The sequence below is a fragment of the Rhinolophus hipposideros genome, assembly GCF_964194185.1.
Source record: "Rhinolophus hipposideros genome assembly, chromosome: 5".
In the NCBI taxonomy this organism is placed as follows: domain Eukaryota; kingdom Metazoa; phylum Chordata; class Mammalia; order Chiroptera; family Rhinolophidae; genus Rhinolophus; species Rhinolophus hipposideros.
In genome coordinates, this window is record NC_138051.1 from 62,070,343 (window position 1) to 62,142,431 (window position 72,089).

At 39.1% G+C, this 72,089-nt stretch overlaps 3 protein-coding genes across 7 annotated transcripts; 2 read left to right on the plus strand and 1 right to left on the minus strand.

Moving 5' to 3' along the window:
- The first annotated feature begins 5,422 nt into the window (after positions 1 to 5,422).
- Positions 5,423 to 14,544, plus strand: PTGDR (prostaglandin D2 receptor). Its single transcript, XM_081048026.1, has 2 exons — positions 5,423 to 6,280; positions 12,575 to 14,544. Exons 1-2 carry the CDS (start codon positions 5,438 to 5,440, stop codon positions 12,809 to 12,811), a joined length of 1,080 nt encoding a protein of 359 aa, XP_080904152.1. The 5' UTR covers positions 5,423 to 5,437; the 3' UTR covers positions 12,812 to 14,544.
- A 14,740-nt stretch (positions 14,545 to 29,284) lies between these two features.
- LOC308497685 (uncharacterized protein) lies at positions 29,285 to 43,951 on the minus strand. Of its 2 annotated transcripts, XM_081048630.1 has the most exons (5): positions 42,352 to 43,951; positions 40,776 to 40,901; positions 38,237 to 38,333; positions 31,266 to 31,321; positions 29,285 to 29,566 (listed from the first exon to the last, which is right to left on the minus strand). In XM_081048630.1, the coding sequence occupies exon 1, from the start codon at positions 42,947 to 42,949 to the stop codon at positions 42,482 to 42,484; it is 468 nt and encodes a 155-aa protein (XP_080904756.1). In that variant the 5' UTR covers positions 42,950 to 43,951; the 3' UTR covers positions 29,285 to 29,566; positions 31,266 to 31,321; positions 38,237 to 38,333; positions 40,776 to 40,901; positions 42,352 to 42,481. The 2 variants fall into 2 exon arrangements, with proteins under 2 accessions (XP_080904756.1, XP_080904757.1); XM_081048631.1 differs by lacking the exon at positions 38,237 to 38,333 and having other exon boundaries at positions 42,352 to 43,920.
- On the plus strand, positions 42,305 to 58,188 carry PTGER2 (prostaglandin E receptor 2). 4 transcript variants are annotated; one of them, XM_081048626.1, is made up of 3 exons: positions 42,305 to 42,422; positions 42,978 to 43,870; positions 54,097 to 58,188. In XM_081048626.1, exons 2-3 carry the CDS (start codon positions 43,028 to 43,030, stop codon positions 54,316 to 54,318), a joined length of 1,065 nt encoding a protein of 354 aa, XP_080904752.1. In that variant the 5' UTR covers positions 42,305 to 42,422; positions 42,978 to 43,027; the 3' UTR covers positions 54,319 to 58,188. The 4 variants fall into 4 exon arrangements, with proteins under 4 accessions (XP_080904752.1, XP_080904753.1, XP_080904755.1 ...); XM_081048627.1 differs by lacking the exon at positions 54,097 to 58,188 and adding an exon at positions 44,924 to 45,954; XM_081048629.1 differs by adding an exon at positions 44,924 to 44,981 and having other exon boundaries at positions 42,318 to 43,870.
- The last annotated feature ends 13,901 nt before the right edge of the window (positions 58,189 to 72,089 follow it).

A 72,089-nucleotide genomic window follows, 5' to 3' on the forward strand; every position in this document is an offset into this window, starting at 1 on the left:
TAGGTCACCGAGGTTGCCCAAAACATGCCAGCTCCCTAGAATCTCTGGAGGACTTAATCTCTCATTTTGGTAGCAAAAGAAATCAAAATGGAATTTCCTGCTCCACAAAAGCTTGGGGATCCCTAAAAAGCAGGAATCAGAATCAGACAAAATGAAGGCTTTTCTAAACCCCTTGCAAATTTTAGCAGATGCCAAAATGACATGTGTGTAGAGTTGGCCACAAGATACGTGACCAGCAAAAATGTGGGGAACTGTCATCTGCCTAACCCTGGTGGTAATTCTGCCTCCCGACTTCTGAGCAAATATAGGAAATCATAGGGTCTCGCCTTTCTCACCCTTTTGCCGTCTCTGCTCTTCTCTTTCTCCAAAGCAGAGTCTTACGGAATCCAAAAGACCTGAATGCCATTCTATCCTCATCACTTACTAGTTATGTGAACTTGCAGAAGTCACTACCCTGAGTCTCATTTTCCTTATCTGAAAAAAATGGTATGTAAAGAAAGAAAACTTTGCTGGTTCAGTTGGCAGGAATAAAAACATTAGTTAACAGCACTGACAGAGTCATGCAGAGCTTGTCACAGCACTATGCTTAACATTCTAGTTCAGTGGTTCTCACCTCAGCTTAAAAAATACTGAAGCTTGGAGGCCACCCACAGAGCATCTGATATCATTGGTTTGGGATGCTGAAGCATCTGAAATGTTTCAAGCTTTCCAGGTGATTCTAAAGTGCAGCCAAAGTTGAGAACCTATTTCTCCAGGCAGATTATTTTATTTAAGCCTCAAAACTATCCTATGAGTTCAGTGCAATTGTCTGTCCTCCTCCCATCCCCATTTTTACAGACAAGGAAATTGAGGTTTACAAAGGTTAGATGACTGCTCAAGGGTACAGAGCTAGCAAGGGGCAAGGCTGAGATTTGAATTCACATGGCATGACTTGGTCCCATCAGCGTCATCATCACCACACTGCTGAGCAACCTACTGGATGTGAAGAAGCATCTAGCATGGCCTCTAGCATGCAGAAGATGCTCCCAAATTGGCAGCTAATTTTGTTCTTTGCTTTGTAATTTTCCTCCTCTCCATTATCTGCTCTTCACAATCCCCAGACTAAAATATTGCTTGGAGTTCAGTAGAAATGAGGGGTGGATAACATTTAGAAGCACAGTCAGGATGGATCCAGGAAAAACTATTCCTTTCTTTTACTCGTCTCCCTTCCTAAAATCCGGCTACTTGCTTTCTGTGTAAAATCTTTTTAGTTAATAATTACAGATACCATACTGAAAATATCAGAAACCCAAGAAGAAATTTTTCTGCCATCCCCTCTCACGTTTAAGTCAATGTTTCATTTGCCTATGCCAATCTCTAGGTCTTGTCCATGAGTATATATATTTTATACATTTACAAAAATCACAATATAATTATATATTCAAATTTGTCAGTTCACATTAAGCCATATATATTTATCCAGGAGATAAGTCTTATAACCAAATTAAGTACAGCTCTGTAGATAATGAAGGTAACTTTACCATGTAACTGGGCCCAAGATGTTTTCGTTAAGATTCCCTCTTAATCATATGACCCAGCAGTCCCACTTCCGGGTAGCTATCCAAAGAAACCCAAAACACTAATTTGAAAAGATACATGCACCCCTATGTCACTGCAGCACTATTTATAGTAGCCAAAATAGATGAATGGATAAAAAAGATGTGATACATACATATAATGGAATATTACTCAGCCATAAAAAAGAACGAAATTACCATTTGCGACAACATGCATGGACCTAGAAGGTATTGTGTTGAGTGAAATAAGTCAAGAAAGACAAATACTGTATGATTTCACTTATATGTGGAATCTAAAAAACAAAATAAAAGAACAAAGCAGAAACAAACTCATAGATACAAAGAACAAACTGATGATTTCCAGATAAGAGAGGGGTTGGGGGGCTGGGTGAAAAAGGTGAAGGGATTAGGAAGTACAAATTGGCAGTTACAAAATAGTCACAGGGATGTAAAGTACAACACAGAGAATATAGCCAATAACATTGTAGTAACTATGTAGGGTGTCAGCTGGGTACTAGACTAGTCAGGGGGACCACTTCATAAGTCATATAAATGTCTCAACACTATTGTGTACACCTGAAACTAATATAATACAATAGTACCTCTGTTTTCGAGCGTCTCCGTTGACGAACATTTTGGTTTACGAACACCGTAAACCTGGAAGTAAATTCTTCAGTTTTCAAACACACCTTGGAAGTCGAACATGTCATGCGTCTTCAGCTGAGTGCAAGATCCTGAGGCCTAGCTGTCGGCTGTTTTCGAACATTTCAGAAATCAGTCTTCTGGAATGAATTAGTTTCAAAAACCGAGGCACCACTGTATTAAGTGTCAACTTTAATTGAAAAATCTAAAAAATTTAAATAAAGTATAAATAAAAGAAAGGGGAAAATATCAACCCACAATTTTGCCATCCCAATTTAAAAAAAAATCCCTCTGAAGAAAAAACTTAGTCTTGTTACTCTGAAAGCTGATATACAGTGGCACCTTGGTTTCGAACATCTCCATTGACGAACATTTCAGTTTACGAACGCCGTAATCTATGGTATCATTAGATAGTAAAATTCATGCTAAATTTGCAGTTTTAGGGGTTGATTTTAAAGGTCTGGAACAGATTAATCCATTTTGCATTACTCTCTATGGGGAAATCATGCCTCGGTTCTTGAATGTTTCAGAACTCGAATGGTCTTCCAGAACAGATTACGTTAGAAAACCGAGGTACCACTGTAAAATTTATAACCATGTAAAAGTCACATGAAATGACATTTGCCTTCCTTTATTTACTGTATACTCGTCAGTGCCCACACTCCCCACCCCATGCCTGGCACAAAGTAAGAGCTCAAAAAACATACTTGATGTATGAACAAATGATACTTTTCTTGGCTGAATAGTGAAGCTGTAAAATAAAAATAAGATTTCTTAGGAGGAGGGACAGGAGACCCCAAACTTAAGCCTGAGAACAGAGCAGGGTGAACAAGAGCAAAGCAGGCAGGAAAGCAGCCGGAAACCCATGGTAAATGCCAGCTACACTGACCGGGAGGAAACATGTGGTTTCCTGAATTGTACCCGTTCAAGACCACTAACTTGAAGCATGACATATATAAACCATGTCAGAGAGCCACAGCTGTCCCTTCAGTCACACTTTGGAGTTATTTTGAAAAAGTTGTTTACAGTCCTGGGCTCCTCTCTCCCTGTGCTGCTCTTAGAAGGAGTATGGAGGTGAGGTATCTGTAACACAAAAATAAGGGTGCAAAGAACTGGTGTAGGTACACTTCAGAGAACACCTCTACAGTGTCCTTAGAGGAAGATTCTTAAGCTAGAGTCTACGGGGCCTTTTCTGGACACCATAGTGGGACTTCAGGAAACAGTGAACACCCTGTAATTGGTGTAAATTGTAAGCGTGTGTGTGTGTGTGTGTGTCTGTCTGTCTGTCTGGAGAGATCTCAGATTTCATCAGATCCTTGTGTCTTTTGGTTATAGGGCCTTCTCCTTCTTTCACCTCATTAACTCAAGTGGGCTCTTCTGAACCCATCATTATTCATTAGGGGCTGGAGGCGGGGATGAGAGGGAGAAGGTAGAAGACAAGGGAACTCTGTGGAAAGCCTTCTATTAATTGAGCGAATAGATGTGCATGGATTAGAGAGTGTCCAGCATAAGGGCCTATACATTTTCACTTTTATTATTACTATTACTCTATAATACTTTGTTTTCTCAACTTCACAACACTGTGAGATCAGCACAAGTCCCATATCCTATTTATGAAGAAACAAACTCAGAGGGATTGAAGGGTCACACAGCTAGTGGTAGAGTTCAGAACTATCTAATTCCAAAGCTTGGATTCTTTGTCTCCACCTGGTGGCCAGAATTACTGGCCAGGCTTTCAGTCTGAAGGCAGGCTCTCTGGCTACCTTTAAGGCTTTCACATTCAAAGCTCAAGGATCTTATTCTCTCCCTGGGTCTGTCCATCAGAACAGGTACTCAGCCTAGAAATGAGCTTCTTCAAGCCAACGCATATTCTATTTGCTCAAATACTATGGCCCCAGTCATCCCACTCAAATTCCATGCACAAAGCTATTTTCTATCCCAGGGTATCAAGTGATAATTACAGAAATAAATCAGACTTATCACAATGAACTCCCTTGCCTCTGTGGCACAGCCCAGTCAAAGGTCAGAAGGGAAGAAATATATTCTAGGAGTCACAAACCTAGAGCGTGAGAGTGCTCTAAGTCGAGTCTACTATTTTCTGGCTTCAGAATTTATGCTAAAAATTGCAGTTAAACATCAGCTACTAAAACAGCTGTCCTAAAACTGGTGAGCATCCTGACAATTGCATTGTACTGAGCACTTATGCATTTGCACTTTGCATGTTATCCCTATGCCTTGAAAGAGCCAGTCAGGTTGGCTAGACGTTACTTCTTGAGAGGTTAAGCAAGGCCCTCAGGGTCACACAGGCAGTGAGTAGCAGAATTAGGACTTGAGCCCAGGTCTATCTGATGACAGCATTAGAGCTCTTAACAACACTCCTCCCTCTGTAATTCACGTGCCCAGAGCTAACATCTCCCTTGGTTTTCCCTGCAGCCACTTCCCTGAAATCTGGCCAACCTTTTGGGAGGAGAAGCCAACACTGACGGACTCTATAAATACAAGATCCGGGTTTCTGGTCCAGCTTTGCCACTTACTAGCTTTGTCACCGTGGACAGATCACTTAATCTTCCAAGGTCTCCGTTTTCTCACCTACGCAATGAAGGTCAGTTTTCCTTGGTGCACAGATCAAGAAGAGAGTTTGAGCTAAGGCTTAAGTGTTATGCAAATGTTAGTTACCTTTATACCCTCCTTAACCCACTAATTCAAACACTAGGTGGTAAACCTCTCCTGGCCTCCTCAATGCCTTCATCTTCCGCGTTCTCCTTGGACACCACCAGAGTTCCTCCACCACTTCTTTGCACCATCCTCCTCCCTGGTAGCTGTTGCTTAATTTCCCCTCCATGTCAGTAGTTCTGTTGCCTGGCAGAAAGTGCTGAGCCGGGGTGCTGGGACTCTGGCCACTTTCCTTCTTTCTCTCCGACTCTGGGCATGAGGGTCTGCCTCTCTGCGGACCAGAAGCTTTGGGGTCGAGCTCTTCGCTGGGCTGCTCCGCGCTCCTCAGGGCCGGCGCCGGGTGCGCAGCCAGCAGCTCGTCCCGCCCCTCCCGGAGGGGTGTGACCTGAGAGTTTAGATAGGAGGTGCCGGCTGTCGGGCACACCCGGGGCCCGCGGAGCTTCCTCAGCAGCGCAGCCTCTCCTCCCGAGGCGCGCATGGAGCGGCGGGGTTCTCCTCCGCACCCGGACGCCGGGGTGCTGGCCCTCCCGCAGCCTCCACTCTGGCCCACCGCGCCGCCCACCGTGATGCCGTCGTCCTACCGCTGCCAGAACACCACCTCCGTGGAGAAGGGCTACGCGGCGACAATGGGCTGGGTGCTCTTCAGCGCGGGCCTCCTGGGCAACCTGCTGGCTCTGGGGCTGCTGGCGCGCTCGGGGCTGGGGTCGTGCCCGCTGCGCTCACCGCGCCCGCCGCCGTCGGTCTTCTACGTGCTGGTGTGCGGGCTGACGGTCACCGACTTGCTGGGCAAGTGCCTGGTGAGCCCCTTCGTGCTGGCGGCCTACTCGCAGAACCGGAGCCTGTGGGGGCTGGTTCCCCCTCCTGGCAGCTCGCTGTGCGAAGCCTTCGCCTTCATCATGTCCTTCTTCGGGCTCGCCTCGACGCTGCAGCTCCTGGCCATGGCCATGGAGTGCTGGCTATCCCTGGGGCACCCCTTCTTTTACCGACAGCACATCACCCTGCGCAGGGGCGCGCTGGTGGCGCCCGTCGTGGGCGCCTTCTGCCTGGCTTTCTGCGCGCTGCCCTTCGCGGGCTTCGGGAAGTTCGTGCAGTACTGCCCCGGCACCTGGTGCTTTATCCAGATGGTCCATGAGGAGCGCTCGCTGTCGGTGCTGGGCTACTCAGTGCTCTACGCCAGCCTCATGGCGGTGTTGGTCCTCGCCATCGTGCTGTGCAACGTGGGCGCCATGCGCAACCTCTACGCTATGCACCGGCGGCTACAACGGCTCCCGCGTTCCGGGACCAGGGAGCGTGCGGAGCCCAGCGCCGGCGACAGGGAGGCCACCCCGCAGCCCCTGGAGGAGATGGATCACCTCCTGCTGCTGGCCTTCATGACGGTGCTCTTCACCGTGTGCACCCTGCCTTTAATTGTGAGTCGCTCCTCGCCAAGCCTGCGGGGCACTGGAGCGCATCGCGCAGCGGGTGCCCAGCGGGACGGGGGGCGGGGGGCGCGCTGGACGTGGCGCGAGAGAAACTGCGCCCAGGGCCGGGAGGGTTTGTGGCTGCGCCCCCCAGCTCCGATTCTTTCCCCTCACAGCCCCAAGGGGTATAACCCAATATGTTGAGCGAGAAGAGGGAAAGTCACAGAGAGGAAAGGAAAAACAGTGTTCAATGGTGTCTCCTAAGCTCCGTGAAACGTCTCCAGTTGACAGCACCCCCTCCTCTCTGCTTCCCTCCGTTAAGACTTGTTATTTTTGCGCCTCAGAACGCTGAGGAGCAGAACTTGGTTCCTCCTTGGTAATAGGAGTCCTTTCCTACTTCCCGATGGCTAGTTAATGTTTTGTTTCATTATACCTGCCCAGGATTTTAGTGGCTTCCGACATGGGCGGATGGCGTCTGGAAGTTCTCCCAGGTGTTGGTGAGTGAGGAAAGGGAATAAGGGAAGATGTAATCCTATCAGTCATTTGCAGAGGTAAATGACTAAAAGTATAGATTTGGTTTTTAAAACCTCGTGCGTAAAAAGCTTTGAGGAGTCTGGTGCTACTACCGCGAAGGGTAGAGGTAATAAAGGCGGAGAGGCTTTTTGGACAGGCAGATGTGCAAGTATATTTCAGCCACTGGTGTCGTTTCAATAACTTGTTTTGACAGGTTGGTTTTGTTTCAATCTTGGCAGGCAGGGTGACATGAAAGCCATTATCTCAGGGTTTCAATTTACCTCATGGTTTTGAAGATATTTCCTTGTGGGTTCCTCGCCAAGACACCTACAAGTGTGGCTGAAGTTTGAGAAAACTTTTTTAGTATTACTCCTCTCCCTCTCCCCTAACCCCCATCCCTAGTGTAGTTGTTCAACATGAACCACATTTTATAAATACATTGTCAATTCAATGTCTTTGGAGTCCTGAGACTTCTGTGAATAGGAAAGTTAAGTTTCTTGTGGAAACATAGCAATTTTGGATGTTACTGACAAGGGTGGATGAAGGTGAAATATAATGAGATTTTCCTTTAAATGAAAGCCTTAATGGGGGAGGTGCGATGAGTGGTCTGTAGTAGCATCATCATGCAGAGTTAGGATCAGAACTCCTCCAAATAAATAAACAAATCTGTATCTATATAAATAGATATGGGTATAGGTATAGATATTTAGCAGTGGTTCTCAAACTTGACCATGCTCAGAATTATCAGCAGGACTTTAAAAAGCACAGATGACTGGGCCCCGTTCCCCAGAGTTTCTGATTCAGATGATTTTGAAGAATTCTCATTCTTAACAAGTTACCAGGTGAGGTGGAAGCTGCTGACCTGGGGTCATGTTTGGAGAACTACACTGTGAAGCAGGAATTGGCAAAGCACAGCCTACAGGCCACATCCATCCTGCTTTTTTTTTCAGAGCTGTTTTTGTACAGCTCTGGAGTTAATAGTTTTCACAAATGAACATTTGCAATCAATTTGATGACAGGACACACAAATTCGGAAGCCAAATTAAGCCAAATATTATTCCACGAAAAAAAATACTTTTATTTTTCCCCTTAGCATTACAAAATTTGTAGTTAATTATGATTATGATGACATTTTTAATTTCATTAATAAAAGTTGTGGAAATGTGTTTTCTCTTATCATATAAGTACCAGCCGAATAGTCACTATTTGCCTCTTAGCCCGTAAAACCTACAATATTTACTGTCTGGCTCTTTTTACAGAACATGTGTGCAGTTCCTGCTCTAACAGCCTTCTTTACCTATGCTGTGATAGAAGCAGACAAGAGCCAACTGCGTGGATATCATGTCCTGAGTTTCAGTGTTTTTAGTAAGAATAATCAAAAATCACAGTATAATACAGTGGAAAGAACATTGCATTTAGACACATCTCTAAGGGGATTTAAATAACTCATATGGGATTACGAAAATTGAAGGAAATAATGGATTTGAAAGTGATTCCCTAAAAAACTTGTAAAGTTCCAAAGATATGAAATGCAAATAGCATTCTTACAGGAACTGTCATTTTCTAGAAAGGATAAGGGCCTCAGCAATAGACATGGATTTGGATCAGGCTGCATCACGTATTAATGATGATAGTGGCTTATTTACCCTTTCTGACCACAGGTTTCTCATCTGTCAAACAAGGATAACCATACTTGTTCTGTAAGATAGTTATGAAAATTTGAAGTAATATATACATGAAGTTATATATATATATATATATATATATATATATATATAGAGAGAGAGAGAGAGAGAGAGAGAGAGAGAGAGAGACAGAGAGAGAGACAGAGAGAGAGACAGAGAGAGACAGAGAGAGAGAGACAGAGAGAGAGAGAGACAGAGAGAGAGAACCTAACCAGCTGCCTGGCCAAAAAAATGAGTGTCACTATTATCACTAATCATTATTTCCAGTTATTATTGCTGACTGGACATAGAAAATTAATTTAGAAATATGGTCTCCAGAGGAGATAGCATTATATTCTAAGGCAGTGGTTCTCAAACTTGTTTTACTTAAAGAACCCCTTTTTACTCTTAAAAATAATTAAAGACCTAAAAAGCTTTATTATATTCATTATATGTATCAGTATTTATCATATTAGAAATTAAAAATAAGAAAAATTTAAAAATACTATTGCAAAACAAATTAACAACATGTACTTCTTGTGTTTTTACAAAGGTGCAAGGGAAACTTTGGGATTTCAAAATGATTAAATGAATGATAATAAAGTTATAGAAATTATAGCAGATAAAACAGAAAAAAAAACATATTAAGAGTTCAGAAGTACTGAGAACAGTCTGTGAAAATGCACATACGTATTTCCTGAACCTACTACATTAGAAAAGTCTAGAAAACACAAGAATACACAAGCACATATTCCATTAGCTATGGGGGTGCTGATGTCATCACATGTCACATAGCCTCTGTGAGAAGATGAAAGTGAAAAAGACAAATAACGTCTTTTTTAATGAGTGTAGTTTTGACCCAACAGACACATGAAAGGGTATTGGAGACCCCCACACTTTGAAAATCAATTTTCTAAGGAATGGATCTAATGACTGGAAAAAATAAGGCAGTACGTGAAGGGGGAAAGACTTAAAAACAACAATACCACCTTACTCATAGTACAAATATTATATTTCATTAAGCCAGTGAAAAGTTTGCTGCAGTATGATTTTTAAAAATTAACTTTGCTGTAATGCTGAATTAGAGCAAATACTTAACTAGATTAAGTTTTCAAATTACCAATTTGATACAGTAGGAAGAAAGTATAGAGAATGTGGGGTGAGCTTCTGAGGCAATTTGAAGCATATTCTCTAATGAAGCACATTGTCTAACATATTTTCATCAAAATTATTCTTACCTTAGGAAACCACCGTTTGCATTGAGGGTTGTTTATAGGGGACCGAGGGTGGAAGAGAGAGAGTGTTCATATGTAGATTAAATGTGTTAGTTGAGAGGTCTAGACGCCAGGTAAAGATAAGTATGAGCTTGTGGGATTGCATTTACCAAATCCATGGAGTCAGAGAAGTGATAGAGGATATCCTACATGTACTGATAACTCGTGTGTGTGTGTGTGTGTGTGTGTGTGTGTGTGTGTGTGTCATTTTGCTGCAGAAAGAATGCATGGGATGCTCCTGCCAAAGGAGATGGTTAGAGGCGAGTAAGGGATGGTAAGCAAAAGATGGGCCCAGGGGACAGGGTCGGAAGTGGATTTAAAGGGCTAGAGCAGGGAACAATGTCTAGCGTATTGTGATGGATGGACTGGATAGACGACGGCGTTAGAATCTAGAGAGCCATCTGTAACAGAAATATCCCAGCAAGATCAGTTTCCAGTGAATGGGTAACAGCATTTTCTCATGGACTCCTAAATCCAACAGAGGGCGTTCTTCTCACAATGATTTTCTTTGTGTAAATGGAACTACTTAAAAAATACCAAGTGTATAATATGAAGTATGTCGTTTTAGCATCTCTTATAGGAGCAGTTTATGAAGTATGTCCTCAAGAATACTATTGATAGACAGAGACTTTCTGAAAGTCTAAATTGTGTTCAAATTGATATTTTGTGAGAATTAATAGAATACGTACTTCGGGTCACTGTCATAAATGAAGTTATGTTGTGTTTTTAGCAAACTCAAAAAATAAAAATAAATTACATTAAATTGAAAGGCCAGGTATAGAGCAATACACTTCTAACACAAATCAAGTGACTTGAAAATACAAATAACCTAGCAATACGCAATAGAATTGACTTGGAGAAATACTGCATAGAAATAAAATGGTTTGGTTTAATTACGTAAGTACCATTCAGTTACCCAGATCCCAACTAATCAAATATTCTGAAATAGTTGGAATTATATTTTGCTGCACTGCACTTTGAGGAGAAAGGAACAAATCTAAAGACAAAGTCACATAAAGCTTTGTTTTTTAAATCAGCTTAAGTGCATAGCTATTGGCATCATTTATCCATTCAGCACATATCCATTATCTACAACATTCAAGACACTGTCATTCATTATAGGGATCTAAAGTGAGAAAAACATCACATCTGCTGAAATACCAGAGGTGGGAGGGAGTTTAGAGAAGGAAAGGAGTCACTCCTAATTGACAAAATAATAACATTTAATTATTGACTTCTTTTATATGGTAGGACCTATTGTCAAGGTTTTACTCATAACATCTTATTTGAATTTCATAACAATCCTGGAAGGTAAGTACAATTCTATAGAGGAGGAAATGGAATAACTTGCCTGAAGTCACACAGTCAATGAGGAGATTCCCTCTAACCCAGATAGTTGGACTCTAACCCTGATATGCTTAGCCACTACCTCAAAGGGGTTTTCCGAAGGGGGTAACATTTGAGGTCGACCTTGTAAAGAGGTAGGAATTGGGCACACAATCAGTTTCCATATCTGTAAAATGAATATAATGATCATACTTCATAGGATTTTTGTGAGAATGTAATGGAGTTTTCAAAGTACAATGCTTAGAACAGTGCCTGAAAACATGGGCATTAGCCATTATTATTACTGTTAGTATTATTAAACAATGATGATGGGAGCGGACTTCCAGACATGGTATATCTTCTTAAGTGCAGTAGATGTGAGTAGCTGAGCCTACTGAAGTACTCTGCAGAAAAGAGTAAAAAGATAAGGAAACAATTATGGGAAAACACATCTCCTCCAGCAGATATTCCTTGATTGCCCTAAATGGGTCTGGTGTGTTCACTTATTCATGTCCCCTCCCACAAATGTTGAGTTTGCATATTCCATCCCATTAGAGTCCATTTTGTCCCATTATGGATTTAGAATCTCAGTAGGCAGAAGGAGTATAATAGCATCAAGAAAAAGTGGCTGGCCTCCAAGGGAGTGGGAGACAGTAGTGGTACTTGTCCAGTCAGCAGTGTTGGCTGAATGGCAGGAAAAGCCACAGGACAGGCAGTTTGCAGGGCTCTGAGGAGGCCACAGACACCTCAGGAAGGATCAGGACAAGAGGAGTCACTGGGTACAGGAAAGTAGGCTTGCATTTCTATGTGTGGGTTTTTTTTTTTCCTAGTCTGAAAAGAGGATGTTGACCACAGAAAGGTAACCATCTATGCTAAGATGCTAAGAATAAATAACTTACATGAATTGAACTGGTCCTTTTGCAAGTCTCCTGTCTTTTCACTGGAGTATTTCCTATCTCTTCACATCGACTAAAAACTTCTGTTTCATTGATGTCTCCATACATGTGACATGTCACAAAAGTGTGACTAATTTCTGAGCTAACTAATCAGAGAGGATAGGAAGCAGGCAGAAGAAAATAAGGCGAAGTGAAGAAAATATGGAAAAGAATCTCTGTATTTATGGAAGTGGTGACTTCCAAGAAGTGTATTTATGGAAGGGGTGATGTGGTGACCCTGTTGGTAAAAGATTCAGTGACTGGATTTGTCCCACCTCAGCCCTTCCTCTTCATAGCCTGGCAGGGACCTGGAAATTCCAGTGCTCACAGCAGATAGAACAGCCTCCAGGGACGTAGATGAGGTCTCTCACCTCCACTGAGCCTCCCAGGTTGACCCTGTGACTTCCAGGCACCTCGCTTGCACCCATCAGCTGCAGCAGCCTTCGCTGCTTATGAATTTACCAAAACTGAACATTCCAAGCTGAGCTGCAATGCTCTTACAGAAAAGTAATGTGTCCTAAGTGAAATAATTGAATGTATTGCTGCCATCAACCTTTCACTATTGTAATGGAATGTTTTTCTTTAAAACAGTATCGTGCTTACTATGGAGCATTTAAAGCTGTCGACAAGAAAAATGAAACTTCTGAAGTCGGAGACCTCAGTGCTTTGCGTTTTCTATCTGTGATCTCAATTGTGGACCCTTGGATTTTCATTATTTTCAGAACATCAGTATTTCGGATGTTTTTCCACAAGATTTTCATAAGGCCTCTTATGTATAGAAATTGTCACAGCAATTCCTGCCAAACTGAGATAGAATCCAGGCTATGACAATGTTTTACACTCTCTGATAAGCTGAGGAATGTATCACACTTGCCGTCAAAGAACCACGACAAAAAAAATCTTACAACTTAAATCCTTAAAAGTTATCTCCCATAACAAAACATCTAAAGGTATTTTCAAAAGTATTTGATATCTTAACTATGTATTGTCACTCTATATTCATGAACCAGTTCAGCAGATTTTTTCATTTCAGGTTATTAATAGCGACTAAAATTTCATATATTGTAAACAGTGTTATTAGTCTTAAAGAGATGATATGAATTGTTATGACATTTGTACTTGGTGTCCCTAATTTTTTATTTAAACCCAATAGAAACATCACTGTCTAGTTATGTGATGGGTGTTAAAATTTCTTACCTAATTCTATCCTAGTGAAACCTGATGTGTTTACTTTGTGTCATAATTACCCATTTCATTATTTTCTTTGCCAACTGATGTAAATATGCCTAAATTATAGAGACTTCTCAGAGGAGTGAGGTGGGAAATACAGCCAAATCAGGAGTTCAGAGGGGCCTTCCATAACCACCATCTGGAAGGTGCTCACTGCCTCACATGAAGAACAAAGCTATAAATAAGTAGACACAAAGCAAGATGTGACTATGCCCACAACCCAGAGAAGAAAAATTAATTTGTATCTCTTAAATTACAGTTTCTTGTGTATTGAAACAGGGATGTCAGTAGGAATCAAAATTTTAGAGTGGGCTACAAAATATTGTTTCAATTTTGGCACCTCCTCCATTTCATAAGTTTATCATGTTAATGAATTCTTTGGGGGAGGGATTTATGCTTCTTTGAAAAACGGTGATGTGTGACTTACCAGAGAGCCATGTTCACTACCTGTGGTTGTGTGAAGCAGCAAGGCATTCCACACATCAAAAAGCCCAGCCAGGTCTCAGTCAACCTCAGCTCAGGGTGGTGGCAATGACCTTAACATCTACCTATTAACAATCATATTCTGCTCTTTGTGGAGGAAGTAAGATTTTACTGAGGTTCCTGAGAGCTATGCATTTTCCAGACAGGAGCAGGATGGGCTCAGATGGAGCACAACTGAGCACTTTAATTGTACATTTAAATGTTTACAAAGCTTAGCAACACTATGATCCAAAGGGAAAAGTGGGGAAAATACAGCTGCAGTTCTTAAAACAAACAAGAGACTCTAAACCCAACTCAAGTAAGAACTTTCACCTTTAGTGAAAGAACAGATGGGGGACATGAGCAGCGGTTTCAGCATCTCTAGAGTCCCTTTGTACCCCAATACATGCAATGGAGAGCCGACTACATTTGAGTAGACCTGAGACCCCCATTCAGCCATCTGTTCCAGAGACAAGAGGATTTGCCTTTTGCCTTATTTGCAATTTAGCAGCACCCCCATTTTTCACCTCTGGTTTATCTCAGTGATGGTATTAACCTGGGTACATATGTGTGAGGTATTTTTGTATAGCAACACTGTGAAATGGCCAAATTAGAAACATGTGAATTATAAGTTGAGAGTATGATGTGATGAAAAATGCAGTCATTTTCAAAGTTTAACTTTCATTTGTATATTTATTGTGTAAGTACATGCATGTTTTATTGTCAGAGGAAGTGCATCTTCTTTGTGCTCTCCTTTTGGAAGGTGTGGTATGATAATTGTTGAATGATAATTGTCGAGGTAATTTGAAAAGACCCCAGATGAACCAATAAACATAACTTTATAATATTTTACAGATTTACTTTTCTCCAAATAAAAACAAGAAAAAGTTTTAGTTTTCTTTTTTGAATAAACAGTTTTCAGCAGTATTTCATTCTCTAACAGTTTAATCGTGTGGATTGTCATAGGCTGTTGGATTAGCATTTATATTACTTTAAACAAGTTTGCATAGGTTTATCCAAGGCCTAGTGATCCTTTCTGTTTCATACAAAATGTAGATATGCTATCCTGATGAAATCCATGTTAAGTTAAAAGTCAACTCTTCAATGATCTTCATTGACTTATTCGTTAGTTCATTAAATAAGTCTTAATTGACACATACCTTTGCCAGGCAGTTGGTTAGATACTGAGGAAAAGAATACATAAGACTCAGTGCTGGCCCATAAGCTGCTCATTGTTCAGTGGGGAGACAGGCATGTAAATAGTTACAGAAGAGAATCAAAATTTTAGTAGTTAATGCGCACATGCAGTCCTGTTAGAAAAAGAAGCCTGGATTAGGGGTGATCTGTGCAGTTGTCAGAACTGCACCATGAGATGCTTAAGTCAAGTATTGAAGCTGAGTAGGGATTTTGACTCCAGTTGAAAACTAGACAAGGGATACAAGGAGATGGTTTACAGGAAACATATATGGTTAATAAATGTAGAAAATTTCCTGCCTAATTAGAGAAAGGGAAAATTAAAATCAAATTATTAAGGACCAGACAAAAAGATTATGACTCTCAACAAAAAGGCTGTTATTAAGAGGAAGGAATTCACCTTCCCCTGGTGAGTTTGTAAATTTGTTCACCTTTTCTTGGTAGGAACCTGAGAGTGCATTGCAAGAGTCTAAAAGTGTTCTTTTCTATTGTTCCAGCAATCCCACTCTGGAATTCACTCCCAGAAAATAATCAGGGGAGCTGGCATAGCTATGTGCAAAACTTTTCTTTGTAACATTATATAGAATAATAGCAAAGGAAAGGTAACCATCTATATGACCAAAACAAAGGTTAAACAAACTCTTCAAATCAATCATATACATACATATAGGGGGTGCCAAAAATATATATACACATTTTAAGAAAGAACAAAACTATTAAAATTGTAATACTCAATATATACCGATAACAAAAGATGAGTACAAGTCACGTTTGACTTCTGCAATTACAAGAGGTGCTCAAAGTGGTTACCATCAGCATTCAGACACTTTTGATTATGGCAAACTACTGTTTGAGCAATGTTGACCAGTGTCCACTTGTATACGTTTTTGGTACCCCCAAGATATATATATATATATATAAAAATATATATAGTATAATGTATATAATACATATTATATATTATATATATTATATATACAAACACGAAAATTATGCAGTCATTAAAAGAAGATGTTTTCAAAGCATTATGAAAATTGATAAGAAAGCTTACAAAGTAATACTAGGCAAAAAAGCATGATACAAACTATTTTAAGATACGATCCATAAATATACATACATACAAAATACCTTGAAAAAATAAAGTGTGAACCACAATTACTTTTTTAAATGGAAATGTTTTCCATACTTCTATGTATTTTCCATGTTTTAAAATAAGTTCATATTGCTTTCACATAAAATTATTTTTTTAATGAATAAAAATGGACTGAACAAACAAGGGGGAGAGGCATAAATGAAAAGCTCTCTGCCCAGGAATAATATGTGCAAAGCCACAGGAGTAAAGGAGGGTGGCATGTCCAGGCTTAGTAGCTCCATTTGACTGATTTGGGGAATTATGAGCAAGGTGGCAGGAAAAGAAGCTGAAAAGAGAGGCAGGTTTCACATTATAAAGGGTGTTGGTGCGGCAGTTAGAGCTCTGTGAGGCCTGGATGCTCACTGGAGACTGAAACCAAGGTGCAATCAGAATAGAGTTTGAGGAAGATCATGTTGGTGGCAGGGATTGTGGATGGGCAACTGGGGGCGCCAGATGTGGAGAGAGTGGGTGTGCTGGGGCGTTGTGCAATTGTGCAGCCTGTGCACTAGACCGGGGTGCTGGCTAAAGAAGTGAGTGGGACTGAAACACAGGCCCAGCCTTGCTTTCCTGGCTGTGGACTATATCTGCTCAAAGGAAAGGACCCCTTTTTAGTATCTTTCTATTTGGAGGGCACACAAAGACATCATATATGTAGGCCCAGAAGTGCACTGCTGTAAAGGAGGGAAATAGGTGAGGGAGGACTGAATTCAAGCAGTGGGGAGGGAGAGATGGATCACACAGCTTTTTAGAAGGTAGAGCCAATAGGAAAGATTACAAATTATGACTCAGCGATGCCTTTTGTTCTTTCAGTTGCGTATATTTGACCATTTTCTGCTTCTTAGTTTCAAAATATCCAGGAACAAGTAAGGAAACGGAAAAATTCTGAAAAAAGTCTCTCTCTCTCTCTCTCTCTCTCTCTCTCTCTCTCTCTCTCTCTCTCTCTCTCTCTCTCTCCATTTCCAGTGTACAAAAGATTGGACACTGGATTAGACAAAAAGATTGCAGCATTGAATCCAGTGAAGTTTCTGGGTTATCTCTGGATTTTAATTATATATTATCCAGCTAAGTTCATAAAGGGCCAACTATTAGGAAGGTTCATTTCATTCCAGAAATCCATCAAAGGCTGATTGGGCCAGGTATGCCTGTAACTTTAGGGGAGAGAAGGCATCCCACAAATACCAAGCACTTAGATGACCCCAGAACTCACTAGCCATGCAGCCTTCTTGCTCCTTTAACTGAAGACCTCCATGTCCAGTGCTTCTCCAAGTGCTTGATCTGCACTAGCAGCATCAGCAGCCCCTGAAACTTGTTAGAAATATACATTCTCTGGCCCCACCCAGACCTACTGGATCAGAATCTCTGGGGGTGGGGCCATAAGCTGTCATTTAACATGCCCTCCAGGTGATTCTCATGCAAGTTAAAGTTTGAGAACCACTGATTCATGCCAAAAAAAAAAAAAAGACAGCAAAATAAAATATAAACTTCATTCATAATGTTTCTCCTGACCTCTGGTTCTCAGATCTTTTCAGCTTCAGGTTAGCACTCACACCTGACTCCCAACAGCATTTTATCTGTAATGTTCTTAAGGCAGTTCCAGCATTTACATACGGGCATCCATCACTGATTCTTTCACATGCTCAAAGCACTGATGGCTGGGAGGAGCCTTTGGCCCTTGGAGGGAAAGATGTGCCCTGAGATGTGCTGCTTTTTCTTCAGCCTCCTGGAGATGCTTATTGGGCCTCAGCCTGACAGTTGTTCTGTTGTAAAAGAAAACCAACTAAAGGGCATTCACTCACAAAATCACTATCAGAGATTATGTTTAAAGGTGAGCTTTCATTAGGGATTTAACAATACTTTTTAGCTCTCTATAGAATAGAAATCTCCATTAAAATATGTAAAGCTGTTCTTAAACTTTTGTTATTTGATCTTTTTACATATTTTAGAAATATATTTCATCTTCCTTTCCAGGCTTTAAAAAATTTGAGGGCCAAGTACTGAACTATTTCTCTCTTTTTTTCTCTAATCACTAACATGTACTGTAGAGGGGCTATAAACACATTATAAATATATAATTGATAAAAGGTTTTCTCTTCCATAATCTTCTAAAACATAAGTATATTCAATAAGAGGCTGCTATAACTTGGTCAGAGATTCCTTTGTATCTGATGAGGAATGTTCTCACTCCAGAATATAAAGATTTTTTTCCTTAGGCCATCCAAAGGTAAAAATAATAAATGCTGGGTGATGAACACACAATGTGAGATATAGATAAGTATTACTAAATTGTACACTTGAAATCTATGTAACTTTACTAACAATTGTCGCCCCAATAAACTTAATAAAGAAAAAAAATGCAGGAGAAAATACTTTTGTTCCATATTTTTCCTACTGTCATAGAAATTATGGAATTTAACATGTGTTTCAATTTTATCCAGGAAATAGTAATTCACAATTAACAAAATTAACAATATAAAAAGGTTTTTATTAGGCAATTTTAACATTGTAAAAACAACATTGTTATTTTGGAGCAGAGTGTTTCATGCCATCTCTTGTAATTCCTCTCATGAGTGAGGCTTGAATTGCCAGTCTGGGTATTCCCAGTACAGCATCTAGGTGGGGGAAAGCTGATTTCATAGGTAAGGGGTGGGGCTGGAATTAGGGCTTGCTCTCCCTGTCTTTCCACAATTGCCTAATTCATTGCAACAAATCAGCAGATCTCACCTGATATCACTGAGGTGAAAATTTCAATCTTCTAGACATTTTAAAAACTGCAGTTACTCAGGAGTCAGTCCAGTCTTAAAAATATTTGCAATGAAGGTGTTTAGAATCCATCATGCTATGGTTACAGAATATATGAAATCAAATACAAGGAAAGGAAAATAAACTTGATTTTTTTTCTGTTTGCTACCTAAATGCTAAAATCAGTAAGAACAATAAAGCGTAATCAAGTCAAATCTGATAAGAAAGTATATTTTAAGTTCATAGGGCCTTATAATGATTCTTAATTAATAGAAAGTACTTAGAATCAAATTGGAAACACAGGACAAATTAGATGTTAAAAATAATACAATGTAGTGCAAATGTTACCAAGTGCTATAGTATGGGGCATAGATTTTAACACGGCAAAGCACCAAATTAAAGATAATTGATGTTTAAGATTAGTCTAGTAGCTCATTGTATAGACACCTGGGCATAGACAGCTGGGCAAACAATGTTTTTAACTTGCCAACATCAATTTCTTATCAGTACAAAATAGATTATAGAAACAGTGCCATGCAACACAATTAATAATGAAATGGGGAAAACTTTAATTTCCTCAAATTTAAAAACCACCCAGCAAGTTCTCAATTAGGTTGGAAAGACAAAGAGCAATGATTTACTGATTATAATTGGTAGCACATCCAAAATAAAATAACCCCCCCAAAAAGCTACAAAGGAACCAAAGATCTATCCTTCAAATGGGAACAAAAAGTAATATCAGGCAAAGTAGAATTTAAGGCAGTAAGTTTTGTATGGTTAAAAAGTCAGTCTGTGGCTATAAGATACAATCAGTACTGAATATCATACAGCATGGACTTATTCTGACCAAATAATATGGCAATTAAAGTACAAAGGAAAAAGCATTAGAAACATGAGGAATGGAAAAAACCCCTATTGTCGTGGATGGTTTTCATGCCCCATCATCAATCAAAGGTAGATCAAATAGACATAAATACATTTTTAAAAATATACTTTTGTTTTCGTATCACTGAGAACTCAGATGAATTTTTACTCAATAGGCAGAGTATAATGTATTTCAGATGGTCTATTTTTAAGCATAGGCTAAAACACAGACCTGCAGTTCACTTTGGCGGCCTTAGAAGCACCTCATGAAAGACATGCAGTAGTCCTCCAGAGCAGCTCAAACAGAGGTTCAACAAGAGGCATGTCTTTATGTTATTAGAATCTAGTTTGTTAAGCTTTTTTTTAATGGTCAAGCTTTTTTATGTCTTGTCTGAGAAGTTTTTCCTAGGAAAAACCTAGAAGTTTTTCCTAACCTAGAGGCATGTCTTTATGTTATTAGAATCTAGTTTGTTAAGCTTTTTTTTATGGTCAAGCTTTTTTATGTCTTGTCTGAGAAGTTTTTCCTAACCTAGAATCATGCAATATTCTTCTACATTATTTTATAAAAGATTTATATATAGTTTTGTCTTTCATGCTTGCGTTAAAAATCCACCTGTAATTTATTGTGTTTATGGTGGGATGTAGATATCCAAAGTTCTATTTTTATCATATACATAACCAGTTGCCTCCAACTGAACTTTCTGTTGAAAAGTTCATCCTTTCCCCATTGATATCAATATCCCCATTGATATTAAATGTAATATCAATATTCCCATCGATATTAAATATTATGTCACATATCAAGTTTCTAAATTTGAATGTCTATTTCTAATCCCTCTATTTAATACAATTGGCCTACTATCTTAGTTACTATAGTTTTACACTAGTTGGCACACTAAATCCTTACACCTAGTTCTTTTTTCAGGTGGGCCCTGCTAATCTTAGTGCGTTGTGTTTCTGTATAAATTTTAAAATAAGTTTGCTAAGTTTTACCAAAAACAAACAAAAAACGTACTGAGATTTTTACTGGAATTGCACTGGATCTATTGATCAATTCAGTACATCTCCCAATTTAATTAGGTCTTCTTCAATGTCTCCTTATAAAGGTTTCATTTTTTATTTAAAGTGTAATATACATATAGGAAAGAATACAAATTATAAGTAGACAGTGGAATGAATTTTCACAAAACAATCACCTAAGTAACCAACACACAGATCAAGAAACAGAATATCACCAGAATCTCAAAACCCTCTAAAATTCCCCGTTAGCTAATTAACCTCACCCACAAAGGTTAACCACTCTCTTAACTTCTAATGTCATATATTAACTTTGTTTGCTTTGGGGCTTTATATAAATAAATTCACACAGTATATGCTACTTGGCTTTTTTTCACTCAGCATTATGCTTACGAAATTCATCCATGTTGTCCAGATAGTTATGTTTTATTTATTCTCATTGCTGTAGTGTGCAGTATTCCACTGCATGAATTTACCACAGTAGATTAATCCATTCTGTTGTAGATGGACATTTAAGTTATTCCTTTTTTATTTTTCTTTCCTAATTACAGTTGACGTTCAATATTATTTTACATTAGTTCCAGGTGTATAGCATAATGGTTAGACATTTATATATTTTACAAAGTAATCACCCCGATTAGTGAGTTATTTCTAATTGGGGCTTTTATAAATAGTAATAAACATTCTCGTACACATCTTTTGGGAACATATGCATGCATTTCTCTCGTGGATATAGCTGTGAACGTAATTGCTAGGTCATAAGTTTTGTCCTTAGTAAATACTGCCTGGCCATCTACCAAAATGGATTGTGTTAATTTGTACGTCTGCAGCATTCTATGACAGTTCTAGTCGATCCACGCGCTCATCAATATTTCATATTGGAATCCAGGATAAAAATGGCAACATGAGGTGAGCCTCTTGAAATCTCCCCTGAAATTTACAACAAATCGAACAGCTATAACTCCACAAAGAACTCCCTGTGCAGCAGACAGGCAAGACTAAGAGGCACACTACTGAAATCATCTAAAGGTGGGCAAATTGTGTGAGCAGGGGGAAGGAGGGAATGGAGAAGTGAGATGGGGCCACAAGGGCGCAGAACACAGACCTAGCTCGGTGCTCCGAGCTAACTGCATTCTGGAACTACCGCAGCTGTGGGAGACGGAAGAACTCAGACTGCCAGGGCTCCACTTATGGCCCACAGGGTTGAGGGGACAGCATATAATACAGCTGAACCCACCATTCACGGCAGTGACCTCAGAGCAAAGACTGAGGGGAGAAGACTAAAAATGGTGGTTTAAGCCCTCAAAGCCAAATAGAGAATGGAAACCTTAGGCACTGAGCCTAGCCATCCTCTCCCTACCCTCCCAGAGCTCGCACTGCTCCCACCCTCCCAATGCTAGAAGTAGAACAGTAGCAGTGTCAGATAAAAAGAACAGAATATTTGCAGTTCTGAGAACTGTGGTCCGCAGACACGGACTAGCAGCCCGACTAGTTCTGGCAAAGGGGAGAGAGCCGTGGAAGCAGGATTGGCTGTGGTGGTGGTCATCACCATTGCTCTGAGCCACATCTCAATCCACCCTGCCCCTGTCCACATATATCTGGGTGGATTCCTGAAGAGTAAACAGAGCTGCTGAAACACATGGGCTCTGAATCTGGTGCAGGAAGAGCTTTGGAACTTCATAAGCTCTTCACATCGCCCCATGGAGGTGGTGCCCTATGACTCAAGCGAACTGTTCACAGAGGAGAAGCCCACCTTCCAAGGAATCCTCCCATTGTGTGAGAAGCCTGAATAGTGCAGAGAAAATATAACTCTACAGTATGAGACAGAATAAAATGCTGCAGTCGGAGAGAAAATAAAACATTCTACCAACACCTACTGGAAAACAAAAGAAAGACCTCTTTCTATTAACCTGTTGCAGAACCCACTCCTATAGATGTCTAGGAAGAGAAATAATAAATCACTAATTGCCATGAATAACCAAAGCAACAAGACAGCTCAGGAAGAAAATGAAAAGTCCCCATAAAACGAACTTAAAGACATGGAAATATGTTACTTAAATGACAGAGAATACAAGATTGCAGTTCTTAAAAAACTTAATGAGATGCAAAAAAACACAGACAGGCAGTTTAATGAACTCAGAAATACAATAAAAGAACAAAATAAACATTTTACCAAAGAGATTGAAATTTTAACAAAGAACCAAATAGAATTTCTGGAGATTAAGAACTCAATAAAAGAAATGAAGAATGAGATAGGCAGCTTAGGTAGTAGAGTTGACCAGATGGAGGAAAGAATCAGTGACATTGAAGATAGAAATCTGGAAATGACACAGATGGAAGAAGAAAAAGACTTGAGACTTAAAAGAAATGAAAGAACTCTACAAGAACTTTCTGACTCCATCAGAAAGAGCAATATAAGAATAATGGGCATACCTGAAGGAGGAGAAACAGAGAAGGGAACAGAGAGTATATTCAAACAAATAGTCGACGAAAACTTCCCAAACTTGTGGAAAGAACTGGATTCTCAAATCCAAGAAGCAAATACAACACCTAATTACCTCAACCCCAACAGGCATTCTCCAAGGCACATTGTATTCAAACTATCAAAAATTAACGAGAAGGAAAGAATCCTCAAGGCAGTCAGGAAAAAGAAGACAATAACCTACAAAGGTAAGCCCATTAGATTTTCATCAGATTTTTCAGCAGAAACTGTACAAGCCAGGAGGGAGTGGAACCAAATATTCAAACTATTGAAAGAGAGAAATTATGAGCTAAGAATAATATATCCAACAAAGATATCCTTTAGATATGAAGGAGAAATAAAGACCTTTCCAGACATACAGAAGCTGAGGGAATTTTCTAACACACAACCTGAACTACAAGAAATACTGAAGGAGGCTATTCGACCAGCATAAATAGGGATAATTTGTGACAACCAAAACATAAAAGGGAGGAGAGTAAGGGCCTGAACCAGAATATCGGAATGGAGAAAGTAAGCATGCTGAAGAAAATGGAATATTCTAAATATGAAACTTTTTTATATAAACTTAATGGTAACCACTCAAAAAAAAATCCAGAACTGAAATATATAATGTAATAAAAGGAGAAACAGAGGGAAAAATCATAGAATACCACCACACAGAAATAATAGACAACAAAAAAAGGCAAAGAAACAATGGAGACACAGTCTTACCAAAAAATCAAAGATAGAATGATCACATTTCAATAATCACCCTAAATGTAAATGGATTGAACTCACCAATAAAAAGGCACAGAGTAGCAGATTGGATAAAAACACTAAACCCAACCATATGCTGCCTCCAAGAGACACATCTCAGCTACAAGGACAAACATTGACTCAAAGTGAAAGGGTGGAAATTTACACTCCAAGCAAATGGTATTCAGAGAAAATAAGGTGTTGTCATATTGATATCAGATGAAACAGACTTCAGGATAAAAAATGTAACAAGAGACAAAGATAGACATTTCATATGATAAAGGAGACTATACAACAAGAAGTCATAACAGTCATCAATATTTATGCCCCCAATCAGGGAACACCGAAATATACCAAGCAACTGCTAACAGGACTAAAGGGAAAAATTGACCAAAACACAATTATAGTAGGGGACCTAAATATATCATTGACAACTATGGATAGATCATCCAAACAGCAAATAAAGAAATAGCAGCCCTAAATGACATATTAGATGAAATGGACATATTGACATTTATAGAGCACTTCATCCTAGAACATTAAACCTCACATTAAACCTCAAAGAACTAGAAAAAGAAGAACAAATGAAACCCAAGGTCAGCAGAAGAAAGGAAATAAAAAAAACTCAGAACAGAACTAAATGAAATAGATAATAAAAAGACAATAGTAAAAATTGTGACAAAGAGCTGGTTCTTTGAAAAGATTAATAAAATTGACAAACCCTTGGCTAGACTCATTAAGATAAAAAGAGAAAAGAGGGGCCGACCAGGTGGCTCAGTCGGTTAGAGCTCCATGCTCCTTCCTAACTCCGAAGGCTGACGGTTCGATTCCCACATGGGCCAGTGGGCGATGACTTAGTTGGTTGGAGCGCGTCCTCTCAACCACAAGGTTACCGGTTCGACTCCCTGGTGGGCTGCGCCACTTGCAACTAACAACGGAAACTGGACCTGGAGCTGAGCTGCGCCCTCCATGACTAAGACTGAAAGGACAACAACTTGACTTAGAAAAAAAGTCCTGGAAGTACACACTGTTCCCCAATAAAAGTCCTGTCCTCCTTCCCCAGTAAAATCTTTAAAAAAAAAAAAAAAAAAAGGAGAAAAGACACTAATAAAATCAGAAATGAAAGAGGGGAAGTTACCACAGATGTGGCAGAAATACAAAGGATAATCCAAGAATACTATGAAAGACTATATGCCACCAAATTAAATAACCTAGAAGAAATGGACAAGTTCTTAGAAACATATAGCCTTCTTAGGCTGAATCACGAAGAATTGGAAAATCTAAATAGACCGATCACTGGTAAGGAAATTGAATCAGTCATCCAAAACCTTCCCAAAAGCAAGAGTCCAGGACCACATGGCTTCACTAGTGAATTCTACCAAACCTTCGAAGAGGATCTAATACCTGTCCTACTCAAACTCTTCCAAAAACTGAAGAAGAGACAATACTCCCTAACTCATTTTATGAGGCCAACATTACCCCGCTACCAAAACCTGGTAAGGATAACACAAAAAAAGCAAACTACAGACCAATATCTCTGATGAATACAGATGCAAAAATCCTAAACAAAATTCTAGCAAATCGAATGCAACAATGCATTAAAAAGATTATTCATCATGACCAAGTGGGTTCATCCCAGGGGCACAAAGATGGTTCAACATATGCAAATCCATCAGTGTGATACATCACATAAAAAAATAAAGGACAAAAATCATTTGATTATATCAATTGATGCAGAAAAAGCGTTTGACAAGATATGACATCCATTTATGATTAAAACACTTAATAAAATATGTATAGAAGGAAAATATCTCAACATAATAAAGGCCATATATGACAAACCCTCAGCTAATATCATAATTAATGGTGAAATACTGAAGCCCTTTGCTCTATGTTCAGGAACACGACAGGGCTTTCCTCTATCACCTCTGCTTTTCAACATAGTGTTGGAAGTCCTCGCTAGAGCAATCAGGCAAGAGATAGAAATAAAAGGTATCCAAATTGGGAATCAAGAAGTTAAATTGTAACTCTTTGCAGATGACATGATGCTATATATAGAAAATCCTAAACACTCCACCAAAAAGGTATTAGAAGCAATAAACGAATACAGCAAAGTTGCCAGCTCAAAATCAACGTACAAACGTTCATTGCTTTCCTATATACAAACAATGAAATCTCAGAAAAAGAAATAAAAATTTCTTTTGCAATTTCAACAAAAAGAATAAAATACCTATGAATAAAGTTAACAAAGGATGTGATAATATTTGACAAAGATAATTTTTGACAAAGAAGCCAAAAACATACAATGGGGAAAAGACAGCCTCTCCAATAAATGGTGCTGGGAGACTTGGAAAGCCATATGCAAGAGAAGGAAACTGGACTGCTACCAAAATTAATTCAAAATGGATCAAAGACCTACAACACTAAACTGCACTGAAGAAAACAAAGGTACTAAACTTATGGACCTTGGGTTCAAAGAGCATTTTATGAATTTGAATCCAAAGGCAAGGGAAGTAAAAGCTAAAATAAATGAATGGGACTATATCAAACGTAAAGGTGTCTGCACAGCAAAAGAAACCATCGACAAAATAAAAAGGCAACCAACTGAATGGGAGAAGATTTTTGCAAACAGTGTCTCCGATAAAGAGCTAATATCCAAAATATACAAGGAACTCATACAACTCAACAACAGAAAAACAAACAATCCAATTGGAAAATGGGCAGAGTACCTGAAGAGACATTTCTCCAAAGATGACATACAAATAGAGGCAAATAGACATATTGAAAAGTGCTCAATATCACTAATCATCAGAGAAATGCAAATGAAAACCACAATGAGATATCACCTCACCCCAGTCAGAATGGCCACCATCAACAAAACAAATAGTAACAAGTGTTGGAGAGACTGGAGAAAAAGGAACCCTCATACACTGTTGGTGGGAATGCAGACTGGTGCAGCCATTATGGAAGGCAGTGTGGAGGTTCCTCAAAAAATTACAATACAGTTATCATGTGACCCAGCAATTCCTCTCCTGTGTATCTACCCCAAAATGTCTGAAAACATTTATCCGAAAGACATGTGTGCTCCAATGTTCATTGCAGCTTTATTTACGGGGCCAGGACATGGAAACAACCAAAATGTCCTTCGATAGATGAATGGATAAAGAAATGTGGTATACTATTTGGCGGTAAGAAAAGATGAAATAGTACCATTTGTGACAACATGGATCTTGAGATTATATTGCTAAGCAAAATAAGTCAGACAGAAAAAGTAGAGAACCCTATGATTTCACTGATATGTGGTATATAAACCAAAAACAACAAAAGAACAAGACAAATGAAAGAACAAAAACTCATAGACATAGACAATATTTTAGGGGTTACTATAGGGTAAGTGGGGTGGGGGGGCTCTAGAAGAGGGTAAACGGGGTATAATATATGGTGATGGAAAGAGAATTGACTGGGTGGTGAACACCAGATATAGATAATGTATTACAGAATTGTACACCTGAAATCTATGTAACTTTACTAGCAATTGTCACCCCAATAAACTTTAATTAAAAAAAATACTTCTCCACATGTTGCTGAAGTTAATTAAGTTTCCATCCTGATCAATACTTCCTGTGATACTAAATACATATTTTTAATGTATGTTATATGAATAATGTACATCATTTTTTTATTTTAAACAAAAAAAATTATATTGTGTTCCTATTTCAATTTAGCCATTCTGAGACTGTATAGTGGTATCATATTATGATTTTAATTTGCATAGCCCTGATATGTACCCTTTCATATGTTTATTGGCCTTTGGATATCTGTGTCTGTGAAGGATCTGTTCAAGCCTTTTCCCATCTCTCAAAGATTTTCTGCCTTTTGCTTATTGAGTTTCATCTTCTGAATCTATTAGGTTCTTGAGTTTTGGCTTTGGGCAGTGTGTGGCAAAATTTTGTACAGTGTGGAAATACTAGTAAATTCAAATCTCCTTAGCTCTTGGAATTCGATATGAGCATTTCATAATGAAGGATACCTGAAGCCATTGTAGGTGTATTTCTGCTGATTCTGGCTTATGGCACCTCATTTCCTGGTGAGCGTGATAGGCTAGCTGCTCATATTTCTGAGATTCTCTGATGCCTAAGATAATGGCACCTTCCTCTGGAGAGGATTTGCATTCACCAGGCAACTACTTTAAACCAATTCACGGCATAAGCGACTCCTTGGACCATCCAGGTGAGGTAAATTGGGGTTACAAACTCACAGGGACTACTAGTATGTGGTTATGATTTCCCCGGGGCAGGGTTTTTCTTTTCTTTACTCCCTAAGCACTGTTCAACATCAGATATTATTTTTCATATAGTCTTCTGGTGTGTGGGCGTTAGAGGAAGCATAGATTTATTTCTGGTTCATTCTCGACCTGAGGAAGTAGCCCTTTGGGATCCTAACCTTATGAGTGTAGGTTTCCTATGATACTCTTCATCTTTGCCAGAATTTAGACTTTAATTTCTGAATACGTGGGCCCTCAGAGGACATAAAAACATAAAAACCAAGTTTTCTTAGTTGACATATGTCCTCAGAGGCCAAAACAACATCGTGTTCTGTTTTCCCTTTAGAGTCCCATTTTCATTTAGATTTTAGCCTGATAAATCCTTACTATCTTATCTTTTTCATGCTTTTCAGACTTTTAAAATCTTTGCACAGTTTTTAATTGTTTTCAATGGGAGGATTAGTCTGAATATTCTAGTCTGCTACATTACCCAAGATATGATTTCTTCTAAGTTTTCAGACTATCAAACAACCATGGGAAGGGAAAAAGAATCTCTTAAATGAAATAACTAAAATTGTTTAGTAAATAATTAAAACAAGATCAGTTAACATACAAAAGTATAAGAGCTAGTCAATACTGCATTGTAGAGATAAAACCCATAGCAACGAGTACTTTTAATGTTAAGAAAGAGAAAAGAATTACATTATTTACAGTTTTAGAAAAAGAACACAAATCCTAAGTCAAGTGGGATTTAAAATGATAAAAATAAATAAATGAAAGAATTTTAAAAATATAAGTAAACTAAAAGCTGATTCTTTGAGGGGAGAAGAGATAGGAAAGACCAACTTAACTAATTAATTGGGAAAATAACTAAAAACAAAATTAAAGATAAAAGGGATGTGACACTGAAGAAAATTTGCAGTTGTAGGAAGATACTAGGCACCAAGAATTTTCAAAGTCTACTCAACACCAGGGGCGTAAGGCAGGAAATCAAATCAGGAGAGGGTCCAATCCTTTCTCCATCTCAGCCATCCAGTGCAGGTCCATTTATATTGAGGCCTAGGCTTGACAAAAAATTACCACAGAAGAGATAAGCATTACAAATTGTGTCAGGGGTCCCCTAAACCACCCCTTGTTTTGAGGATTCTCTAGAAGGACTCACAAGATTCAGGATATAGTTTTACTCATGGCTATAATTTATTACAGTCAAAGGAAACAAAGCAAAATCAGCAATGGTAAAAGGCTCATGGAGTGAAGTCTGGAGAAAACTGGGCACAGGCTTCCAATATGTCCTCTCCTGTGGCGTTGTACAGACGTGCTTAACTCCTCTGGCAAAGAACTGTGACAACACCTCTGAAGCGTTGTCCTCCAGGGACGCTCCTTAGGGACTCAGTGCCCAAGGTTTTTATTGGGGGTTAGTTACATAAACAGCCTCTGCCTGGCACATACCAAAATTTCAGACTCCTAGAAGGAAAGCAGGTGTTCAGCATAAACCGTATTGTTTACACAAACAGTCTAGGCACAGTAAACCACCCTTATCACTTAGGGAACAGTGGAACCCTCCCAAATTCCAACTTCCCAAATGTCAGCCATAGGCCAACTTTGCAAGCAGGCCTTTCTAGGCAGAGAAGTCTCAGGCCTGCTGTGTTAACTCTTTCTCTACACACAACATTTTGTAAGAAGAAAGAAAAGCATCATTCTTAACTGATAGTAGTATCTAGAAAATAGAAAGGAATAATCTGATAAACTATTAAAATGAACAAGAGTTTATAAATATGGCTTAAGATAAAATATACAAAAAATCAGTAACGTTGTATACTAACAGCAACCTACACAAAAACAAACCAAAAAATTAGTTCTTATTTACAATAGCAACTAAAACGTGTGTAATGCCTGGGAGTAATCTTAACAGGATATGTAGTGATGGTATGAAGAAAAAAACACAAATTATATTCAAAATATAAAATGCAACATAGAAAAGTAACCAGATGTTTATTCCTCGTTAGGAAGGCTAAATATGAAAATAACTGTGTCTAACTTAATTTATAGGTTTAATGTAACCCATTCAAAATCTCTACTCCTTTGAGTTCCTTCTTTAAAAGGAAAACAATTTTTTGCCTGCATTGACAAAATGACCCTGACATTCACTTGGAGACTAAAATGAGAAGAAAATTCTGGGGGGATAAAATTAATTATGGGACGATTAGTCCTGTTCTATTTCAATCATCTTACAAAGATATGGTAATTAAAACAATGTGGTATTTGTACAAAGAAAAGGCTAGATCAATAAAACAGACAAGTCCAAATATAAATCTTACTATACGAATGACAAAAAATCAATGAGGAAGAGAAAAACTAGTCCACATGATAGAGGAATAACCTAGGCCCTAATTTGTTTTTAGAGAAAGCCAAGTACATCATATTTTTTTATTCCTTCCAATGGTCACTATGTGAAACCCAATCAAAGCCAAGATATATTTGACTTTGGAAAGGATTTATCATTATAGTGTTATATGTCTATTTGTCCAGAAAGTAGCTAAAATAAAAGGGCATGTAGGCCTGGGGAAAACATTGCAAAGGATTAATATCTTTGTTATAAAAATAAGGATTTATCTTTATATGAGGCAGAGGTTATAGTAGAAACTAACCTGTCAAAGGCCACGTGGCCTTGGGTAAGTTACTTAGCTTCTCTGAGGATCAGTGTTCTTCCTTGCCAGGATTGTGGCAAGGATTTAAACTATATGTAAAATTCTTAGCACAATATTTGACATATTATGGTTGCTCCATATCTAATAATAGTACTAACTACTACATATTAGTACACCTTCTAAGTGGTGGTCATGAGAGTAAGAGTTCACTAAGTAAGAAAACATTAAGTCTCCTCAAAAGAATGTGAGCAGAGAGTTCTCAAAAGAGGATATAAAATTAATAAACTTGAAAAGTTTCATCCTCACCAAAAGTCAAAGAAATGCAAGTCAAATGAAATAACATTTTTGGGGGGTCTAGTAAACTATCAAAACATTTTATAAACAGTAGTACTCAGTGCTGGGAGAGTGTGCTGAAATTGGTATTTTCACACGTTACTGAGATTATACAAGTTGGTACAACCCTCTTTGCTCAGTGGATATGGCAATTGCACTGATACTACATAGGAAATACTTACAATGAGAGAAAAAAGGCAGGATGCAGTATTTTCTGTGCATTGTATAGTTGATACAACTGGAAAGACACATTTCAAATTAGAAACACAATCATATTAAAGTAGTATGATTATGGAGAATTATTACTTTTATAATTTAAAAAGTATAGATAATTAAAACAATATTTCCCTGATTAGTTCTAAACGGGTTCTTTCTCTTTTAAGTGACAAACAAAATTTAAATTCAAAACTCTTGTCAAAAGCAGACAGACCTGATATTTTTATATTGCTCCTCTAGAGGGAGCACGAGTATTTAAAATACATCATAACCATAACTTGATCTGTTACAGACACAATAAATAGTCAAGAATTTTAGAGCTACAAGGGACTTCAAAGAAAATCTATTGTGTTTTCTTTAGTCTTAGGGATAAACAGAAAATGATCTCTAGTTATAAATGGTTTAGTTTCTATTATCGGTACTGGTTTTAAATGACACAAACTTCCTTGTGTTGAGTATACAATCTTTTTGGAAGTTGAAGTTCCCAATGGAGAAGAAAATGGTAAAAGGAAACCGAGGGTGCAAGCTATCTCAACGCCCTAATATTTCTGCTGTGGATACAAATAACTATCCCCTGAAATTCTAAAGAAAGAGCTATGGGTTCGTTTAATGTTTTTGTTTTGTTTTGTTTTTTGATATCCTATTAAAGTTTGGTTCCACAAAGCACCAAGATAAGGAAAGAATTGGCGGCTTTGATGTGTGGTTAATTTGACTAGAGGTCTACCCAGGCAGGGCAAGTCTGACTGAGGGTCCACTTAGGAGCTTGAAATGTGTCTGTCCTGCTATGCCAATTGCAAGAGGAGATGCGGTTTATTAGCTTTAGACAGTCCTGAGTTTACATCTGGGCTCAGCTACTCTCTAGCTTTGAGTTCACTCTAAACTTTCTCATCTGTTTGTGAAATTTAAATTTCAAAAACCCCAATTAAGGTACAAAACCTGTTTTTTGTAACCCAGTTTCACCTCAAAGCTACTTGGAACTAAGAACAAAATGAAGACCGCAGCTTCTTCAGATTTATCACTCCCCCCATGTTTATATACCGAGATGGCAACAAAAGATGGGGATGGTAGGAGCCTGAGAACGTTTTTTCTGGTCCTTAAACTGAACGATGAAAACATTCTCAGATAATATAACAAGTCCTAGTAGCTTCCTGGGCTAAGAGACAGAGGAGCAGCAGGTGGCATTATTTTAAATGGAACCCAGAGGAGGAAATAGCCCATAAAATTCTTCCATTTGGGATGGCTTACTTAGGAATCTTATTCCCTCTACTGGATGTAGTGATGGATAAAATAAAAGGCTAATATCCTGACTTTCATCCCATTTGTGGAACATTTGTCCAAAGAGGGGGTTAGTATGCTTTACTGTCTCCCACAGGGGCCTCCTCACTCATCTTTTCACTTTCAACCACCACCTCTTCCTCCTTATTATTATTATTATCTTAAAGAGATGTGTACATTGTAGAAAGTTACAAAAAAAAAGAGAGTGAAACAAAACTGAAATAACACACCTTATTCCTACCACCAAGAAATTACCATTATTAACAACTTCGTGTATGTTTTCATGATATTTATGTATGTGTGTGTATGTGTTTTACCAAAATGAGACATTATGCTGTTTTATCTGCTTATTTTACTTAGGATTCTCCAACTTTCCTTGTCACTACATTTTCATCTTGTCTATACCTGATATATATTTAAATTCCACAATTTGTTCCCTAAATGCCCTTTACATTTTATTTGTTCAAACCACAACTCAATCCACAACCACGCGTTGCATTTGATTGTGATGTTCCTTAAGTCCCTGATCTAGGCCAGTCACTCTGCTTTCCTTTAATGAATATCACTTGTTGAGGAGACCCAGTCAGTTGTCACCACTTTCTGAGTTTGTCCGCTTGCCACCTTGTCATGCCATTCGACTTATTCTTCAACACTTGAAATTTAAATCTGAAAGCTAAAACTAAAGACTTGATAAATTCAAGTTAATTATTGTTTTAGCTAGAACATATCATAGATGATGTTGTACTTCATGTATCAGAGAAGATACATATTAACTGCTTGCTAAGATTCACTCCTGGGTTAGAGCAATAGCCTGAGACTTTTGTTGAACAATTAATACCCCTAGACTCCTTGCAACAAGAGGTGATCTCTGTGGTATTACTCTGTGATCTTATAAGAATGTCTACTTCCCACCAATCATCTACTTAAATGGTTTAATGGCAACTGAACACCCTGGTCTAAATCAATAATATTTATAGGGGTGACAGAATGATGATTTTCTAATTCTGTGATTCTTTCTACATTCTTGGCTAGTATTCTTCTGTCATATAGAAATTTCTCTAATCAATTGGAGCTATTTGGTTACTCTAAGATATATTTCTTACAGTAAACATTGGATAAACGCTTAATTCTTTCTCTTTAGTTACTAATTATCAAAGTGAGAAGCCAATTTATAAGCTATCCCAAATGGTGGTTTATGAGTCCCATTTTGGCTTTCTAAAAAAATCTTTATGTAGACACATGAATTTTTATAATTCAGCGATTCAACTCCATTAAACCATTATTTTTGATATTCCAATTGTTGCAACTTTGGGCAGTGGCTGGGCTCCCTGTTTTGACATATTTTTAAACTTAGATTTTACAGATACTGTTTCTGCTTCTGGGCACTATCCCGGTCCTCAATTTATACTTAATATTTTTTGCTAATAATCTTCTCAGTCATTAATACTTTACATGATATATCTGTGTGTGTTGTCTAATATAAACAACTTTCTACCTTTTAATTTTCAAGTTAACAACTTATGACCATAAAAAGTATTTATCACTGGCCTGCCAAATCAACAATTTGTTATCCATTTTCTTTCCAATTTTCAAAATTTTATTGGTGTTGTCTGTTTCCTATTGCCTTTGTCTTTGTGGAGAGGTGGGCAGGAGCCAGAGCATGACGCTTCTCATATGCCAAGTTCAAGAATTTAGCCTTTAACTGGAAGGTAGTGGGGAGACATTGACCAGTTATAAGCAGGAGAACATCATGATCAGATCTTCTTTTTGGGCTATAATATGGAGAACTGGACAGAGGTAAACAGGACGAGAGGCTAGAAAACCAGTTAGGAAGCCTCTTAAGCTGTAGTCCTTCAAGTAAACAGATCCAAGAAAGTAGAAGTGGGGATAGAGAGAAGTGGATGGGTCAGAAAAGTGTTCATAAATAATCACCAACAAGATTTGGTGGTTATTTAGATATACAGGCCAAGGGAGAGGGAAGAGTGAAGGATGACCCCAGGTTTCTGGCTTGGGCAGCTGCATGGGCAATGATGCCATTCACCTCGAGGAAAATGATGAGAAATCAGCTTGAGGGGGACTATAGCATACTGCCTTTATAAATACCAAGTTCCACCACAGTTTATCTTAATGTGGATATAAATAACCATACTTTCCCAGCGAATGCTCTTTGCTACTCCTGGCAAATGACTACAGCTTAAGACTACCTGGAGGTAACTACATGCTATTTCTACTTGAAATCGCCAGCGTTCCTTCTTCCTTCTCTCTTGGACAACCTCCTCACCCTCCACGACAACTCCACCAACCTACCTACCTCTGTGCCATATACCCTGACTTTCATCAGTTTCATTGGAAGAAATGTGCCTGCTTCTTTACGTATGCCCTAAATCCTTCTCTTCTCAAAATTTTCAAGGCGTTTGCACCGGCAATTAACTGATTTTTCTCTTCCGTATCATCTTTTTCTCCCACTCTAAAATGATTTCCATCTACAAGTATATGCTATTCTCCATCTTAGTAAAGAAAACTTCTCTTGATCCCACCACCCCTCCATCTACCACTGAATTTCTTAGCACCCCTCATAATTCTCCAAGGTTGTCCATATTGTTGTCTTCATTCCTGTTTCCTTTCTCACCTTCAGTTCTCTCCTCATTCTCTCCCCTAGCTCCTCTCTAATCAGGTTTCTGTCCCTACTGTGTAACCAAAAGAGCTCTTAGCAGGGTCACCAGTGGTGTACCCCCTGCAAAAGTCAGTGGCCGATTCTCGGCCCCATCATATTAGACCTCACTGCAGCACTGGCCCAGCCAGCCACTCCCTCCTTTTTTCATTCAACACATATTTACACTATGCCATACACATTTCTAATCCTTGGGATACGTCAGTGAATTAAAGAGATAAAGAACCCTTTGTTACAGGAACCAATATTCTACCAGAGGGAGATAAGACAAAAAACAATAAATAAATAATTAAATTGTGGCAGCGAATGCACTTTGCTAGAAGGCAATAAGGGGTATGGAAAACAGAAGACATAGAACTCAGCAATGGCCTTGTGGAACTTCCCTTCAACATACCCTATATGACAACAATATTTAATATAAATTCAAATCATAGGATATGTGTATATACACCCACATAATAAAAATGAATCACATTTTCATCAGCTATCCTTCTTAAGTCAGTACTCTAACCTCCTCCTACGTCCTCTGGATTTGGTGTGAGAATATTGGGAAGAAAAAAATGTGGAAATTCAGGAGAGGGGATAATGGGGATTTGGTATTTCTTACTTTGTGATCCTACATATGGGTCTTGGGGCAGGTAACAGAAATGGAAAAATAGAAGTGGCTGAACCATCAATGCATAAACTGACTCAATTTTGACCCCTTTTTAAAATTATGTCACGTGATAGCTACTTTCTGACAGTGAAAAATCAATCAGGAACTCAACGTATGGTAGCATAAGCAAGGAGTAGAATTTTCTATGAGTAATATGTTTTATTTTAATATCAAAGAAAATAGAGCTGTTGTGTTAAATATAATAATTGTAAGAAGTATCGATTTCATAGTAGGGGTGGCAGATTTTTTGTGAAACCGCTGCAGCAATTCCTCCCTCCCCTTGTGAGGAGATAAGATCTATTTCCCAGCCCCTCAAATCCCAACTGGGTTTGGGACTGACTTTGACTAACAGAATGTGGTAAAATGAAGGTGTGAAACTTCCAAGTCTCTGCCTAACAGCTTCTACTTTCATCATCCTGTGGAAACACCATGACACCACAGGAGCCAGCTCAGGCTAGCCTGCTGGAAATTGAGACAAGCCCTGCCAACTGAGGCCTCCTAGGCCAACCACTCTGCAATCTAGCCACCAAATGACTTCAGCCACAAGAATGATTCCACACAGACTAGCACAGAACCACCTGGCTGAGTCCAACCCAACATTACTGACCTACTAATCGTGAGAAGATAAAATGACTGCTTTAATCCATTAAATTTTGGAGTTGTTTGTTACACAGAAATATATAACTGATACAACAGGTATTCAATATTTATTATTTATTCAGATGACAACTCATTGTTTTAAAATTGATCATCGATATTTTAATAAGCAAAATTTTAATAAGTTTAAAAGTTATGAAGAAAAATTAACAGAGGGAGTATATACTGGAACCTATTTTCTATGAAAAGTCCACCAGCCATATATCTAAGTTTTTTTATATACATATAGAAATTAAATCATATTATACATAGTGTTCCATGACTCACTTCATTCAACACTGTAGACTTCATGTCAATGAGTAACAGCTATATTTTTGAATAGTTGCAAAATATTCCATTGAATAGATACATCTAATGTATTTATAAAACTCCCTTTTACTGTACATTTAGGTTCCTAACGCCAACATATAAACAATACTGAAAGGAATTTCCTTATACTTATAACTTTGAGTATTTATCCTTTCAGCCTCTGTTTGTTAATCTGTAAAATAAGGATATCTCTGAGCCTTCCTACAGAATTTAAAAACATGAATGAGATAATGTGTATGCAGATTTAACAGTTTAATAGTAAGCCCTTAATAAAGTGTAGTCTTTTATTATTATTATCATCTGATTATGAGCTTCAATAGGACAGGGACCATATTAGAATTACTCAGGACCTCACTCAATAATAAAATCGCTGACTTCTGCTGAGTGTGTACGATGAGCCAGGCCCTGAGTTCAACTACAACCTTTGAGGCAAGTATTGTTATTATCCCCATGTTACAGATGAGGAAACTGAGGCACATAGAAATGAGGTAACTTGCCTAAGGACAGAACTAAAGTGTGAATTCAAAGCAATCTGATTCCAGAACCTATGCCCTTAAAACTATGCTGTGCTGCCTCAGTAAACATATGCCTTAATTAATTATTGCTGAGTGAATAAATTACTGAATTATAGATTTCTAAAAGTGCAATTTTTGGGTCTCAGAGCTTGCACATTTTTAAGGCCTTTAACATACATTGCAAAGTAAGCTATTCGTTATCATTTTAAGTTCCTTAAAAAGCAGTCTAAAAATATCAATAATATCACAACTATGGAAAGAAAAGTGCATAGAAGAAAAATTGAAGGAAACACATAAAAATATTGAGTGGCCGTTTTTAATGGATATATTCATGGGTGACTCTTTTTCTTCCTTCTGTTTCCCCCAAATTTCTATAATGTGTTGTTACTTTATACAAACAAGTTGTATAACCATAGCCTTATTTTTGTATTACGTGTGCTTTTCTGCCTTACAGTTCGTTCTGTCCTTCAGAACCTTCAAACCTTTCTCAGGAAAGAGAATTTTCGTGATTATAGTGGGTTCTTTGTCCTCTATCGATCTTAAAAAGAAAATTAAAATCACAGGTAATTCGCCTTCCTAACGTTATTGGAGGAACTCGTTTGATTGAACTCCTGGTCCTAATCAGTAGTGTTGTAGATTTACCTTTCTAATGTTTCCTGTCTGAGGACAAGAGAACTGCTGTACTCTTACACTCATCTGTAAAGCACGTTTTATTGACTGAGGGTTTTGCAGAGACTTTATCAAGTTGTTTCTCAAACAATCCTGTGGGGTTGTAACAAATCCCACTAAGCCTTAGATACACACACATGCCTACATGAATGCAAAGGTCACCGGATACTAATTTAACATACTAACCGATGTATTTTTTTGCCCAGGACTTCCGGATACTTCAGACCTTCCCCTGGTTTTAGCAGCAGCTAGGGCATTTTATGCTTACTGCCTTGGAGAAAGACTGTAACAGAACATAAGCATCAGTTCTTGGCTTATGACTTTAGAAAGACGAAGCCTTAAGGAGCACCAGATGGAGTAGGTGAGAAAGAGCAAAGTTGTACCACTTTTCCCCCCAACTAGTTCCACAGGCTGTGAAGGAGGGAAAGTGAAACTCAAGAGAACAAGGGAGGATAGATGTTAACATTGGGGTTTCCTAGATAATGTGGCTCTGTACCCCAAATCTCAGAAAGGTTTGAGGGCTCTGAGAGCACAGAAAACCTATACTTCACTTCTTTGGTAGAAACAGGACAAGCAGTAGGAAACAGCAATTCTCTAAGCTTTACGTGGTATGGAAAGAGTGAGAATATTTCCCATGAGCACAAAAATAATGATGATATGAAAAGAAAGGAAATCAGATGTGATTAATCTTCAGGTTCACCTTTCTTCTGCCAACCCCAAGCTGCTGTAAATTTTAGTTCTAGACTTTCCATTTGGTTCTTTTTTATAGTTTCTATTTCTCTACTAAGATTCTTTACCACTCACAATTCTTTTAATTCTTTGAACATATCTCAAAGTTGGTTTCTATTGACTGCTTTTTCGTTTATTTGTTTTTAACCCTTTGTTGACATTTTCTTACCACCTTGATGAGAGAGGGACTTCCTGGATGGTAATATCATCATTGGGTCAAGCAATGACACTAATGGGTGACAAGACTCTAATGTCAAAGCAGTCAAGTTGAAGTGGGACAGGGCATCACCTCGTTAGAAATGGTACATAATGTGTAATGACTTCCAGTCTGCTTATAAGTACGACAGTTTCACCCTTGTGAAAACATACAGGTAGCATCTCCAATCTTCTTGATCAGTCTCAAACAACTAGCATGACCTTCCCACTCATTAAAGAGTAGAACTGGAAGAGAGTTTAAAACATTAGCATCTAACTCCCTGCCTTCAGCCAAATAGAAGACAGTTTCTTACAATGATCAATTTTTTTCTAAACAAAAAGCAGCTTCATTGCTTTTCCCAATATAAAGGCAATACATACTTAGAAAAAAAATTAACCAAAACAGACAGGCATAAAGAAAAAAGTACTACCCAGAGAAATTATCATTAATATTTTGCTAGATGCTGTTTTAAGCAAATATTTATGAGTATGCATACAATCTTATATGAATGGAATAGCATACATGCTTTTAACCCAATAGGTACTAAAAATCATTATCAATAAATATAGATACACATCATCCTTTTTAATGACTGTATATTCCATTGCAAAAGTATATCAAAATGTATTAAACCAGTCCTCTATGGAAGTACATTTAGTTCTAGATTCTTGCAATAATGAACTTTCCTTCTGCTTTCTCTCTCTCTCTCTCTCTCTCTCTCTCTCTCTCTCTCTCTCTCTCTCTCTCTCTCTCCTTCGGTGTAATATCTTTGTGCATTTGTCAGATTATGTCTCCTTGGGGCAGTAAATTTTATTATTTCTGGACTGCTGCATATTCAACATTTTTAACAATAAATAAACTACCCCCACCAATAAGGTGCCCACTCACATTCCCACCAACAGTGAGCCCATTTCTATCTTTTGTCATGCTGGGTATATGCAATCTTTTCAAACTTTACCAATGTGTCAGTCAAAAAGTAAAATCTCAATTGTATTGAGTGATTTGCCAGTGAGTTCTAGTGTTGAGGATGGGTACCTTGTCATTCTGTCTTTAAACGGACAGTGTATGCAGTATACAGGGGCCTGGGACATAAATTAGACAGTCTGGCTTCCATACTCCTAGTTTTATTGCACTAACTCTGTGTCTTTGGGTAAGCCACTCAACCTTTCTATACCATAGTTTCTTCAAATGTAAATAAAAGACTTGGAATAGGTGTTCCTGAATTCCCTTTCCAGCTACTTTAAGGAGGGGATGGTGGGGAATGAACTGTGCAGATCTGCAGCAGACACTGTATATTGACTAGCCCAGTGTCATTCCCAGATCCTTCTCCCTTGCCCGACTCTACTCTAAAAGAGGCTGGAAATGCTCAATACCCCCTTTCCCAGCCTCCTTTGAAGCTAAGAGGTATCCATTTTACCAAGTTCTGGCTAATGAGACAAGATGGAAAGTCTGTTGGGGGTGCTTCTGGAAAACTTTTTGCTTTCCTAATGAAAGAAACTGGCACACGAGGAAAGAAGCTCACAGGTGCTATCTTTCCCTCACCATCTGCCTTCAATGCAGACTTGATGTCTGGATCTGCAGAGCAGTGTGGTGACTTTTACGATGTCCACATAGCTAAACAGGATCTGTTTTCTAGAATCCTGCATGATTTCATGGTACTATTGGCCATGAGAGAAATGTTGCATGAAATCTCGAAGGCAGTGGTGAAGCAGCGGCCATGGTTTTCATGCTCTGAAGGACCATGCAGGGCTCCAGGTGTGGTGGTACCTCTACCACATTGTCACTGATCTACTGGCTTACCTTGCTGGCTGAGGCTGCACCCAGATTCCAGCTCCCACCAGATCTCCTCCTCCAGCTTCTCCAAGTTCTAAGCCAAGCGTATGCGCAGCTCCCTAAAGGGTGCCAGGTTCTCCTGCAGTAGCACATCTGCAGTATCAAGGTCGGAGGTAGTGAGAGACACGCAAATCCAATCTGTATTTGAGGATTCCAGCTTATGAATTCCAGTTGGTCCCTACAGGTTTCAACTCTGTTCCTGCTCTCATGCAAGTCCAGCTTTCTACCCTGACTGCCTTCTGGCTCACCTTTGGTGACTTCAGGCTCAACATTAGAACCAAAGACACCAAACAGCCTTGTATGGACGCCTCCACCAGCTCCCATGATTATGTAAGCTCTCAGGTAGCACTGTCCACTAGAACTTCTGTATGACAGAAGTGTTTTATATATGAGCTGCCCAATATGCTAACCACATATGGCTAGTGGGCACTTGAGATGTACCCAGTACAACTGAAAATGAAGTTTTTACTCTTATTTAATTTTAATTCAAATAGCCACATGTGGCTGGTGACCGCCACATCGAACAGCATAGGTCCAGTGCCCAATAATAAATCTCTTATTCTGTATTATTCATAGTGGCTCTGTTTCTCCGGTGGAATCCTGACTGATACAGGCAGCAATTGGTGACTATATGGGGTGGGGGGTGGGAGGGAGGGTGTAGACAGAAAGCCCACCTGCTAGGAATGACAGGGCTGGAGGAGAGTCCTGCAAGGCCCACCAGTTTGCCACCGATGAACTTCTTATATCAGAAAAATAGACCCCCGTTAACTTTTCCTGTTGGGAACCCCATCCCCATTCCAATCTCCAGGCCATAATTAAATCAAGGTGAGTTAAAACATTCATGGAGAGCAAGCAGGCTCTAGCAAGGTGTGCTCTCCAGCATGCAATCTTTCCTTTACTCCAACATGATGTATTATTTTTTTCCCTTTCCAGTTCCCTATGCAGATCTTTCCATGTCCCTTCCCTAAGTGAATATAACCTTCTTCATAGAATATAATTACTCATGCTGTCAGTCACACTGGATTTTTTTGTTTGTTTTAAATACCATCCCATTTTCACCACTCTGCAATTAGGACAATAAGTGGTAAGCAACCATATTGGTCAGCTTCAGCCTCTGAAACGGATCACTTTACCAATAAACTTTACCAGGAATGGGTCTTGCCAGATGGGCCCTACACAGTTAACAGACAGTGGAAAAATTAATGGCTGCACATTTTCTTTCAAGGCTGAGCTTGAGTAGAGAACAACGTACAGTGGTTTGTCCACAAACACCATTATACACAATTACAAGAAACATTCCTTTTTTCCTTTTTTTAAATTAAAAAATGGTTGCTTAAACAAGTGGTTATCCGTTACGGTGTTGACATAGGAAAAGGCGAATTGCTGGCAACGGAATCAAAGCAATAGCGCAAGAGCAGCTGTTTGTGTGAGTGGTTTGGTTCCTTGGATGGACAGGCTTGCTTTTCACTTCCTCCCAATTTTGATCCCGCCCTCTTAGTGTACCTTCCTGATAATGTTAAGAAAAAGAACATATTGGTCTTACTGCAAGCCATCTTTGCTGTCTGTGCCCTTCTTTTTCACATCTCACAGGACTGGGTCCTCCTAACTTCTTTGGTGAGTGGCTTCGCTTTCTCATTGCTCCGTTCCAGCCCTATGCCGGGGCGAAACACTTCCTAGAGGAGGTCAGAAGACCCTACGAGCATCCCACCCCGGGGGAGCAGAGGAGGATCACAGCTCCCGCCGGCTGCGAGCGGCTCCCGGACTCCGGACTCCCGCAGCCCGCACGCCCCTGCCCAGCGCCACGCCCGGCCGGTGCCGGGACCCCTCTCCACGCCCACTCCCTGCCGGCGCGCCCGAGTTGCTCGCAGTGCGGCGGGGCTCTCGTGGGCGCTGGTCCCCGGACGGCCGTTACACAGCGCCCAAACACGCTCCGGTGTGGCGCGGAGGAGGGGGTGGCAGCCCCTGGGCGCGTGGTGAGCTGAGGTCCGCGGAGCCACCAGCGCCGCCCGGATGGTGCAGCCCAGCTGCCACTCGGGGAACTGCGGGAGACCGGGGCCGAGCCTGCCCTCGGTGCGCGCTGGGGGCCGGAAGGGGGCTCTTGATTTCGATTCCTCCCCTTTTCCCTCTGGGTCTCGGAGCATTCACTCTCTCAGACCCTCCTCCTCCCAGGTACAGGCAGGGAGAGGAGGATCCATCATCTCCCCTCCCGGCACCCGACCATGGGCAATACCTCCAGTGACTACCTGCCGCAGCACTGCGAGACTCAACAGTGGCTGCCCTCGGGCGAAAGCCCAGCCATCAGCTCCGTGATGTTCTCTGCCGGGGTGCTGGGCAATCTCATCGCGCTGGCACTGCTGGCGCGCCGCTGGCGCGGGGACACGGGGCCTGGCGCCAGCCGCGGGAACTCCATCTCCTTGTTCCACGTGCTGGTGACCGAGCTGGTGTTCACCGACCTGCTCGGGACCTGCCTCATCAGCCCCGTGGTGCTGGTTTCGTACGCGCGGAACCAGACCCTGGTGGCACTGGCGCCTGAGAGCCGCGTGTGCACCTACTTCGCCTTTGCCATGACCTTCTTCAGCCTGGCCACGATGCTCATGCTCTTCGCCATGGCCCTGGAGCGCTACCTGTCCATCGGGCACCCCTACTTCTACCAGCGCCACGTCACGCGCCGCAGCGGCCTGGCGGTGCTGCCCGCCATCTACACCATCTCCCTGGTCTTCTGCTCCTTGCCGCTGCTGAACTATGGGCAGTATGTCCAGTACTGCCCCGGGACGTGGTGCTTCATTCGACACGGGGAGACCGCGTACTTGCAGCTTTATGCCACCCTGCTGCTGCTCCTCATCGTCGCTGTGCTCGCTTGCAACTTCAGTGTCATTCTCAACCTCGTCCGCATGTACCGCCGGGGCAGGAGAAGCCGCTGTGGACCCTCCTTGGGCAGCGGCCGCGGTGGCCCTGGGAGCCGCAGGAGATGGGAAAGGGTGTCCATGGCCGAGGAGACAGACCACCTCATCCTCTTGGCTATTATGACCATCACCTTCGCTGTCTGTTCCCTACCTTTCACGGTAAGTCACTCACTCCATTTGCACAGCCCAGCTCTGCGCAGCTTTCCTACACCCTACCCTCTCACTCCTACCCTTTCTATTGATACACGATCTTTTGCAAGTTGTAAAAATCTGTCCTAATGTGTAATGGTCTGTAGACTTCCCCTCTCCCGTCTCACCTTTACCCCACTTCCTAACCCTGGCCTGTGGGCGTCTCTAGGCTAGTGTTTCTCATCCAGTGAGGAGTAGTACAGGCCTTGAGACAGGGAGCTACTAAGCCAGCCAAACTCCCCATCCTAGAGTCAAAGGCTCCTTGTGTCCCTGTCCCACCTCCTCTACCTGAGGAGGGGGCAGCCCCTTCCACGTCTGAATGGTTATCAGCTACAATCTGACTTCCTGGAGTTGTAGTTTGCCTCCTGGTACCCACCACTCACTGGTGCTGGTTCACCATACTTTGCCTGCTGTTTCTCCCAGGGCAAAATGTGATACCCAATCCGCAGCATTTGAGCCACCATTGAGAATGGTTCCAGGTGAGAAGGGCCCCTGTTGCAGAACTTTAGAGCATTCATTATTTGTCCTAGACGTTCAACAAACACCCAGTTGACAGGTTTCCCAATTTACATGTTGGGAGCATAACTCTTTGAGGTCATGAAAACAACTAATACATCTATAATGATAGAGGAATAGATGATCGCTTAGAGGAATGCATTGCTAAGCTTTTAAGATACCTCTAGGGGAAGCATTTGTACTCTCTTACAAAATACCTTCTTGATGTCACTGTCAGAAATATATACAGGTATTCTTCAGCTTACAATTGTGCACTTTATGAGCACGAAGCCACACCAGGAGTGGCTGGTCCATCTCAGGGATGGGACAGTTAGGCTTGCCCAGCTCTTGCCGTGACCCAGCAGGCCAGAGCCTGCCAGGATAACTGCAGGACAGGAGTCTAGTTACCGGGATGGGTGCTGTCCTGGTTTGGGGCAACCTCAGCTACTAGTTATGGCGCTGTAAGTTTGAGCCTCCTAAGGTGTACAGAGTGTGGGATGTATCTGAGCATGGACTCGTCTCTTACAGAGAAATGGGAACTGGGAGTTCTGGAAGCTCCACTTCCTGATCTTCAGAAGAAAAAGAAGTAAGCAGTTTGGCAGTGACGCCCACTTGCCACAATCTTGGAGAAAAGAAAGAGATGGACAGTGCCTGTCATTAGCAGGTCTGACCTATAGAAGCTGAGGAAGTAACTTTATCCTACTTCCCATCACCATCGCTGTTTTTGATTATTTTCATATGCTCATCATTAGGGGTGGGAAAGGACACAGGGTCCTAAAAGCCGGGATATGACCCTCCCTCCCAAATTAACTCCTCCCTACCTCCTTGTTTTCAGCTATGTTCACTTCTTCCTGGCCCCCACCGTCCTCACACTTCTGCTCCATCCTCTGTCAGGGCAGAAGCTGGTCTGAGTTAGTAAGTTACACTCTGGGAGAAATGAGGTGGAGTATGTAAAAGGTACCCTGTTATAAAGTGAAGTAGGACCATGGGAGGCTGCCTCTCCCATTCCACCCAGAGCCGTGGAGTTTGTGCAACAGAAATGCTACGATGTAGAAGCCAACGTGGCTCCTATGCATTTGTTTTGTTTAACTGGAGAATAGACTCTTTCAATTTTGTTGGGAGCTAAATCAACTTTTTGGGGTCAGGACTAGGATACAGAACGAGTATCTATGAGAGAAAGCATTTCAAGTTCCACTAAACAAGGTAGAATTCAACTTGGGAGTCATAAACCATTTCTGAATTGGGGAGTGCCTGTCTTGGACTGGTGGGCATTAGGCTATCAGTTCTTAGAGTTTTATCTATCATTTGTGAGTGTGTATACAAAAATATTCCTCACCTTCAGCTACAATAGCCTGGGAATGGGCTCAGAGGTGATCATACACTTGTGAAAAGAATTGTTATTCCCTTTCTGAAGCCCTTTAGAGGAGAGTAGAGGGCGAAAGGCTTCTCTTTGAGCGTGACTGACGTACTGCATAAATTGTATTTTTAAAAATAAAAGCAGTGATTTTCAATATATTCTTTTGTTTCCAAATAAATTTGCCTTTTACCATGAGGAGTCCATCATTGCCACCTGTTTATTTTTGAATATACGTATATTTCATATATTTGAATGTACCGTGTTTCCCCGAAAATAAGACCTAGCCGGACAATCGGCTCTAATGCATCTTTTGGAGCAAAAATTAGCATAAGACCTAGCATTATATTATATATTATGATGTGATGTGATGTGATGTGATGTGATGTGATGTGATATTATATTATATTATATATCCGGTCTTATGTTACAGTAAAATAAGACCGGGTCTTATATTAATTTTTGCTCCAAAAGATCATTAGAACTGATTGTCAAAAAAAAAAAATAAAAAGAACTGATTGTCTGGCTAGGTCTTATTTTTTGGGGGAAACACAGTATATAGTTTTCCCCTTCATTTAATATTAAGCCAGGGCAGCTCCATAGTTGCTACATTGGAGGGGCTTATAGCTGGAAGTCTGGTTAGAAGTGTGTGTGTGTGTGTGTGTGTGTGGTGGGGGGAGGGACGTGGGTAGGAGGTTTGCTTTGCTTTGAAGCTATGTTTTTTATTTAGATTGTCTGTTTATGGCATAGAGGAGCTAGATGAAGATCATTTTGTCAATAGATTCTTGGCACTTGTTAATGACTTTCATTTATGTGGCACTTTAAACCTTATGAAATGCTGCAGTATCCCAATTGCAGGGCTTATCTAATAATTCAAAACTCATGGCTACTGTTTGGTGCATACATTCTGCTATTTCAAAACGTTTGTCATGTGCCCCTGGGGAGAGGACACTATTCTCCCATGTCCTTTTAGTTTATTGACCCACACTAAAACTGAGGTCAAAAATGGCCTACAGGAGTCTCTCACCTGAGGCAGGAATCATTTACACATGTCTTAACTAGGAATACCGTTAGACAAGGCAAAGACTGTGGTTGCCTTCAGAAATTCTCCTGTTCCTCTAACAGAGCACATGCAGTCCAACAGAAATACAGCATAAGCCACAAATGCAAGCCACATATGGACTTTAAAATTTTCTAGTAGCCATACAACAAAAAATAAAAAGAAACAGATGAAATTAATTTTAATCAGTATGTTTTATTTAACTCATCTAAAATATTATTAATTTAAAATATAACCAATGTAAAAAATAATGAACTATCCTAACTAATTTTCTTCCTTGTGTCCCAGAAAATACTGGCAATTTACCCTATCTCTGCCTGTTCCTGCCAGAGCTGCTTTCTATGTCCCTTAGAAGTGACCCAGTAAGGAGGAGGGTACACAGCTGTGTACCCAGTGGGACACCAACTTATTCCAGCACTTCAGGAGTGGGGGTAGGAAGGGAGTGGGGATTTAGGAAAGCTGGAACTAGTAATGTCATTGTCTTAGTGTGGGAAGGTTAGAATTACTGCTTCCTCCAAGAATTCCAGTGTAGGACTTCCAAAGTTTTGGGAAGCGAAACTATCAAAATGTAAGATACCCAGAGCCCTGTAGTGAAGTCCAATTCAACCTCAAATATCATTATTGTTAACATTAAAATGACTAACTTTTTTAAGTGCCAATTTTTATATACACTAATCTATTATCTTCACAACAATTTATAAAACAGATAGTATTATTACACCCATTTTACAGATGAGGCAAACAACTTACCCTGGGTGCCACATCCGGTGAGTGTTGGAGCCAGGATTCAAAGCCAGGCATTTTAAGTACAGAGGCTATGCTCTTAACAACAATACCACTGAGTAAGTACTCAGTGGTAAATGAGTAAGTACTCATTTACTTACTCACAAATGAGTAAGTACTCATTTCTCATATGAGAAAATTATTCCAAGATTTCATAAGAGAATTCTGAAGATGTTATAAATATCTGGACCACTTGGCCTCTTAATTCCAACTTGTTAGCTTTAAAAATAAGGCGCAAAGACCTTTTTCTCCATATCAGATCATGGGGTCTAAGCTGGGGCCAAGTTTGTGATTCCTTTTTCCTTCTCCACAGACTTGTAAATTAAAAGGCTGAGACTGAGATTTAAGGAGATTGGCTAATGTAAATGCTGCTCTAAATTAAGAAATAATCAAATTACCCCTCAAGTAAAATCTTCCATTGGTACCATAAACCATTTCTTAAGTGATTTTTAAAAAAAGGCATGTGTTGTTTAGGAAATGTCGTTATTTTGGCAGTTCAATATGAAGTTATGCATGGGACCAACAACATATTCCAAACTGTTTATGCTCTAAAGGGATAGTGTGTAAATTAATAAATTCCTCCTTATGTTAATCAGCTGTTATCATTATTTCACAGAGATAAATAGAAATTTTCTTTCTTCCTGAAATGGAACAGAACACAGGAAATATATCAGACATCCATTCTTGCTTCAGATTCTGTTTGTGTCTTCATTTCCACCCCACATCAAGCCACTTTCTCACTACTTTACTAATAATTGTGGATAGCTTCTGGTCATTTTAAACTGTTTTCCACATGCCATTAGGATAAAGTACTTATGTGTTTTATTCAGTTCTAAAATTTCAAGAGTGAACTTTGACTCATTCTAAAAATATCTTCATCTTTAGAAATTCTTTAGAGCTATAATTTCTAGGTAAATCTGATTAGTGGAAATCTGATCTTTGCAATACAGAACAAACTCAAGTAAACATACTGGAGTTTCCTGTTCATTTGTGGTACTCTTTATGACATGAATGGGGATTATAAAACAGATATGAAATTGGTCAATTACATACGAGTACATGGAAAAATGTCACAATTCTAGCAGGGATGAAAGAGATATCCAGAAATCTCTATGCATAATCACAATGAACTTCACTTGGCGATATTTTAAGTTAATATTCATGTACTATTGGAAAGGCCTTATCATTCATGCATCATTAGTGATGTACTGGGGATTGTTGAAATAATTTTAACACACATTACTTTTCAAGAGAAAATTTCTTTATATGACTGTTGTCACTTGATACCTTTTTTGGATTTGGATACCTTTTTTGGCCATTGGATATTATGAAATGGTGCTTGTGATTAATGACACAATTACACCAAGTGTTTAAAATTCAGACAGCAAGAACCGTAGTCCTTTTCCCAAAAGAGAAGTTGTGCATTGGTGGAGCTGATCCTCACTGCTGTTTCAGATAATCAAAAACAGCTTTCAGGGATGGTGTATTTTTTGGGGGCATGTCAAGAGCCTATCACAGTATCAAGTTAACAAAAAGAAAAAGAATAGAAATAGTGAGTGATTGTCTCTGGAGACACAGTGTTTCAGGAAGGCAATCACTCAACAAGTCTCTTTCCACCTACAGGCTTATGATGCAATTAACTTGCAACTTGGCCTGCTTTGTTTCCATGCCTTCTCCTGTCTTCTATTTTGAAGTTTCTGACTACTACTCCTCATCCTTAGCTTGAGCTCACCTCCATTGTGCCTCAATTTATATTAGCAAGGTGTACCAAACTTCATTTTTCTCAGAATATTTTGCTGCCTAAAATTGCCCCCCTCTAACAGAAAACTAGACTTAAGACTTTTGTAGTTGGGACATATGTGTGATGGAATAGACCAACGATAGGGAAAGTGCATTTGAGGAAGGCTGACACTTCCTCTAGACCAGGGTTGCTAACCTGCACTCCTCGGAGAGCGCTGGATCACTTCAAAATCATTTGCAAAACCTTGTGCTTATCTGAGTTCTGGGTTCATACTAGTGTCCAACATTTTCTTGAAGCCCCTACCCTAGAACATACAGGCCGAGGGTGCTAAACCTTAACACTAACTTTCTAAACCTTAACATTAACTCTCTTTTGTGTCCTGCTCTGGCATCACCTGGACCACAAGGCAGGGGACACGCTTTAGTACTGGAGCCACACATCTACTCCCCCATCTTTCCTTTTGAAGGGAAATGGGCTCCGTTCCCTCTACCAGAAAGCACCTGTGATCTAGGGGAAGGAGTTTCTTTTTTTTAAGGTGGGCGCAGCTCACAGTGGCCCATACGGGGATCGAACTGGCAATCTTGGCGCTACCAGCTGAGCTAACCGGCCACCCTGGAAGGGGTTTCTTTAAAACATCAAATACCTAGAAAATAATCTCTATGAAATAATTTTTTTAAAGAATGGATTTTGCAAAGCCTATAGTTAGGACATCTCAATGAGTTTCACAAGAAAGCTAAACGTATAGCAATCTCTGCCTGCAACTTAGCTGTGCAAAATGGAGGGAAGAAAAGCCCCAAAGAAAGCTACTTAGATATAGCCATGCTTCTTAAATCTATAAACAGGAACAGTGATACCCAAAAATCTTTATGACACCTTTGAAAAGAAGTCTCCTAAAACCCATAATTCAGTCAGTCCGTGGTGAATTTTACATGAGACTTTACATCACAGGCTTTTTAAATAGCTGGCAACAAGGTAGTGGCTAAAAGGAAAGTTTGGGTTACACCTGAGACAGTAGCTAATCTTCTAAGCCTTGGTTTCCTCCTTAGTAAAATGGGAATAACAATATTTTGCAGGTTCATGTAAGGATTAAACAGAATAAGACTTAGCAATTGCTTAGCATCATGCCTGGCACACACAGGTATCCAGTAAATATTACCTGCTATCTCTATAGGATTCAATTTCCAAGGGAAAATCAGATTGAGGGTTAATTATCAGGAATTCTGGAAGCTCAAAGTCATTTGTTTGAATAGCCAGGCCTAAGTGGGTCTTTTGTTTTTATTTCAGGGGTTGGGTAGGGTTCTAAAGTAGTGGTTCTCAGCCTTGGATGTACATTAGAATCCCATGTGTTGGGTGGGTGGGTGGTGGGTGCTTTTTAAAAACCAAAATACAGCCATATTTAATTAATCAGAGTCTCTGAGAGAGGGAGCAAACCATCAGCATATTTGTAACACTCCTCGGGTGATTTCAATAAGCAGCTAGATAAAGTTCTCGTTTGCCTTAAAATTCTGAACCCACTACATGGTTGTATTTATGGTAGGTAAATAGCTCAAACAAACAATACCCGGTCAGTGCCAAGATGAAGTTTTCCATGGGAGGCTCCAAAGATTCTATAAAAAACACTAATTTTCATCTGTGCCGCTTTGTAGGTATCACAAGCTTTATAGTCTTAGTAAAACCCAGTAGAGAGAGCCTGTCCTAAGGAATTAAAACTCCCTTAACTCATTTAGATTAGTGCTTAGTACTTTTTGTATAGCATGTGCAAAATGCTATAGCAGTATGTGCAAAAGTAGTATGTTTTTAGTAGTATGTGTAAAAACGTACGTAAATCGACCAGCCTCTGAAGCAGAATATCACTGAAACACTCTTAATTAATTGACTTATAGTCAATGTGTTAGCCTTTAATTAAAATCCAGGATCAGCTGCAGGGAAAGGAATTATTAGCTGCAGGGAATGTGGAATTATTATTTAATGGGTAGAGTTTCAGTTTGAGAAGATGTGAAGAGTTCTGGAAATGGATGATGATGATGGTTGCTGTTCTGTGTTCTTTTGTGTGATGGTCAGTCAGGTGTGGCCACAAGAGGAAACAAGAGAGGCTCAGGAAGACAAAGTGTATCATACAGGTCCTAGAAACAGGAAGGACTTCACAATATGCTAGGTCACATGGGAAAGTACTAGTGCATGTCAGAAGGCAAAAGGAACAGGAGCTGGAGAGAGCCTGGGTCATGGCCTTTACTGGAGTTTCCAGACAAAGGCAAGGCAGGGGAGGGTGAACAGCTTAGGGCTGGTTATTGGGAATCATTTCAGTAGGCTCTCAGGTGTAGGAGCGGTCCCTACATGCCTGGTACTGGGAACTGGGATGATTAAGGCAGAGGAATAAATATTGCCTCCTGGAGTACATGGGCTCAGAACTAGTTAGTTTGCATATCAAAGGACTGCTCCCTGGTGAGCCCTTGGCTACCTCTAAGAATTGGCTAGCCCTGAAGGGGCAGTCTCTTCCCAGCCAGAAAGGTGTTTACCATGTCAAAATATCATACTATACAGGAAATTTGAAAATTATAAACAACACAGCTGCACAACAATGGGAATGGACTTAATGACATTGAATTGTACACTTGAAAATCGTTAAAATGGTAAATTTTATGTTATATATGTTATACAATAAAAGAAAAAAACTAGGATCCACAAGATTAAAAATGGTGAATTCTAGGCAAAAGACAAGAACCAAAGAAAAAAAAGTGGGGAGGTAGGAGAAGACAAAACTTACATCAAGAATTTCAAGGGTTGCTGAAATATATGTCTCTTCCAATTATAAAAGAAGAAATTGTCTCTACAAAATATTGTAGATTGCAAATTTTAAGCATTTCTGAAAATTACCCAGCAAATTGGGTGAAATGGAAAGAAAACAAATAGTACAGAATTGCTTCATTCTCTAAACCATTTTCACTTCTCATTGCTCTTTCACTCTCTAAAGAGATCAGGAACTGAAAACCTGACTCATCTTCATGTGTGAGGCCATGACATTAGAAAACTGAGCCCTCTTGACAATGCCCATTTGGCTAGCCAATTCAGTGTTATATTCTGTGACGAAACTAGATCATAAAATCAGCTATAGACTTTTTCTACAACGGAGTTCTTGGGGTGTGTGTGTGTGTGTGTGTGTGTGTTGTGATGAATATATTTTAATCTATCAAATTTATATATACTGTTATCCTGAATTTCTAAACTTGAAAATCACTCCTTAAATGTACTATCTAAGTCCTGCATATTTCTCATCCAGAGTAGTTTAGCTGCCAAGGAAATTATTGCTCCATTGCATATCTTCACCTTACTTTCCTCTTCTCCCTATAATCATGGAAATCCACCATCAATTCTTCTTTTTCCTTACTCATCTGCCAAGTCTTTTCTCCATTCCCTATGCCAAGATTCTCTGGCATAAACACCTGTGGCTGCCAAACCTTCCTGCTATTGTCCTAACATAAGCAGCTCGAAGATGACTACTCTTCTCCCTCCCCACAATTTGCTTTGTATATCCAGTTGCCAGATGCCAGCAGAGTAAGTACCAGGAGAGAAGAAAATAAAACATTCCTTCTTCTGGTGAAGGAGAGTGGAGGAAAGAAGGAATAGCTTTCTAACTCATGGGCTACCATTGTTAAGAATGTCCCTGGAATCTTATGAAGAAGTGGTCTTAAATGACTGGTGTGATTTATATCTGTTTTCCTCTTTACTGTAAGCTGTGAGGAAATGTTTGATCTTTACTGAGCATGTACCACTTCATTCCTTTTAATCTGACCAAAAAGTTGTGTTGCTCCCTAAACATCTAAGGAGTCAGATAAGAACTGGTATACTAGTTTGAAAACATTGGTCAGCTGTAAATATGTGTCAGTTTCCAGTGTTTAGGAAATTGCTCTGAAGACCTTTGCTCTAATATAGAGGAACCGGATGTAGCACATGGTGAGCCAGGCCCTGGTGTCAAGGGAGTTGGAATTGGTGTCTTGACTCCACCACTAAATTGCCCTGGGAACTGGACAAGTCACCCAACTTCTGTGCACCTCAGTGTCCCCACTGGTAAAATGGAGATAGTAACTAACATTGGGGGGCATGTACCAAGTGAGGACACTTTTAAGAAGCTCACATGTATTACTTCCTATCCTCCTCTCAACGATCCTAATAAGTAGGTTTTGTTGTTATTATCATGTCTATTTTAACGATGTAGAAACTGAGGCACAAAGAGGTTGGTTTTCTTACCTATGGTCCCAAAGCTACTGTGTTTCCCTGAAAATAAGACCTAACCAGAAAATAAGCCCTAGCATGATTTTTCAGGATGACATGCCCTGAACATAAGCCCTAAATTAATATAAGCAAAAATTAATATAAGACCCGGTATTATTTTCGGGGAAACATGGTATATATGGAGTCCAGATTCAAACCTAGGCAGTCCAATGGCCAGCACCCATGCTCTGTTGTGTACCCTGTCTCACTGACTTGTGATAATTAAATCAGATTAAGTATTCGGTAATCTATGTAACATGTTGTTATTAACTTTCCTGAGGTTCATTTCCTCATCTGCCAAAAGGAGACAATACTGATGCTTCAGAGTTTTTGGTAAGAAATAAACAAATGGAAGAAGAGTGAGATTTTGCTACCCACCTTTCATTACCACTATAACACACAAAACATGTTTTGCTTTTAAATTACATATGGTCTAAGCCTGTCCATTGCTTTAATGTAAAACTAACATCACTTTTCCCTTTTGCTTCTTACAGATTTTTGCATATATGAATGAAACCTCTTCCCGAAAAGCAAAGTGGGACCTCCAAGCTCTTAGATTTTTATCAATTAATTCAATAATTGATCCTTGGGTCTTTGCCATCCTTAGGCCCTCTGTTCTGAGACTAATGCGTTCAGTCCTCTGTTGTCGGGTTTCATTAAGAACACAAGATTCAACACAAACTTCCTGTTCTGCCCCGTCAAACACCAGTAAATAGACTGACCTTTGTAGAAAGCAGCTAAAATGTGCTTATTAGCCAGCATCTGGAAGATCATTTTGAAATGGTTCCTTGGAGAAATGAGAAAAGTTGGTTTATAAACAAAATGAAGCTAACCTAATAAAACAGAGTAAACACACATTTTAGCAATAGTTTGGGCTACACACATGCTGACAAGACACTTCATGGAAGGTGTCAGAAGGATCTATAAAACCTACCCTCAATAAGCATGTCACATGGTTTTTAGAAGAACAACCAACTGCATTTAAGATCCAGTTGCCTTTTGATTTAAGCTTTCCTGTTGAATGAGAAAGCATGCGGTTTTGTAATTTGTTTAAAACCCTAAATAGTTACTGTGTGTTTTCTATTTTAATCTTCTGTGTTACTATTGTTATGAACATACAGCATACAGTCAGACCAGATGAAACTTCATATATATTCTCTAGGAAGTTGGTATGTAGAAACAACAAACCTGGTGTTTTGTGACTGCTTAACAAACTATCTTTGGACAATGAGTTTGAAAATCGTAGTCACTTTGTATTACAATGTTTGTGTGTGTGGGAGTACTCTCTTGTCACTATTACTCATACTAAATGGTATTCTCGTTAGTATTACTTGTGGAACAGTAGGCTCAGTTAGTTAATGTACTAGTCCTCCAGAAGCTATGTGTCAAAAAGTGTCAGGTTATTTATTTTATAATGTCCATCATGCTAATAGTAATCAAGAAAACTTTAGGAATTTTCCTCTCAACAAGAAATAACAGGCTATAAAGAAAGTTAATTCTCATTATTACTCTTCATTCTGTTTCCAGGGGAGGCTGTACGAAGGTCGGACAATTAAGTTCGCGAACTTCCCACCCTGTACGTGCACAGTGGAAAGTTCGTGAACTCAATTGTCCAACCTTTTCATATGTGGCTATGTCTGAAGCCACATATTAGGATTAAAAACTGAAAAATCTGGTCAATTGTTCAGATACACTGGAACTCTTTTAATGCTGGTGTGAGGCAATGACTAATATCTACTTTATAAGATTTCTGTGTTGTAGCAAAATTCATCTGTCTGTATTTTTTCCAGGAAACATGGTTTGGCTCATACTACATAGGAAATCATGTAACATGAGTTATGCCTTAATATATTTCTAAATCTAAATGTTTGACATGCTGTAAACTCAGCATCAAAATATTTCAGTGGATTTGCACTGTTTAATCATATCTTAGTTACTGTGTAAGTTCATCTGAAATGTCACAACAATAAAGTATAAAACAAAAATTTGAAAATAGAATAGTATTTGATGAATTTCTCCAAATAACGTTTTAGAGTTAGTGTAGATATAATATTTTTCCAATGAGATAAAAGTGGAAATTTATATTTAATTTGGCAGGTTTTTAAAGTATGGTTGCATTATAAATTAGAGTTTAAAGTGTTCAATATAGTACTTGGTAAGAGGATTTTTTTCCTTACAGAACTATGTTTAAAATAGTAGAACCATCTTATTTTTTTCAGTATTATTACAAGATAGCTATGATAAAAAAAAATAAAGAGATGTTAGTTTTTTTCCAAAATCTCATTGAGTTGCTTACATAAAAACATTTCCTACAAGTCGTTAGATCACGTAGTTTTTCCAAACCATTCTAGGCATCAGTGTATTTTGACACAATCTATGTCAAATCAGCTCTTATTTTAAAAAGAGTAAATAAGTGGTTTGCTTTTCTACTAATTTAGACAAACGAGGCAAAATTTAACTTAACTAAAATCTGGACATGTAAATAAATCTTCCCTGTCCACCAAATATTCTAAAGTTAAGAAATTGGCCTAAATAGGACTAATTAGTCTGGCTCAGGGGTAATTCCTAAACATAAAATTCTGAAGCTAATTTGAATCTGGAAGATTTATTTCTTTTATCAGGTGCCTTTTTTTCCCCAATTGAAAATGTTAACTATAATCCTTCACCCCACTTCATCACCCCACAAAGTTCTGGAATAATGCCTGATAACTTAAAAAAGTCAAACTTGGACATAATATCACTACTGGGAACAAAATGATTCACTCTGGGGCTCCAACATGTAACTGTTTAAGCCATTTATTTAAGAACTAGTAGATTCCTAGGGCTTTGTTTCCTAGTTTCCTACTGTTCCTTGCACTGTGTTAAATGACTAAATCTTGTTATTTCATGTGCACTGATATATATACATATATATATATGTATGTATACACACACACACACACACACACACACATACACACAGATGGATAGATAGAAGGAATTGAGAGTAAAAATCCCATGTAGTAGTCAGTAGACTACTAATAATGGTAATTTACAGATAACAGAAAAAATTACTAGAATTAGATATGTAAATATTTTCTTTCTAAAAATCCCATCTCATCAGACATACTTGTTTAAGTTTACTGAGTCATTTTCAAGTTAAATAAAAAACACAGAACTTAGCTCGGTGTATTAGTGAACTGAATTATAATGAAAGAAGACCTAGATTTCATTCTTTGCCCCCAACAGCCAGTGGAATGAAAAGGGGAGAAAGAAACAATAATATTGTGTTCCCCGAAAATAAGATCTAGCTGGACAGTCACCTCTAATGCGTCTTTTGGAGCAAAAATTAATATAATACCCATCTTATTTTACTATAAGACCGGGTTGTTATAATATAATATAATGTAATACCCAATCTTATATTAATTTTTGCTCCAAAAGACACATTAGAGCTCATTGTCTGGCTAGGTCTTATTTTGGGGGAAACAGGATAGATATTCACCACAAAATGCCAGCAGCAACTTTACGTGTTGCCAGAAATGGGATAGGCCAAAGCAGTTTGTTCTGAGCTGAATTATTACTGGATGGTTCACTGTGGCCCTTGGTCATCTTTCTCAAGAGAGTACTGGGAAATTCTAGTACTAAACTGTGGCCTTGAATCTCCAAAGATCTCAGAGGGACCTGAGTTTGCTTAGATTCTATAGAAAGCCTCCAAAAGATCTGAACTGAAAGTGGTTTGGACCTAGTGACACCCTAGAGCCAGATCAACGCTCTAGAAACAGCACCAGTGCAAACCACCATGCTGGCAGAGGCTGCAAACCCTGAGCAGTGGGGAAGGCAAATCCCATCCACATCAGTACATTCGCAGTGTAATTCGGTTCAGCTTTTGGCACCTTTGCCTGCTCACAACAGTGCAAATTGAAAGGGCTGTCCTAATGCTACTATAACGTCAGCTCTGATTTGAACCCAGTAAAAACATGTTCAGGTTTAGAATTTGATAACTTTGAAAGGCAGGGGAAGACAACTACCTTGCACTGAAGCAGAGCTTTATTTATTTCACTTTGCCAGATCTAATGGGTTGAGCCAAATCTAATAGTTTTCTGAATTTCAGAAGATTTTGAGCTGTTCACAGATAGAGAAGCAGTCTTGTCTGCAAATGAGTGATTTATATATGTGGACTTAGAATGCCTACTCATGCAGAAGGTGTTGCAACTTGAATATTTGATGATTATCTTCTGTCTTTATCAAACACTTAACTCCATTGGATTCCCTTTCTGAGTGCACTTTTATAACATACCTCCAATCACTAACAGTATTATTAGTGATTTTTTTTAAATTTACAAAGCATTTTGATCACCTGAAACATACTATGAAAATAAATGTTATTTTAGCAATTCACAAAAGCTATATATAGTCATCTAATTTATACATGGGATCAAGGCCATGCATTGGGCATTAATTTTTATTTCAGAAAATTACTCCCCGCCCCTTTTTTTTCTGGTAGATTTTGTGATTTTTTTTTTATTGTAAGTAAATTTTCTTGAATTATATTTTTTTATTTTCTATAAAATATATGTACTATTAAAGGTCAGTTTGGATGGTTGAATTCTGTGACTTATGTGTTTCATTTTTTAAAAATCTGCCGAGAGTCAAATATAACAGTGAGGATTCCAGCAGAAAGAAATCACACACTCAAAAAGGTGAGGACTGTTGAATGAAAGGAATATTTACAGAGGGGTAGACAAGGTTTAGGGAATCAATGGGATGGTGAAGGATCCCTTGGAAGCTATTACCACTCCTAGGCTGCAAGGAACAAGGGTATAGCAGTCACTGGAAGTGACTCCTGCCACCCAGCAGGAACTGTGGCCTTGCAGGAACCTGTGGCCTTACATAGGGAAGCATAGTTGCTTGCAAACCACAGGGAGGGTGTGGATGGCAGTTCTCCCTTCCTACTTTCTACTCTTCTGCCTGTTCCTCCCATTGCCAAACCCAACTGTAATCCAGAGAGTAAGTAACCCGGGTGATGCAGTCCATGGAGGCTGTAGTACAGATAGACAGTAGAGGGGCAAATGGAGAATATCCAGGATAAGCAGATTAAAATATATTCTTTTTTTATTTTAATTATACCAACACAAAAATTGAAACCACAAAGTGGGCTGTCTTTCTGCCTTCTACTTCAAATTGATATCCTCTAGCAAGCTTGGGGAATAAGAATCAGCCCCATCTGATTGGAAATAGGTAAAATACTGTTGACTGGACAAAATAATTCTCCAGGTAGTCCACCACAAGAGGGTTTATTCAGGAAAGAAAAAGAAACAAAACCATCACAGCAGTGTGAGGACGCACACCTCTGGCCGACCACCTATGTGCAAATAAGTGCCCTCTTCCAAAGATGGCCCCCTATATAAATAAACCCTCTCCCAGAAGTTGGAACCATCCAGTTTTAACAGAAAGTCAGGACTAGAGAGTAACAGGAAGCCCAGCTCTGCCCATAGACTTCCCAGTTCTATGGTTAGTCATCTTATGATGCCAGTTCACTTTTATTAATACTATAGGTTCCTTTACCAAAATATTTGTCCTGGACTGTGCTCCTTGAGGCTTAGCATTTATATCTATCCAACTCTGGAGGCAGTTGTTATGATCAGGGGAGAGAAAGGGGATCAGACCAAAGCATCTTTCTGTTTTCCCTGCCCACAGCAGTCAGTATAACAGCTATTTCTAAGCACAACAAAGAGAGATAACATGTATACTGGTCTGGAAATGTACTGAAGCCTTATTTTTAAGAAGGACCACTGGAGTGAGAAAAATCAAGAGAAAGCTCATTTAACAGTGCTGAGGCCCAGCCATATCCCCCAATTTACATAAGCTAAAATAGGTCGCCACAGCTATTATAAAGAAAGAGTTTATGTAGCAACTCAGCAATTCTGCATAGTTATAAATGCTGATAAAAGTAACTGAAAAAAGCAAATTTTAACAAAGTGGAAAATGCTTTGACAAAGTGTGGTGCTCAAAGCCATCTGTCCATGTTACCCACCCTGCTAACAGGATTTGTCTTCACTCATCCCCTTCTAAAGCACGCTTTTCCTAGCACAGAATTTCCCCATCCCCCCACCAATGGGTCCTGTCATCTTTGATGCACACACTCAACCTTTACAATTTGAGCAAATTCTAGATTTATCTGGGGGATATTAAAGATTTGTCAGACTGCTGGAGTTTTCTCAGACAAGTTATTTAACCTCTCTGACTCTTGGTTTCTTCATCTATAAAATGATAATAAAATTATCCATCTCCTCAATTGTTTTGAGGATTAAATGAGTAAATGTGTGCAGGACATTCAGCACTGTACGTGGCCATGCTAAATGTCAGTAAGGTTAGGGATTGGTATTATCCTCGACACCCAGTTCAGTGGCCCCTCTGACTTCCTCACATACCTCTGCCTCAGCTTGCTCAATCTTCATGGGGGCCATGGTGGAGGGATCATAGTATCTACTTGTTAACTCTGGTTAACTGTCAACAATGATGATGATGGTAATAAACATGTGGGACAAGTTTGTATTTCAGAAAATACAGTGAAGATTGGCACACATGAGATCCTGTAGAGAAATGTGTAAACATAAAAGAGTCCAAGAGAGACAGAAAGACAACAGGACATCAACATGTCCCCTGTTCCCTTGATGGAGACAAGGAGGGGAGCACAAGGGAACAGATCCTGAAACACTATTCAAACAGGACATTTTGTGTTTGGGGAAACTCAGCTCTATCACAAAGCTGAAATTAAGCAGATTTCATTTACATATCATCTTCCGAAGATCCTCCAGAATTAATCCAAGCCATGTGTCACAGATGACCTTTCATGTTCCTGAAATTTACACCCACGACTTCTCCTCTCTGGGCAAAACATTCCCGATTTCCTCACCTGTCCCTTGTGTGACACCTCACCATTTTGGTGCCCTCTTCCAGATCTTATCCAAGTATTAATGCCCATTTTAATATGTTGGGCCAGAACCAAACACCAATAAATAATTCTAAAATGGTCTTATCAGTACTGAGTACTGATACGTCAGTTGCTGGTTCAATCTGAACATTGTATTTCCATTAATGCAACCTGAGATTACAAAGCTTTATTAGCAACTAGGTCATGCCTCTATAACCTTCAACAAATGAGAAAAGTAACAATATTCCACGTAAAATACTGTTGACTAGACAAAATAAATCTCTATGTAGTCCACCACAAGAGGATTTATTCAGGAAAGAAAAAGAAACAAAACTGGGTGTACAGGGGTCAGTGAGTTGCTCACTAAGGACATCCTCATACAATACCTTTATGATTATGCTGCTGGTCTAACCGCCTGAGACCATACAGTCACTTGGTTTCTCATTAGTCATATTGCCTATCAACTCTTGGATTGGTACACTAGGAGGGGGAACTTTGAGTTTGTATGCTGATCCTGGCCTTTGTGTTAATAACTTGAGGTGATGTGGAATTAGATGCCAGTGCCTGAGTCCAGAGAACAGTTTTTTCCTTGAAAATGGAACACACTGCTTTTAATTAGCAAATGATATTTCTGCTAGAATTAACTGGCCAGTACTGATCTCAGTCCTAAGAGTGTGCCTGATGTGTCATGATAAATGAAACATTTAAAAATTGCAACAGCTGCACAATTAAACCTATGAAGAGTTGACTACCTTGCAGCTCTTAGAGAACTTTTCAACACGTCCACCCTGTAAAGAGCTCAAAGGAACAAGCCAAAAAGCTGTATACCTTTGAAAACTCAACCTTAACTTTTTATGTTTTTAAAAACAAATGTCCACATGTTACTTGTAAAATGAAAGGCACGATAACCAAAACACTGTGAACTGCATACTGTGGTGTACTACTCTTTGACCTGTAAAAATAAATCTTTCTGGTATTAGAAAGCATTCTGATACAAGAAGAGCACACTTAACTATAAACTAGAGATCTTTATTCTCTTTAATACCTATTATGGTGATTGGGGAAACACTAGCTCAGATGGCCACATCTTTCCATGAAATGTTAATTTGGAAAACTAAGGACGGAGGAGAGTCAGACTCCTTTCTTTCTACAGAGATCTGTGTTCTCAATTAGTTATAGTGAACCACAATGGTAGCAAAGAAATACTAAGTAAGGAAACAATTATCCTGCTTTATCAGTATTAAAGGTTTTTTAAAAAATAAAGTCTTGCCTTTAGTTTATGTACTTGAGCATGTTAGAATACTGCTGTTTGTAATCCTTTGAGATAGAAATTTTGAATTAAGAGACAAATCACATGGGTAAAAGTGATAACTTTATTTTTAAACCAACACACCGAAAGGTAAAGGAAGTATGGTGAAACTGAGGTTGGAATGCAGACATCAGATCAGTGAGATCTTCTTTCTACATGATGTGTCTCCATTCCCTAGCCCTCCTCTCCCATCCCTCTTCTCCACTCCTTAACTCCAGCTACCCAGCCCAATGTACTGTACCTAGAATATATCAGCTTTTATCTCAAGGTCATTGCCCTGGTTGGTCTCTACCTGGAATAAACACTTTTCTCCCAGACAGTCATGGATCACTTCTTTATTTCCTACCTCCTTCAAAATTTTGCTCCAGTGATGCTTTTTCACAGACCACCTTTCCTAAAGGTGCACCCCATTCCCTTTCCCCTACTCTATCATTTTCCAGTATGAATGACATTAAACATACCACAAGGTTGATGTATGTATTACATTCACAGTCTACCTCCTTGCACTAGAATGTGAGTGCCAGGAGAGAGCGATTCTTGTCTGTTTTGTGTTGATACCTAATGTTATCGTGTCTTGCAATTGCCAGATGTCCCATATACTTGGAATTGTATCTTTTGGATTTCAGGGCTTTTTTTTTTTTTTTTTCACTTTCTCAGTATATTTTTCTTAGGACATTTTCTAAATGATCCCATATTACATTTTAGTGTTTTATATATAAACATCTAATCCTCAAAACAACACTGTCAGGTCAATATTGTCCCCATTTTACAGATGATAAAACATATGTTCAAAGTTAAGGAATTAGCTCAAGATCATACAGTTTTTAGGGGAGAGTTAAATAAAATTAAACCATTTTCTGATTTCAAACCCAGAGATGCTTCTACTGATCCCACAGAATGGACATCTATAACGGCCCTCTAGTTCTGACTCTTGTCCAGAATAAAAACTCCATGGGCATGGACCTTGACTGTCTTTATCACAACCATATTTGTAGTACCTAAGATAGTATCTGGTATATAGTAGGTGCTTATAAATATTTGTTGAATGATTGAAGAACAAATCAACAAAAGGCAGTTATCAAGGATACGATCTCTAGTCATCTCTGAACGACTTAAAATAGTTCATCTTCTTGCTCCTCTTTCTCTTCCCCTCTTCTTTGAACAACTCGATCCTAATCCCATTTGGTGAGGCAGAGGAAGGTAGGCTTTTGCAGGTGGGTGTGTGTGAGTCAAAGCAGGGGGAGGATGTATCTATATGAGGGTAGTGCCTTGTGGAGCCCTAGTGGACTGAGGACGGAATCCCTACAGAAAGGCAGCCTGGAGTGGGCATCAAAGCTCAAACTGGGTGAGGAGTTTACCCACACAGGGTGCGTGACCCAGAGTGGGGAGTCAGAACCAAAGGGGGTGGGTAATGGTGACCTGGCATCAGGGTATATGAGCCCAAACAGGATGAGGAGTAAGAGGGAGTCCATTCAGAGGAGCAGCCTTGCATGGGTTACCAGCGCCCGTGGGAAATGAGGAGGCTGTCCACACAAGTGGTGAACTGGTAGAGGGTCAGAACCTGAGTGGGAGGGAAGGATATCTTTGCAAGCAGATGGCCCATGGGTTTAGGGGCCTGAGCAGAATAAGAAGAGCATGCCCTTGTGGGGATGGCCTGGCATGGGCTGGCAGAGCCCAAACAAACCAAGGATGGTAACTACTTGGGGTAGTCAGGGACTCAGATTGGAGAGTGAGAGCTTGAGCAGGACAGCGGAAGTGTGGGGAAGGGAAGGGAGACTGGTTATATACTGAAGGATTTATCAAAGAAGCAAATGTATTAAGGATAATGGAAAGGTTTGTCACTGTTAGAGAAATATAAAAAGAAAAAACAAGAGAGACTGGGATTAGCCCAATAACAATGGGCACACCAGCACACAGATCTTGATTTCTAAATGCCATTTTTCTTTAAAAGGAACGAGGGCTCCTTGGGGGAAATGTCTGATTTCAGGCCTGGGGCAGAGAAAGTATAAGATGAACCAGGAACATCTTGTGGTACAAGAAAATAAGGAAGTGTCCAAGGAATGAGGGGGCCATAGCAGGATAGTTCTGTGGTTTTAAAGTACCTTCTTACAAAACAATTATTAATTACAGTGAGCAATCCTGACAGACCTTAATGTAATCAGGGGATCAAAGTAAGCATCATTAGTAATGGAACCAATTTAAGTTGTGAGCAGAATACGCTGCAATAAGAACATGGGGAAATTTCTGAGATATTTCTTACTGTCAAAGCTTCATAACCTGAACGTAATCATGAGGAAACAACAGACTAACCCAAATTGAAGGATATTCTACAAAATGGTTGGCCTGTAATCTTCGAAAGAGTCAAGGTCATGAAAGTCAAGGAAAGAGTAAGGTATGCTGTACACCTGAAACTAATATAATAGTGTATGTCAACTATAATTAAAAATAATTTCTTTTTTAAAAAAAGAGTGAGGGACTGTTCCAGATTGAAGGAAACTAAAAGGACAGACAACTAATTACAATGTGTGATTCTGAACTAGATGTTATTCCTATAAAGGGCATTACTGGGACAACTAGCAAAATGCAAATAGGTTTTGAGGAATGGATAATAGTAACACATCCATATTAACTTCTAGATTTTTGGTTACTACATTGTGGTTATGTAAGGGACTGTCTTTAGAAACACACCCTGAAGTACCAAGGGGGTGACAATGCTTCATTTCAAAACCTAACCTCAAATATAATAATTCAAGGGAAAAAAGTTATGTGTACTGTACTTCCAATGTTTCTGTGATTGTTTCTGTGAATTCTCTGTTTATGATTGCTTCAACATTTAAAAAGTTGAAAAATAAATCCGCAGGCACACTCACGGCAAGAGGAAAAAAAACAAACAAAAAAAATTCTTACTTTTTGTATAGAGGGAGAAATTGACAAAGTAAAATAAAATCAGAATCTAATTTCTATCACTGATCGTTGTGGTCCATAAAGCTGCTTTTTATATGAGCTGTTAGCTTAATGTTTCCAACCTGTTCACCAATAAGTTAAGTGTTAAGATGGTGCTAATGGTTTGCCTTAAAGAGTTTATGTACTTATTATCATGTTCCCATTGGGAAACAAGAAATCAAATGCATTTACAACTATGAACTGCTATTTAAATTTACACGAGTAATTTTTTTGGGGGAAAGTGCAGTGATCTCAGCATTTACTTAATGATAACATTAGACATTAGAGGAGAAAATGATTGCCCAAAAGAAAACATGGTTTATTGACCATTGGCCCAGCCCCATCCTCTCTAATTTACAGCTTCACCAGAATCATGAGTTCATTTTTACCTGTAGGAAGCCCTACTTCAGCCTTCTTATTTCTCAGCTCGACCTGCACAATACAATAAGCTTTTGAATGTCACTGATGGAAATTAATTATTCTTCAAGATGAATTTCCATAAAACCTATTCCTCATAGAAACCCGTCTGCTCACCTTTCCTGTCAATCATAAATCTATGCTCAAAAGCAAAGAAGGATTGTGTTTACTCTGGAGATGTGTAATAGGATACCCAGATGTGGGAGCTGGTTGTCAGGAAATTAGTCCTCGGTACTGCCTCATTCTGTTTAGTGCTCCTATCCTCCCCAGCCCATCTTCCACACCTGCTGCCAGTGGCATCAGCCTTGGAGGCAGATTAGGACACTGGTTGGTATAAAGTTTGGACTTTGATGTTACACAAACCTCATTTCAAACCCTGCCTTTGCCATTTACTGTGTAACCTTAAGCAAGTGGCTTTGACTTTCTAAGCCTATTTTCTCATCACTATCATGAGAATAGTAGTTGTCTACCTTTGAAACAATCAAATGATATGTCATATGAAATACTTAAAACAATGTTTGACATGTGGTACATGCTTTTAAAATTGCTGATTCTTATTATCATTACTGATTTTTTAACTGAAAATCTGATCAACAAATTTATGTTGTTATTATAGGATGTTATTAAGATCCTATATTTATAGTATACTGACTTCCACACTTCTACTGTTCAAACCTTTCTGATCATCAAAGGCACACAAACACACAGAGACCACCACCACCACCACCACCACCACCACCACCACCAGCAACAATACCACAAGCATTATCATATTTGTGTCTGTCTAATGACTTTGACAGATGTTACCAATAAGTCTGAGGGTGACTGGGGACGCCGAGGAGCCCACTGATGTCAGAGGTGATACAGCTGATTGAATCTACATCTGTGTTCACAGCCAGGATTCACCAAAGAAATAGTGACAGGAGCAGTTGCCCCACCCATCTCCATACCATTCAGAGACATTTGTAGTCATTTATGGATGTCTTCTCCCCCAGGACAGTCTCATTGCTCATTCTCTCATTTCATTCAGGTCTCCGCTCAAACCCCAAAACCCCAAAGTAGCCTTCACTACATAACTCATAACACATATTTATAAAAGCATATATTTTTATATTTTTTTCTGTCTATTTTCATGACTGAAGTTTTTCTTCTTATGAAATAGGTTTCCAGGAATAGAACCCCACTCTATAAAATTGTACCTATAGGACCTAGGAGTCCAACCTGTGACTAATGTCCAGAACCAATTCATTCCTAAGTCATCAGTTTCCCTAAATCATTGGCTTCCTATCATCCCTAGGGAAAGAGCAAGGCTCCTTAGCAGACAAGCAAGGGGGAACTGGGTCTGCTCACTTCCTCCGCTCATCTACTGCAACCACTGACCTCTCATTTCACTTCTGAGACACTTCTGGTTTCACCTCTCCATCCTTGGCTCCTGCTGCCCTTTTGTCCATCTGCTTCCTGTCCTGATACTTACCTGTCCATTGTTAAGTGTCTGAGTAAGATATTCCTGACCTCTTCTTCCTACCACGTCATTAATGAAAATCCCACAAATTCAATGTTATAATTAATAATATGTTTATAATCCTTTGCTAAAACTGATTAGAACTACGAAAACTAACTAAGCCCAGGCTTTTTCTCCAAAACTATATGTACCTCTAAAGGCATACCTTTAAAATGTTTTATTTTAATTTACTAAAAGGAATTCATCCAATTTCATATCAACCATAACTTCTGAGATCCTAATTATGATAATATAATGTGCACCTCATTAATACCTGTAGAATTGTACCATGATCCAAATCTATAAAAGCTGAATACAGATAGAAAAATATACCCCACACTAGCTGCTTTTCCCCTGCAGATAGTCTTACTGACAGTACTCAACTTTTAAGAAAACAAAAACAAAAGCAAAAAACACCTAACACTGATTAGGTCAGATATATTGCTGTGAATTCATCATCTTTTAACTCAGCAAGAACTTCAAATAAAGTAGCCCAGTTTGGTAAATCAAAACATTTATATATTCCAGGAAGATTTTTCAGAGTATAAATTATATCTCAGAAATAATGGTATTATACTAAAATACATTATTTTATATGATGTTTCCTCAAGGGACAATATAAAATAAAAATAATATCTGGTAAATATTTGCACTTCCTATGCCAAAGAACAATACACCAGGGGTTAAAGGTAGAAGTTGTAGTTAGAGTTTCCTAAAAATTCCAGATAAAGTCTCAAAATAATGACATAAATAATAAACTAGGCCCGATATCATATTTTAAAAAAAACTTTTTAGTAGGTTTCTACTTTAAATATTTTTCAAAAGTTCTGTTTTGTATCCAGACTATTTATTTTGAGTGAAGAATGTTTAACCAAGAATCAGGACCAACATGGGCACCTAGCTTTAGCAGAAAAACGAACATAGAAGAGAAATTAGCAAATACACACATAAGAAAAGAACTCGTATTATTTTTGTTAAGAGATCATTATGACTGCATATCTTGTTTTCAAACATTAGTAAACAAAAGTGTTCATTGAAAGGATTCTTCTCCAAAAATGCAAATGCTGATTAAGAGGATTCTTCTTTGGACTTTTATTTGGAAATTCTTTTGAAAATCAAACATACTCATGAAAATATGTTTTTATTTTTTGTATCTTAGGTGCTTCCTAAAAGGATTTGAGGAAAATTACAATGGTAAATCACATATGCAACATAACAATTATGTATGGTTATATATACATATATAAGCATATATATGATTTATATATGATAATATATATCATATGTATGATTATAATTATATAATGTATGATTATATCAGTATCATACATAATTGTACATATATATGAACAAAAATGAAAAGAAATCTTCTCTTTCCCTAATATCATATTGCCTGTCTTTTGTGTTGATGATCTGGCAGACAGTTGTTATCTAATACAAATAAGGAAAGAAAAAACACAACTGTAAACAATGAGGGACTCTGGATAATATAATGAACAATGTTCAATGTTGGAACAAAAGAAGTATTTTTCAACTGAAGCCTTAATAGACTTCATGAAAAATTTTGAAATTTGATCCCATGAAAGTATTCTGTATATAGTCAAGATGATCTGATCTACATAAGATACTTCCTGACTATCTAGTAACAAAATTATGGTGGCTTTCTACTGGGTCAATGTAGTTAAGCTACAACTATGTTTCCCAGAGTTCCCTTCTCTCCATGGTTTCAGATAGGCCACAAGAGAAATTTTTGACAGATTTGGAAGGCAGAAGTGAAGCAGCGGCCATGTTTAAGCTTAGAATGTTGGTGTTACGTCAGGCACCATTGCAGCTCATGCACATTGTTGTGGATTTGCCAGCTTACTTTGTTGGCATGGGAAGGTAGTGGCTGGGCCCCCAGTTTCCTACCTCCTTCCACATCCCCTTGGAACAGCAGCTGAGCCCACTTCACTTCCAACAGGGGCTTGCTTCTCTCCTTCAGTTTGTTCCAATCCTGGGCCAAGTTTATGTGCTGCTGCAAGAGTGCACTAGGTTTTCCGCAGGTCAGTCACATCATTGAGCAGGTGGCAGGAGCCTGATAAAAGATATTCTAGATATCTAGCCTAGATACCTTAGACTGATAAGACAGCCTTTAAAAAAAATAATGGTGTTGGGCAGCCGGATGGCTCAGTTGGTTCGAGAGAGCGAGCTCTGAACAATAGGGTTGTCAGTTTGATTCCCACATGGGCCAGAGCTCTCAACAACAAGGTTGCTGCTTCAATTTCCACATGGGCCAGTGAGCTGTGCCCTCCATAACTAGATTGAAGACAACAAGCTGCCGCTGAGCTGCTGGAGGGGCAGCCGGATGGCTCAGTTGGTTAGAGCGTGAGGTCTCAACAACAAGGTTGCCAGTTCAATTCCCGCATGGGATGGTTGGCTGCGCCCCCTGCAACTAAGACTGAAAATGGCTACTGGACTTGGAGCTGAACTGCGCCCTCCACAACTAGATTGAAGGACAATGACTTGGAGCTGATGGGTTCTAGAGAGGCACGCTCTTCCCCAATATTCCCCAATAAAATTTAAAAAGAAAAAATACTGTTAAAAATTTTATTTGGCTTTTTGCTTCCTTTGAGGGTATTTTTAGTTTCACACCATAAAGAGGGTTTCTAAGGATGAACGTACCAACTTTCCCAATAAGGCTGCCTTTTGGACCAAGGAAAAGACATGGTACAGAGATGGCAGCTCATTCTAGAAAAATCTTTGTAGAACTGACAGTGTAAAATAGGGAGTTAGTCTCCATGGTTTGGATAGGCTATCTCAGAATAGTACGGGTTGCTTCATTATTAAATGCCTGGGAAAAAATACATATAATTACAAAACCAGTTGACCAGAACAAAGAGGAAATACTTTTACTGCCCAATTCTATTGGCTTGGAAATGCTAACCCATACAGTTAGACAAGAAATAGAAACAAGAAGTATGAGGACTAGAAAGGAAGACACATTGTTTGTAAATAATGATTGTTTATGTGGAAAATTTAATAGGCACTTTAGGCAAACATTAGAATAATTTTTTTTTTAATTCAACAATTTTACTGAAAAGAAGATCAACTGGAAAAACCTATAGTGTTCCTATACACAATGAGATTGTGAAACTCAATGAGAAAATATAATTTTTAAAAATTATGTTCCATGAACAACAAACTCTACAGTGTACCTCAGAATAAAATCTCTCGAAAGATGTGAAAGACTTTTATGGAGAAAATTATAATATTTCATTAGAAGACTTAAAAGACTGACTAAATGTACAGACATATTATGCTCATGAATGAGAAGACTTAATAATGTACAGATATCAATTCTCACCAAATTTATTAATAAATTCCATGCAATTCCAATCAATACTTTTTGTGGAATTTGTGGGTATGTGTAGAACTTAAAAAAAAATCATTCTAAAACTCATGCGAAAGAGTAAAGAGCAAGAATAACCAAGTGTATTAGTTTCCTATTACGACTGTAACAAATTACCACACACTTAGTGACTTAAAACAACACAAATTTATTATCTCACTGTTCTGGAGGTCAGAAGTTCAAAATGAGACTTACAGGGCTGAGAGCAAGATGTCAGAGGGGCTACATTACTTCTGGAGGCTCTAGGGAAGAATCCCCTTGCGTTTTCCAGCTTCTAGACACTGCCTGCATCCCTTGGTTTATAGCAATATCACTCTGACCTGTGCCTGATCATATCTCCTTCTCTGACTCTGACCCTCCTGGCCTTCCTTTTATGAAGACATTCGTGATTTTCAGACCCACAATTGATAATCCACGTTTATCTTTCCGTCTCAAGATACTTAATCACAGCTGCAAAGTCCATTTTGCCATATAAGGTACAAGGGTTCCAGGAGTTAGGATGTGTACTGACCAGCAATTCCACTACTAGAAATATACCATAAACAATATTATTTTTATATAGGACATACACACACACACACACACACACACACATACACACATATACTTATAATAGTGTTGTTGATTATTGTCAAAAAGAGGTAGGAGGAAAGAACTTTAAATAAATAGATAAACTGCAGAATAGTCTCACTTCTGCTAGAATTCATGGATAAACTAGATCTAAATGCTTCCTTATAGATAGATCTCAAATGTTGAGGGAAAAAAGACAAGTTTTAGACCGATCCATAGAATAAAGTGATGCCTGCGTGAAATTTCAATACACACAAAAGCAAACCATATGTTATGAATGCAAACATCTGTAGAAAGATATAAAACCTTAGAAGGAAAGGATACCCAGCAAATTCCCCACGGTGGTTGTCTCTGGGGATGAAAGAGGGGGATGGGATGGCACAAAGAGGACACTGTTTTTAATTTTAATTTCTTTAAAAAATTTGAAACAAATAAAATACATTGTTAACATATATTACTTCTGAATAGTGGGCTCCCATGTCTTTGTTATATTATTTTCCATGCTTTCTGTTGAGTCTGAATTTTTTCAGAATAACCAATAGTCTATTAATGTAGAGAAATAAAGAAGCAACCCTGCAAAGAAAACATAAATGGGTTGATTTTGCTATAGTGAGAAAATCAACTAAAAAAGGTGTGTTTGTGTGTGTGTGTGTGTGTGTGTGTGTGTGTGTGTGAGAGAGAGAGAGAGAGAGAGAGAGAGAGAGAGAGAGAGAGAGAGAGAGAGAGAGAATATGTTTCATGCAATGGAAGCAGCCACGTTGTGTTTCTTTGAAGGAGAGACTTCATAATGACAACTTTGGCGACACTCCCTAGTCAGAGATTCCCTGGACAGTGTAGTGCCCAGAGACTTGTACATTTGCCCAGGACAATATGTGCTGCAATTGAATAAGGGCACTTCCTGTTGCTCTTCCAGAGAAGGCAATCAAATGACAAATACAGAACAAAAACTAACCCATTCCTGGTAACCCATTCCTGGATTACCCACAGACCCTGGGTTCATTTATTTGCTTATGGACTTAAATCTGACAGAAGACATAATGTTATTAGTTAGATCAAACAAAGTTTTTTTTTCAATTATCTTTGCTATCATAATTACAACTAGAAAAAATAGTGATCTCCAACCCACTTATTTTGGAGGCTGTTTCCTGACACCAGCTCATGTTTTCTGAAGGATAGCAAATGCAAAGTGTTATCACCACTCATTTAACAGATCATCTGCTGTTGATTTTCTAGGCTGCATATTCTGAGTTCTCATCCAAACAGTGACACAGAAATGACAAACTTCCTGGCCAAAGGGTTAAGAGGTTTAGTGACACCACAATTCAGAACCTTTTCTTGGTGTTCTGTATCCAGATTCCTGCCTGCTCATCACACAGGAATGCTACTTTCTCAAATTAATAAACACTCCTTCCAAATGCAGGGCTTGCTGACAGAAGCCCTGAC

What these genes read in the sequence shown, in the direction of transcription:
- PTGDR (XM_081048026.1), top strand. Translation starts at nt 5,438, where the DNA reads ATGCCGTCGTCCTACCGCTGCCAGAACACCACCTCCGTGGAGAAGGGC. An exon ending in TGTGCACCCTGCCTTTAATT is followed by an intron (nt 6,281 to 12,574) that starts GTGAGTCGCTCC and finishes TCTTTAAAACAG; the next exon opens with TATCGTGCTTACTATGGAGC.
- LOC308497685 (XM_081048630.1), bottom strand. Translation starts at nt 42,949, where the DNA reads ATGCTCCGAGACCCAGAGGGAAAAGGGGAGGAATCGAAATCAAGAGCC.
- PTGER2 (XM_081048626.1), top strand. Translation starts at nt 43,028, where the DNA reads ATGGGCAATACCTCCAGTGACTACCTGCCGCAGCACTGCGAGACTCAA. An exon ending in TCTGTTCCCTACCTTTCACG is followed by an intron (nt 43,871 to 54,096) that starts GTAAGTCACTCA and finishes TGCTTCTTACAG; the next exon opens with ATTTTTGCATATATGAATGA.